At 37.9% G+C, this 62,004-nt stretch overlaps 1 protein-coding gene and 1 pseudogene across 2 annotated transcripts; one reads left to right on the top strand and one right to left on the bottom strand.

Moving 5' to 3' along the window:
• Positions 1-11,612: 11,612 nt before the first annotated feature.
• Positions 11,613-58,261, bottom strand: RAP1B (RAP1B, member of RAS oncogene family). 2 transcript variants are annotated; one of them, XM_019918410.2, is made up of 9 exons: positions 58,106-58,249; positions 51,015-51,183; positions 21,647-21,728; positions 20,506-20,574; positions 19,192-19,248; positions 18,127-18,267; positions 15,967-16,110; positions 15,177-15,293; positions 11,613-12,937 (listed from the first exon to the last, which is right to left on the bottom strand). In XM_019918410.2, the coding sequence occupies exons 3-8, from the start codon at positions 21,701-21,703 to the stop codon at positions 15,207-15,209; spliced, it is 555 nt and encodes a 184-aa protein (XP_019773969.1). In that variant the 5' UTR covers positions 21,704-21,728; positions 51,015-51,183; positions 58,106-58,249; the 3' UTR covers positions 11,613-12,937; positions 15,177-15,206. The 2 variants fall into 2 exon arrangements, with proteins under 2 accessions (XP_019773969.1, XP_019773968.1); XM_019918409.3 differs by lacking the exon at positions 51,015-51,183 and having other exon boundaries at positions 58,106-58,261.
• LOC117314193 (small ribosomal subunit protein uS8-like) lies at positions 25,330-25,714 on the top strand (annotated as a pseudogene).
• Positions 58,262-62,004: the final 3,743 nt, after the last annotated feature.

Below are 62,004 nucleotides of genomic sequence, written 5' to 3' on the forward strand. Positions count from 1 at the left end.
ATCATATTACATTAAAATGTTAATTTGGGGCAATTGATATTTCATATTGTCTTCCCATTCAAGAATATAGTTTGTTCAGATCTTGATTTATGTTCTTTAATGACTTTTTAGTAGCTCTTTCTTGTTTACTTTATTCCTTGAGACATTTATAATTTTTGTCTGTTACAATATTTACCCTCATATCAACTTTTAAGTGCTTATTGTGAATATAGAAAAAAAAAGCTATTGATTTTTGGCATATTTATTTTGTATTCAGCTACCTTCCTAAGTTCCTGAATAATTCTAATTGACTTTTGAGCTTTTCAAGTATTTATTTATAATAACTTCCTTTTCTAGTGTTTATGTTTTATTCTATTGATTTAAGGCATCCATTAGCACTAATTGGGGACACTAATATGCCCTATTTCATAGCATCGTTTTGAAGGCTAAATAAAAACCTGTAAAGTGCTTAGAGCAGTGGGTGGCACATGGTAGGGGTCCAAGAAATAACTAATATTGTTATTACTTCTAAACTATCAGAGTTGATGAGTTCTTGAATCCCAAGTTTCTCATCAGAACATCATGCCAAAGAACAAGAATTCAGCTATCACTTGCTGGTTTTTCTTATTCTTTCATCATTCTGCATTTAAATTGGTTTTGGGGAGCATGGGTAACAGGTTTCTTAAGCTTTTATTTGTGATTCTCTCACCTTGACAGGATGACAGGAAAAGAGAGCAGAGAAATAGTCTATGTTTGGGGATGATTCCATAGATTGTTATTATGTAATAACAGATTAAAAAAAATTATTACATAATTATTATAACAACAATTTCTGGAATCATTATCATTCCACAGGTTACCTTCCTTTGGAAAAGAGATGTTATAGTCAAACTAGGTTTAAGGCTAGATACTGAATATGTTTTGGTTTAACTCATGGGGTGGTTTTGAATTTATTGTGTGCAGGTCAAGGAGACCTGTCACAAAATCTTTTGCTTCCTAGAATTTGTTACCTTTCTTCCTCGAAGTGAGATAAAGCAGTTGAGCCAATTGTGACTAATTCTACTGCTCCTCTCAGTGAGTTTCACAAGCAACTGAGCCAAGAAAAAAGTACTTCCTTATGATGTAATAGCCTTGGGGAGATGAACTCTAGGGTAGCTATAGCTCTCTTCCGGCAGACAGTGGGGCAGGGAGGTGGCACTGTAAATTGTCTTCACTTTTCAGGGCTGACATGGTTTGACATTTTAGTTCTTATTTGGATGACAACCTGAGACCTGTCCTCTTTACCCTCCCTGAACAAGAACCTTGGCAGGGGGCCCAGGGCTAACTCTGTATCTGGATTAGCCACATCCTGCTAAGGAGAGGATGTCCTGCCCATCAGAATATCCTGTACTGGTTCAGAATGGAAGGATGAAGGGAGGGGTGATGGGTGCCTCTTCCTTCTTTAGTGCCATCCTCTATGACAGCACTGGTGGAATGAAATTAATGGCATGGTGGTAGCTAGCTAGTATCATCCCTTTGTTTCTGAACAAGTTAAGAGCTAGCTGTTAGGTGTTTGACATAGTAATTACCAGCTGGTCTAGCTTCTGCAGGAGCCCAAGATGCATTTCAAGAATCATGACTGTCTTTTAGTCTAATAAAATAGACTCTATGTCTCCAGTTAAAATCTTGCACAATCCAAGTCATGCTTTAGTGAAGCCAGAAAACCCAAAGGAATAAATGAACAAAGTGAGAACTTTTTCCAGAATAGTTCTGATAGAGAATGACTGAATCAACTTCTGGGAACTATAAGTTTGTATCTTAAACACATAAACCCCACAGATGGTTACTGTTCCCTTTTACCATTACTTCAAATAGTTACCAGAAATAATGAACAGATAAGGCCTATCTGGAGAAGGTTCAAATTCATTTTTGAGAAACCTCACAGAAACCTAATGCAGGATGTACTAAAAAATATAAAACCCCCAAATCCCACTGGGTTGAAGTAATCCCTTATTTGCTTGAGTGTTCAATGTACTTTATTCCAACCAAATGAATTTTTATCATTTAATTCTTGTGCCCATCCATTGCTCCCATTTCTAAAAACAAAGAAAGAAAGGCAGTAAATGAAACATGCAATTCAGTGCAGAGGTTGAATAAAATCTAAATCATGACACTGGTTTCAGAAGCACTCATTTTCTTCTAATATGAATCATGTATGTCTGACTGAAGGTGAGGGGGTGAGGTGGAGGCAAAACCCTTTTTGTTGTGTCTAGAAATGAAAAGCAGAGAAAATAAAGTTTACTATTTATCACTCCTAAAAGTCAGTCAGTAGAAGGGGGAAGTTTCTGTCATCGCTGAATATTATAAAATGTCGGGTAGACTGGATGTGTGCTAACCCAAGTGGAAGGTAATTCAGTGGGATAATGATTAACAGCATTTCATGGACACTATATTGGTTCTGGAATTGTGGAACTAGCCCAGACTGGACCTCTTATTGATTCATGAAGGTCTCCTCTGACTTTAGGTTTCCCTTAGAAGGATCTCTGCAGAGTAGTTTAATTCTGGCGCTTTCCTAGGCGGGATCTTTCTAGGGAGACCCTTAGGTCTGCTGATTCAATTTGCCATGTTTCGGATTATCCTAGAGTAGACCCATGCTGGTCTTTGTTACTGCAAAATTAGTAAAACGCTGTGTAGTAGGTTGATAATGGCTTCCAAAGATATGTTCCCATCCTAATCCCCAAACCTGTGAATGTTACCTTCATTTGAAAAAAGGGTCTTTTCAGGTGTGATTAAGGATCTTGAGATTATCCTGGATTATCCGGCTGTGCCCTAAATGCCAACATGAATGTCCTTAAAAGACAGATGAGACACAGAGGCGATATGAAGATGGAGGCAGTTTGGAGTGATTGCGGCCTAATGCCCAGGAATGCTGGCAGCAAGGAATGACTTCTCTCTTGGAACCGCTAGAGGGAGCGAGGCCTCACCAACACTTTGATTTTGGACTTTTGGCCTCCAGAACCGTCACAGAAAGTTTGTTGCCTTAAGTCACCAAATTTGTGGTAATTTGTTATAGTAGCCCTAGGAACTAACACATACTGCTTAGCTAGGACACCAATGTCTTTTTAGAAAATAACAGAAACAAGTCGACAACATATGAGAACCCACTTAATAAATAATAATTTACCACCCTAATGCATTTTTGTGGGTAAAACACCAAAGTGCCATTTAAAAGAGGAACAAACATGTTTATATCATTGGAAATGCAGGTGGAGAAATATTTCAATGACATGTATTTGAAAGATGCCTTGGGGACGTGGTACAGCTGAATTTGAAAAGAAGTTTGCCAATACTGGCTCTGAAACAGACTTTATACAGGCATACCTCACTTTATTACAATTAGCAGACTACTGTGTTTTTTACAAACCGAAAGTTTGTGGCAACCCTGCAGCAAGCAAGCCTACTGGCACCATTTTTCCTACAGCACTTGCTCACTTCGTGTCTCGGTGTCACATTTTGGTAGTTCTTGCAATATTTCAAACTTTTTCATTATTATTATATTTGTTATGGCAATCTGTGATCAGTGATCTTTGATGTTACTATTTTAATTGTTTGGGGTGCCACAAATCATGCCCATATAAGGCTTCGAACTTAATAAATGTTGTGTGTCTTCTGACTGTTCCACTGATTGGCCATTCCTGTCTTGCCCTTCCCATTCCCTGAGACATAACAGTAGTGAAATTAGGCCAATTAATAACCCTACAATGGCCTCTAAGTGTTCAACTGAAAGAATGTGTTGCATGTCTCTCACTTTAAAAGCCAGAAATGATTAAGCTTAGCGAGGAAGACATGTCCAAAGCCTCCTGTACCAGATAGGCAAATTGTGAGTGCTAAGGAAATTAAAAGTGCTACTCCAACGAACACACAAATGGTAAGAAAATTAAACAGCCTTATTGCTGATATGGAGAAAGTTGCAATGGTCTGGATACAAGATTAAACCAGCCACAACATGCCCTTGAAACAAAACCTAATCCAGAGCAAAGCTCTAACTCTCTTCAATTCTAAGACGGCTGAGAGAGGTGAAGAAACTGCAGAAGAAAAGTTTGAAGCTGGCAGAGGTTGGTTCTTGAGATTTCAGAAGCCATCTGCATTAACATAAAAGTGCAAGGTGAAGCAAGTGCTAATGGAGAACCTGTGGCAAATTATCTAGAAGATCTAGCTAAGATAATTAATGAAGGTGGCTACACTAAACAATACATTTTCAATGTAGACAAAACAGTCTTCTACTGGAAGATGCCATCTAGGACTTTCATAGCTAGAGAGAAGTCAATGCTTGGCTTCAAAGCTTTAAAAGACAGGCTGACTCTCTCGTTAGGAGCTAATGCAGCTGGTGACTTGAAGTTGAAACCAATGCTTATTTACCATTCTGAAAATTCTAGGGCCCTTAAGAATTATGCTAAATCTACTCTGTGATCTATAAATAGAACAGTAAAGCCTGGATGACAGCACATCTGTTTACAACGCGGTTCACTGAGTATTTTCAGCCCACTGTTGAGACCTACTGCTCAAAAAAAAATGTGTATGTTCCTTTCAAAATAGTACTGCTCATTGACAATGCACCTGGTCACCCAGGAGCTCTGACAGAGAGGTACAAGGTGATTCATGTTGTTTTCATGCCCACTAACACAACATCCATTCTGCAGCCCATGGATTAAGAAGTAATTTTGACTTTCAAGTCTTATTATTTAAGAAATATATTTCATAAGGCTATAGCTGCCATAGTGATTCCTCTGATGGATCTGGGTAATTTGAAAATCTTCTGGAAAGAATTCACCATTCTAGATGCTATTAAGAACATTCCTGGGCTTCCCTGGTGGCACAGTGGTTAAGAATCTGTCTGCCAATGCAGGGGACATGGGTTCGAGCCCTGTCCGGGAAGATCCCACGTGCCGCGAAGCAACTAAGCCCGTGTGCCACAACTACTGAGTCTGCACTCTAGAGCCCGCAAGCCACAACTACTGAAGCCCACGCACCTAGAGCCCGTGCTCTGCAACAAGAGAAGCCACCGCGATGAGAAGCACACGCACGGCAACGAAGAGTAGCCCCCGCTTGCTGCAACCAGAGAAAGCCCACACAGCAACGAAGACCCGATGCAGCCAAAAATAATTAAATAAATATATTTAAAAAAAAAAAGAACATTCCTGATTCGAATGGCTATCATTAAAAAATCTACAAATAATAAATGCTGGCAAGGGTGTGGAGAAAGGGGAATGCTCCTACACTGTTGGTGGGAATGTAAATTGGTGCAGCCACTATGGAAAACAGTATGGAGGTTCCTTAAAAAACTAAAAACAGAGTTGCCATATGATCCAGCAATCCCACTAATGGATATATACCTGGACAAAACTATATCTGGAAAAGACACATGCACCCCTATGTTCACAGCAGCACTATTTACAATAGCCAAGACGTGGAAGCAACCTAAATGTCCACTGACAGATGAATGGATAAAGAAGATGCGGCACATATAATACGATGGAATACTATTCAGCCATAAAAAAGCAATAATGCCATTTGCAGCAACATGGATGGACCCAGAGATTATCATACTAAGTGAAGTCAGAAAAAGACAAATACCATGTATCACTTATATTTGGAATCTAAAATATGACACAAATGAACTTATTTACGAAACAGAAACAGACTCACAGACATAGAAAACAGACTTGTGGTTGCCGGTAGGGGGCAGCGCGGAGCGTTGAATTGGGAGTTTGGGATTAGCAGATGCAAGTTATTATATACAGAATGGATAAACAACAAGGTCCTACTGTATACCAAAGGGAATTATAAACCATAATGGAAAAGCAAAAAGAAAGAACATTTCTGACTCAGGGAAAGAGGTCAAAATATTAACATTAACAGGAATCTGGAAGAAGTTGATTCCAGCTCTCATGGATGACTCTGAGGGGTTCAAGATTTCAGTATAGGAAGTAACTGCAGATGTGGTGGAAACAGCAAAAGAACTAGAACTAGATGTGGAGCCCAAAGATGTGACTGAATTGCTGCAATCTCATGATAAAACTTCAACGGTTGATAATTTGCTTCCTGTGGATCAAGAAAGAGTGGTTTCTTGAGATGGAATCTACTCCTGGTGAAGATGCTGTGAAGACTGTCGAAATGACAACAAAGAATTTTAAATATTACATAAACTTAGCTGATAATACAGCGGCAGGGTTTGAGAAGATTGACTTGAAGTTTCAAAGAAGTTCTACTGTGGGTAAAATGCTATCAAACAGCACTGCATGCCACAGAGAAATCGTTCATGAAGGGAAGAGTTGATCCATGTGGCAAACGTCATGGCTGTCTTATGTTAAGAAATGTCCACAGCCACCCCACCCTTCAGCAGCCATCACCACTGAGGCAAGACCCTCCACCAGCAAAAAGATTACACCTTGCCAAAGGCTCAGATGATGACTAGCATTTTTTTAAGCAATAAAATACTTTTAAATTAAGGCTTGTAGTTTGTTTTAGACATAATGCTACTGCACACTTAATAGACTACAGTATAGTATAACTTTTATATGCATTGGGAAACTAAAAAATTTGTGACTTGCATTATTGCAATATTCACTTTATTGCAGTGGTCTGGAACTAAACCTGCCATATCTCTGAGGTGTGCCTGTAGTTGCTGAACAGACATCCACAGACCTGGTACTAATCCGAGGATGGTACTTCTAAAACTATCCTATCATCTCCTTAGATTAGTAGCTAATTCCCCACCAAGAAGTATATAAAGAGACAGATAGAAATTATGATGCAACGAGAGAATGAACTACTGCTGGCCTTACCAGTGTAAACCAAGTAGAGGGGGACACTGTCTTGCCATTAAGAATGCTGTATTCTCTGGCTATAGAAGGCTATTTGCTGCCTTCTACGCCCTTGTCTTTGTAACAGCAATCCTTTGTACTCCAACCTTTCTCCTCCCCATCCCACTGAGGCCAGGCTTTCTTTCTCTATACTTAATCCTTATGAAAATAATTTCATTCACACTCATGGTTGCCTCCTGTATGTCAATGACTTCAAAGTCTAACTGTTAAAATCCACCTCTCCTCAGAAGATACCCTTTAAAACATTTCACTTAAAATAAACTTCATCATACCAAAAAGTTGTTTCGCTCATGCACTAAAAACCACGATTCCTTGTTGGCTTCTGTATTGTATCATCATTGGTTTCAATCCCTCTGGTTTGGCTCATATAACCCGGTATTTCACTCTTTCCTTCAGCTCCCACATCTAAGCCATTAAACAATTCTCCAGTTATTCCTTTTTAAAACTTTGTGGGCTCTCCTTCTCACCGCAGCTCCAACGCTATCACTTCATGCTTACACACCCAAGCAGCCTCCAAGCTGGCTGGGTTACCTCCAGCTCGACCATTTTACCTCCTGAGCTATCTTTCACACAGCTGTCAGAATCTGCTGATTAGTTATATTACTCCCACTCTATGCTGTAGCCATCTGATCTTGCTCCATTTCCAGTATGGAAAGACACTCATTTTTTTCTGCCAGCCATGTAGTTCTCCATCAGTGGTTGATTTGCTCAGAGAATCTAATTAACACTGACCTGAGTAAAACGCATAGAAATATAAATCAAATAGTCCATACAAGCAAAATACAATTTTTACTCTTAGTCACTTGGATTAGTGTGGATAATGGAGCATGAACTCTCTGTGGTTAGATATGAGGTACTAGATTTTTGCTTATGAGATACTTTCTGACTGGCCTTCCCCACCACTGATACATTAAGCACCTTGCCAGCAGTGACTGGGTTTATTCTCTCATTTACTTTTTCCTACTCCCCTCTCCTCCAAACACAGCACATTTCACGTCTGACAGAAATAGAGTTTCCTGTTCTGAACTTACTGCTCCCAGGGGGCATAAACTACCACACTATAAATAGAAAGTTCAATGGGTAATAATGGTAGATGACAAAAACACTGAAGGCTTTGATCTCTGCCTATTTAAAAAACTGCTGTACCCTTTTGATTTAAGTGAATACTCTATTCACATTAAAACCTTGTATGATCTGCCTTGTTTAGTATTCAGGAAAAAACGTGCATTTTGACCCAAATGTTGAATATGGATAATTATTTAAGTCACTGTATCAGGAAAATCTGGTTAAACTAGGTTTGTAATATAACAAAACAGTAAAAATTCTCTCCACACCCTTTCAAATAAATCAGAATAGAGAAATTAACTGCCTACAAATGATAACATCTTTATACATATTAAAAACGATACCATGCTTTTCTAAAATCATTAAGTTGTCCCAAATAGAAAGTTCTGAGACAGTTTGTTTTACACCAATTGAGTTTTGCTCATTTGTTGACTCCCCCCCTCCCCCCAATAGAATGTAAGCTCCACGTGAGCAGAACATCCCTGCTGTATCCACACTAGCATAGTGAACAGTGCTTGAACCATGGTAAATATGCAATACTCAATGTGTTTGTTGGTTCTTAAGATACAAAAATCAGGTGGATAGCCCTAATTCTGGAAAAAATCTTTTAATTTTTAAGGTCAGTAATCTATAGGCCACACAAAGGGTGTTTTAAGGGAACAAGTTCAAAGTATGTGCAACATATGGATTACTTCTGTAGCATTTAGAAAACCGACCTATTCATCAATAAGTATTTTATTTCTACCTTTCAAAGATAAATTAATGTCAAGCCTACAAACTTAGTTGCTCCATTAATAGGTTTAGAATTTTGACAAGTATCATCAATAGCATAAAAAGGACTCATACATTCTTCTTTCAATGGTCAGTTAAGGGAACAGAAGTTTAGTTCTGTTTTCTATTTCACTTCTCTCATACATTCATAAAATACCAGATGTACTGACGCACTGTAACAAATTATAGAACAGATTAAAAAATTTTTGAGTCTTATAAGTCACAATTTGTTAAGGCTCACTGCTAGTTTGAGAGATAAAGACTGCAAACACTGGGACTTCCCTGGTGGTGGTGCAGTGGATAAGAATCCGCCTGCCAATGCAGGGGACAACGGTTTGATCCCTGGTCCAGGAGGATCCCACATGCTGCAGAGCAACTAAAACTAAGCCCATGCGTCACAACTACTGAGCCTGAGTGCCGCAGCTACTGAAGCCCGCGCGCCTAGAGCCCATGCTCCACAAGAGAAGCCACTGCGATGAGAAGCCCACGCACCACAATGAAGAGTAGCCCCCGCTCACTGCAACTAGAGAAAGCCCATGTGCAGCAACAAAGACCCAATGCAGCCAAAAAATAACATTAAAATTAAAAAAAAAGACTGCAAACACTATGATTATTTCTAAGATAAGGCTGTAGGAATATTAAGTATAAAATACTGTAACTCTACATTTCCATGATTTAAAGAGTGGCAGAATAGATGGGGATTAAATTCAATGAAGACACAGACAGACAAACCAGAAGAAAAAATGTTGCAGTAATGAGTTTTGATTCTAAGCTATCTGCCCCACATCTAGAGACGATTTAAAAAAAAGCAAAGCAAAGTTATTCTCATAAGCAGAGGTTTTAAAACTTCCTACTCATAATATCCACGTGTGGTAAAGATTATATATTTAAGGAAAAGAATTGAATCAACATGCAAGTTAAAACAAGGTTTTTACACTTTTTAGAAAAATTACGTGAAATACCACTGTTTTTCTCCAAAAATTTGCTTTTCTCCAAGTATCCTTGGGGACATAAAAAGGGACTCATTAGTTTTCTGACTTAATTATTTTAATATTTTTGTCCATTTAAGTACCAGAACAGTCAATCTACATATGATTTGCATTCCTAAGCTGCAGTTATTATTTTGTATGGGAGACAATGGTGTTTTTTGCCAAAACCACAGCCCCATTTCTGTTAGCAAAATACAAAATAAAAAGCAACAAAAATATTGACCTGGAGGATGACACTGGCCATGTACTTCACTCTCTTTAACTCCTGTGAAGTAGATGCTACTATCATTCCCATTTTACAGGTAAAGCAACTGAGGAAACTAACCAGGGTCACAAGCTAGGAGGTGGCAGAGCTGGGATTAGAAACCTAGGAAATCTGGTTCTGGAGCCCATCCTTATTCACTATAGTAAACTGTCTTTTTTTTTTTTTTTTTTGTGGTACGCGGGCCTCTCACTGTTGTGGCCTCTCCCATTGTGGAGCACAGGCTCTGGACGCGCAGGCTCAGCGGCTATGGCTCATGGGCCCAGCCGCTCTGCGGCATGTGGGATCTTCCCAGACAGGGGCACAAACCCGTGTCCCCTGAATCGGCAGGCGGACTCTCAACCACTGCGCCACCAGGGAAGCCCTAAACTGTCTGCTTTGTACCCCTAACACTCATCTGTAATTAATGTGTTGTTTCCCACCAGATCAACAGTTCTCAACTGGGGCAATTCTGCCCTTCAACACCCCTCTCCCCTTTCCCTGAATCTAACTTGGAGGACACTTGACAATGTGTGGAGACAATTCTGCTTGTCTCAACTTGGGGGCGGGGGTGGTATTACTGACATCTAGTGGGTAGAGTCCAGAGATGCTGCTAAAAACCCTATAATGTACAGGAAAGCCCCCAACAACTCATCATCTAGCATACAGCATCCACAGTGCTGAGGCTGAGAAACCCCAAAGTAAAGTATCAATCCTAGGGGGCCGGGTCCTAAGTTGATCTTGGATGCTGCTCTATCCTCAGACCCAGAATAAATGGCTGACAAGAAATTACTAAATTTATCTGTTGGATATTTATCTGTTTTTAAGAGCCTAGAACGCAGCCTGGCACATAGCTGGTAGGTAACAAACATTTATGAAAGTAACTGAATTAACGGTGGTGCCCTCAAAGAGGGCCAAATGGATGTAACAACAGGACATAATAAATTGAAGTGATTTTAGTGCTCCATAATTCCACCTCTGGCGGATTTAATTTTCTCCCAGTGACTTTAAATAAAACCAGTTCTGCCAAAACAAGTCTCTTAGTTAAGTGGGGTTTCTCAGAGAACATTTTTTTCTTTAGATAACATGGAACCTTTTAATATATGGAACTCTGTGAGTGAAATATGTAAGGAATAAGACATTTTTCTTTTTTAAAATGAAAGCTTTTAAATGTCCCATTCAAATATCAAGTATTTAGGAGATTAGCAGACATCCCTAAATTAGATGGTATCACTAGTTAATTGCTAATATGCTCAGTGGCTGGAAAATATTTTGATAAAGTTTGAGTTAAGATTCATTTACAGATTTCAAAAAAGAACTGAATTACAGCACATCTAAGACAAACACTCATTATATAAAAAGAAAGTAGTACTTGAGTCCACTTCATTGAAAGATTTTTATGACCACAAGTACAACTGCGCCCTATTTTTTTAAAAATAATCTAAGTGTAACACCTGCCAAAGTATTTTCAATTCTTCCTCCTATACCTCAAAGAGCTACTGAACACTGCCCAGAAAGCATACGTTCATAAGTAATATTGCTTGATTTACAAAATTCTTTCCAAAGGAAAAATTCAAAAGATGGTTATGTGGATATTCAAACAATACTAAGAACAATATCTGACTTCTTTCTCTCATCATTTCTGTAATTAATGAGTCTGCCCAAATGTTAAATTATGAAACCACGCTATGCAAAATGCACCCATTCCATTTAAAAAGAAGTTAAACCCATATTTATTTACTAGCACTGTTAAACATTACACAAAACACATTCAAGTGGCAAGTAATTATAATGCAAGCCCTTGCATGGCAATCCAAATTTATTGAACTACTGATGCTAAGTTATACAAAATTGCACCACTTTAATTAAGGCTTTTAGTTTACATTTGGCCACCTCAAAAGTAGTTGTAACATTAGGTTGGTCAATTTAAATACTGTGGCTCCCTGTTGGATAGACACACAATCTTTACACCCAAACGTTAATGCATACAAAGCAACAAGGCATTGTTAAATAAAACAGCAATAGTTACTGCAACTTAGGCCTTGTGACCAATTACACATGATTAAAATTACTTCCCACATTCACATCCACAGTACTCGTCCACCATTTAACATCTCAACCAAAACGTTACACATGTGAAACAATCACTAACAGGCAAAAATACTAAACCTGTATATTTGGTATTGCAAATACACTTATGCATGAGCAAGCAGGGGATTCACAGTGAGAATCTACAGCTGCAGAAGCCTGAAAATGATTTACAAAAATTGTTAAATCATTAAAAAATTGTTTGAAAATATACACTTCTTGTTGTAGACCCCCACTGTACACACAACTATAAACATTGTTCCCTATGTAAACAAAAAAGGAAACATATAATAAAAGATTTGAAAAGTCTGGACATTTCCTTCCCAACAGATATTAAAGGCAACGTCTTTAATCTAAGACATACTGAAAGGACTATCATATTTTAAAGACAAGATCACTGTCTCCACAGGTTTTTAAAAATTAAAAAAACTATATAGCTGTGTTAATCAAAGCGCTTATTTGTACAATACAATGATAATGACCTTGAATTTCTTAAAAAAAATTACAATAAGCTACAAGTATCAAAGAAGCGAAGTTATCTGGAGTAGTCTATATAGGAGCTCTTTGGACTTTCTTTTATTATGCTAAAATAGTGGTGCTTTTAGGATTTACATTATTGTACTCTCCAATACAAAGTATAGGGCGTGTTAAAGTATACAGTACACCATTTTCATACATGTACAACATTGGTGGATGAAAAATGTCTCTTAGCAGTAATACTGGATTGTAGCCTCTGGTTTTACCAGCTGCATACTCTAGGACTATTATATAAGTAAAAATCTCTCTTGTGATACTGGAAAGTGATTAGAATGTGCAAACTGATGTAGTAGCTTTCATCCGCCTCTTAAAGGGTACCACCACAGAAAGTCCATTTAAGATGTTGGTAGGTTTAACAAAGTTGGAATGCTGGCACTGTTGAATTGGGCAACAGTTCTTCAGACCTGTCAAAATGAGGAAATTAAATTAATTGAAAACATGGGGTGTAAACAGCACACTAAAGATCCAAAGGACATATTAAGACAACAGTGCTAAAGTGTCAGAAATAAATATAATACAGGTTCTTATCCTCGTCATTACATTATGACCAGGTACCACGAATCATGGCAAAGCATAGGTAGACATTTTCATCTTTTTTGGAATGACTTCATCTATTCTGCTGCCTTCTTGAAAGTCAGTCAAATGTAAGTTGAGTGTACCTTAATGCAAATTTCTTTGTATTACCTTCCAAAGATTAAAAGCAAGGAAAAAAAAAAAACCACCACATTAAAATTGTACATTAGGTCACCTTTACTAGAATTAGGATTATAAAACAGACATCAATATTAACAAAATGGCTGATCTATAAGTGTTTACAACCCTAGAATTACATGAGGAATACAGAATGCACATCTAACCAGGCTTTCTAGTATTAGAAAATCAAGACTTTTCTTCCCTACTCTTCCAATAAGAGTGGCTAAAAAGCTGGTGCAGAGAAGTGAACAAGATAGAATTTATTTCACGAAGGCTCTCTACAGTTGACAGCTATATACTTTTTAATTCTACATAAACAGATTCTACCAACTCTAAGATAGATGTCAGAAAAGGCTGTTATTACACTAAAATCATACCAAATTAAACTTAAAAAAATTTGAGTGATGTAAAGAAGGTAAAATCAGAACTCACGGGTCTGTCATTTATTTGTTTAACTTTGGATGATTTTCTGCACACATGCCTGGGCTAAAAAAATGTTTCTTTTTTTTTTTTTAACTGGTTTTCTGGGAATCAGATTTGTTGCAAGCTTCAGAAACGTTGTTAATATAGATGTAGCTGATGAAATAATTTCCACAAATGCTTTGAACTTTAAGCCCTCGTTTGGAGTCTGAATGAGTTTTCTAAGTTTCCTAAATCTTAGCAGGTTGAATGTAGCAAATTGGAAAGGACAGATGGGAGTGTGTGAGCTCAGGCACATGTGTGCTGCTAAGAATGCGCATGTGGTTGGAAATGAGAGGATATAGAACATGAGAGGTTGTATCTCTAAACAGAAAGCCTTAAATGGAGAGTAGGGACAAAAACTCTAGAGAGATACAGAATCAGAGTTCTATGGTAGTATAGGGCCATTTAACACAGGAAGCAGCAGAGCTACAAACATTCAAAGTTCCCAAGGATAAGAGTACAGTAAGATATGGTTTAACAATACCTGGCAAACAGCAGCTAATAGGTAAGGGTTTACCATGTGCCAGACACTGAACTAACTGCTTTACAAGTATTAACTCATTTAATATGACTGTTTTCAAAAACTATGTTACAGTGTTGTATGCTCAGTTTTCCTTTGCTGTCTCATCTCAGGGTTGTATTTGTGGTTCTCTCTTCCTGGGAACTCTTCATCCCCTACACAATTTCTACTTATCCATCAGATTTCGACTTAGATGTATCTCACTCTGACAGACTTTCCCTGAATCCACAGTTCACATCTGACTGGTCTGGTGCCCCAATTAAATGCTCCAATAGCACCCATAATAGTGACTAATTATGGACTTGGGAGACAGATCACAGTTCAAATTCTGAGCGATGTACTCAGATCACTAGATTCAATTCTGACTAGGCTATTCACTAATTGCAGGGCTTGAACAAGTAACAATCTTTCTGTGCCTCAGTTCACTCATCTGTAATATGGGAATTATAATAATTCTGCCTCACAGGATTGTTGTGAGAGTGCAATTAACATATATAGGCAGTACTTAAGACTGCCTGGAGCATAATATATAAGGGGTTTTTTATTATCAGTACCATGCTGGACTTATTCTGCAATAGCATTTATCATATTTTGCAATTGTTTGTCTAATTCTCCAACTAGACCTTAGTTAGCTTAAGGCAACAAAGAAGAAAGCAGAGAAGACTGGTTTTCATCACCACTGTATTGTCAACACAAACCAGTGACCCACTGAGGCATGAGTATATACTGGATAAACTCATCTAGAATTCTCACTTATGTGGAATACCTTACTTCTGATGATGATATATAAATGAAATAATTATTTTAATTACTAGGATATCATATTAACTCGTATCTTAAAAGGGAAGTAACCATTTCTCTTTTAGGAAAAAAAATCCTATATTTACTTTCTTAACCCTTAATAAAGTTGAGGTTAAAAATTAGAGGAAACAAACAAACAAAACAGAGGAAAAGATAAATCAACATACCTGGCTCAGAGCTACAATGCATTTAGTATATTAAAGCAGCTGACATGACGACTTTTTGCGGGCCTTCCCAGGCACTGGAGTTTTTCTGTTAATTTGCCGCACTAGGTCATAAAAGATCTGCAAACACATTAAATTTTTAAAAAAATTTACAGGGAAAAAAAGCCCCCAAAGAACTAAAAGTGAAAGAGTAAAATGAAAAAATTGAACTTTCCATGAACTTTTTCCCAGAAAGCAAATATTCTGTTCAGTTAAGGAATGAGAGTAAAGCCAGGTATTCTTATAATCGCCAAGTTCTTTTGTTTATTTTTTGGGAGGGCTAAAAATCGTTCTCCTTAAAATAAATACGGAGTTGAAGGAGCTGCAGGGATCTTAGTTCAGACAGAACATTTACCACCATCCAAAGAGAACAATTATGTACTCTTCTTCAACTCTATGTATCCTTATTCTACAACATTATTTTAAGTCCCTTCAAGGCAACAACCGTTCATGCCTTTTTGAATTTGTCCTTGCCTTCATATACCTGAAGACTTAATCTGTCTTCCCCACCCCTATTATTTTCTGTCCAGTTTTCCTTCATTTTATGGTAAATTCCACTGTACCAGTATTTAATAAAGAGGCTCAAAGAGCATTATTGCTTATTAACATGCATTTACTTAACACAAGACTTCTGCCTATATGATCAACAAAGCACCCTGAGTACAAATTAACCTGGGGTTGTGTTAATATAGACTCATTATTTTCCATTAATTTGAATGCTAAATTCCAAATCATGAGTTCTATTTCACCATACCTCATTAACATTTATTTTTGATTTTGCAGAGGATTCTAAGAATGCACAGTTGTTCCATTGTCTTGCTAAATTTTGACCTTGTTCCTTTCCTACAACTCTTTCATCTTCCAAGTCACACTTATTACCAACCAGAATCATTGGAACCTAAAAAGGGTAAAAACAAGTAAACAAATATGCAATATAAATTCAAATCAAAATTCAAATTAAAATATTTCTAAGGATTACTTTTTATACTATGCCAGAAAAAATGCTAAGTTAATAACGTGTAATACAATTTACAGTTAAATATGAAAGCCTTGACAATGTTAATTTAAGAAGTTTTCACATGAAATTTTTTTAGAAAACAAGCTATGATCTACTTATAAAAGAGGGTGAAAAACCCTTAAAATTGTAACACAATGGACTTTTATTTTATTTCGGCCATACCGCATAGCACGCGGGATCTTAGTTCCCCAACCAGGGATTGAACCCGTGCTCCCTGCAGTGGAAGCTCAGAGTCTTAACTGATGGACCGCCAGGGAAGTCCCTCACAGTGGACTTTTAACTAATTATAGTAAGCAAAACACAAAACCTTTTTAAAAGGAAGTGCAAAAGGGTATAACATAAAAAGCCAATATATTCCAAAATTTTAAAATGTTTCTCCAAGGGACATAAATCAATTTAAAATTTTCTGGTTTTCTAACATGTATTTATTAAATACTCATTCCCAATTTCATAACACAAAAAGGAGAAATCTGGAAAGCCCCCAAAGCAGAACTTTTAGCTTCTCATACAGTGTATATTAAAAAGCCAAAAAGTAAAATCATCTTAATTTACTAAAAATCTAGACCATATTAATCACGTGTTTGGATACATGTGATGTTTGTAATTTTAGAAGGACACTACAGGGAAAAATACTACTTATGCTGCAAAACTCCTATTAATCATTTAGAGATTGTCTTTCTAAAGAAGTTTTGGAAAAAATCCAAACTAGAAAATCAAGAATTTTGGCTTTTTACACAACTACTGAGCCTGCGTGTCTGGAGCCTGTGCCCCGCAACAAGAGAGGCCGCGACAGTGAAAGGCCCACGCACCGCGATGAAGAGTGGCCCCCGCTCGCCGCAAGCAGAGAAAGCCCTCGCACAGAAACAAAGACCCAACACAGCCAAAAATTTAAAAAAAAAAAAAAAAAAAAAAAATTTTAAGAATTTTGGCTTTTTAAGGAACAGATTTATAGTATTATATTAATAAATACCTGTTTAATGCAACTGACAGAAAACCATAGTAGTTACCAGAGACACTGGTAAACAAACAGCTTTACCGAGGTTGCTGTAAGTATGTCAGGGTCCCCCAAAGTTCTCCTGCTTTAGAAGTCCAGGAAATGGCAGCATTTCCCATAGGTGCCCTCAAGCTCTCGAAATATTTGCTATAATTAAACTATACATAGTACAGTGGTTCTTAAAAGTGAAGTGCCCAGACCAGCAGCATCAACACCATTTGGAAATCTGTTAGAAATACAAATTCTTAAGCCCTATCCCAGACCTACTGAATCAGAAACTCTGAGAGTGGGGCCTGGCAATCTAACCAGCTTTACAGGTGATTCTGATGCAAGATCAATTCGATGCAAGATGAATTTATATATAGTGTGAAGAGGAATTAAAATAATCCATTTGAAGTTTCCTAAAGGGATTAAACTCCATTATGGTGTACTCTGAAGGGGCATGTAAATTTACATTAGAATCGAATATATCTGTTGCCTTTCTTTAAAAATTATTATCATTATGCTCCTTCTGTCATAGTTGCTTGAGATCTGTTCATATGTTGTTTTGATTCATGTTAAAAAGGCTCTTAAATCTGCCAGAAATATGGCCAGAACATCATATGCTCTATTAGTAATATTTGCCACCAACACCTCTCCTTCTTCACCAAATGCATGATTTTAAAACAGGAAGGGTATAAAGTTTATTTTACACAGGGGAGAGGAGGGTATTTCTCACTTTTTACATTATATATAGTGTTAAAGATATGTTTTTCCCCATCAAGGAAAAGCTTTTGAAAAACAAACAAAGCCCCCCAAATACATTAACTTTAAACTGGATTTAAATTCAAACCTTTAAGTTGGATATCACTATAATAAGGGTTTGAAACAAAATATATTTATTTATTACGAAGCCAGCTTACATCATCAGTGTCTTTAACTCGAAGAATCTGTTCTCTCAGATCTTGTAAATCATTAAATGTGGACTGTGCTGTGATGGAATAAACTAATGCAAAGCCTTGTCCGTTTTTCATGTACAAATCCCTCATTGCTGTAAATTGTTCCTACAGTAGAAAGAAAGAATCATTAAAAAAAAATAATGTTAAAAAAATGTTTTGACAGATAATTTGACAATTTTCGAAGTCGATAATTAGAGCTCAAAGAAGAATGCAGTAGTGTTATGTAACATCTCTTAAAATTACAGCCTGTGGCTATTTGAAAAAATCAGTATTTCAAGAAATAAGTGTTTTACTTAAAAATAATACACCAGAGCAGATTTATGTGCAGTAAACATACTCAAGTGGAACAGAAATGTCCTGTGTCCAAATGCTAAAGGCAGCTTTTTAATATATCATAATGTGTAAGGCACCCAAATCAAATCACCACGTTACCCACAGCTAGCTCACAATGCTCTAGGTTCTATGGGGGCCACCAGCACGTTACCTGTATCTTGCCATTTTCCCCCACTTTTCCTCCTTCACTAAACTGTAAGCCTTTGAGTGTAAGAATACAATACACAGCACATATCAGGTACTCAAACATTAGTTGAATGAATACCACATATCCAGAATAAATTTTCCCTTCACCTTCAGATACCAACAAATCTAGTTGGTCTGTAAATATATTGAAGGAGGAAAGATAGCATTCAAAATACTTCATACAGCCACTGAGGAATAAATGTACACTCTAATATTATTTTCCACATTATTTAATAAATGGTAATACAGTTTAACTTGTTTTAAAAGTACTAGCGGGACTATGAAAACTTTCATACAAAATTTCTACTTATTTCTTCAATAAATGACCCACTGCAATGGCAAAGCACACACACAAGAAAAGAATTCAAGAGGATAAGGAAAACAGCTTTAAGATTTAATGCAAGCAGTACTTTTAAATAAGCTTAACTAATGTTTGTCTACAGAATACTAGCATCTAAAGGTCAATACTGCACAAGCTGTGCATATACTTTGGTACTCTGTTTTACATACCGTTCCTGCAGTATCCAAGATTTCAAGCATACACTGTTGTGCATCTACTTCAACTTGCTTGGGGAAAAATTAAAATAGATATTCATTTTTTTAAACGTATACAAGACTACTTTAATATACCCAACAGCTAATATGATATTTAAAACAGAGACACAGATTATAGCAACTTCACAACTAATTTCAAGCAATACTCACTTTAACAAAACAGGAGAAAAAAATAGCTAGAAAACAGGTCTACTGACCCCCAAATTGCATTAGGTGCAAAAACCATGTGTTCTGAATTTAACACAAGGATATCTATTGATACAAGATACACAAGATCCAACCTCAATATGAATCACTCAGCACTTAAATCTGGAGAGGAAACGATTTCAAAATAGCTCAAAAAATTATTTTAAAACCAGTAATAGTTCCAATAATACCAGAAGTAATTGTCCATCTCAATTCTCCCATACTTTAGATATATCTTCATTTCTCTAGATAACCACATCCCCTTCACCATATTGGAACAACAAAATTTCTGGGAGCAAGGAAGCAGAGGAGAGCTATCAAATAAATTATATATCCCTGCTACCCTTTTTACCTAACATTTCCTAGGGAACAAAGTTATATACGTGGAAAGAAGAGTAATATTGCCTCACTGCTGGGGTGCAGAAAGGGGTTTCCAGTTTGTTTTGGTAGACTGTGGACACAGAGGGAGGAACGGAAACACAATGTCTGCACAGCAGCAGGGGCCAGGCTGGCCACTATATCCAGGTGGGGGGATAACTCTCTCCCTGCTAAATAAAAAATCTCTGCGCATTTATAGTTTTATTGTCACATGTTGTACAAGTGAACATATGGACAGAAATAAACCTTTCTACTATTATGAGCAGTGGAACTTTCTCAAGGAGTTGTAAGTAGGAAGGTTAGGGAGACTTTTGTACTTATATCTTTATATTAAAAAGAAGGGAGCCTGAGAGTATTCAGTCTTTGGGGGGCAGAAAGGGGAGAGAAACATGGAGCTACCACTTGAAATGCATGGCCCAGCTCTAAGGTTAGTGTGTCAAATTACAATTTTGTGGTCAGTATAAACTTAAAATTCTTTGAGAGAGAGAGATAAGACAGAGAACAAGAGTGACTGTTTGAGATTCTCAAGCTGGTAAACACACAATGCCAGGAAATAATCAGGTGTGATCTTTCCCCACTAATTTTATAAATTATCTCTGCTTCTTCGTCCTACTTTGTAAACAACATTTAATAATTATTAAGCTAAAACAAGAATTTATATTTATAGTAAAGTCAAAAGCAAAAGGCCTTCTAAAGTTAACATACCTTTCTATAAGAATCTTCTATCGTAGGATCATATTTTTCAACAAAAATTCCTTGAACAAATTGTACAGTCTGAAAAAAATTAACATACCATTATACTCCCCCCAAAAGAACATATTCAATTCTGCACATTTTAAAGTATTGACTTCATATAGCTAGTTATACCATTGATTAAAAAAACATAACCGCAACTATATTTGAATATACGCATGTGGTGGGAAAATTACTTTAGAAAGCTTTTTTAAAAAAAGTTAATAACCACCAAGCTCCTTATTGGTTAAGTCTAAATTTAGAGATCATATATTGAAAAATCATTAAATGGCTCCTGTTTCAGTCCTAAGGGCTTAAATTTGAATTTTAGTTAGAAAGTGGCTAATTATCTTGTGTACACACATATGTGCACACTCACAACACCTCCCCATTACTTTGGATATATTTACAAATGAAAAAGCAGTTCATGCTCCATTGTACACACTTCTCAGTTTGATCCAAGCATGTCAAATTCTGTGCTAGGTGTTTAAGTGGCAAAGTAAGATGGTCAATCTATCTTACTGTGGGGCTTTGCTAAACTCTGAACTGTGCATCAAGTTATTTCCCCTAAGTTTCTCTCCTTCCCCACCCACCACTGTCAAGTTGTGTCTTCTTTCTTGCTTTACTATTTCTTGATACAGAAAACATGGTGGGACAGTCAAAGGTAATCTTTGAAAAAGTTTTTTATATAAGGTGTATTTAATTTTTATAACAAAATTTGTATTGTAAGCCAACTCACAATGAGATGGACCAAAATTTATTCCTGTCTGGCTCTGAAATGCAGACACCCATTTATATGCGCTGAAAGTCAGTCAGTTAAAGAACGGACTCACTTTGGCATAATACTTCTTTGTGTTAAATCTCTTTATGTGTTCTTTCCCTTCCGTGCTTAGTCCAAACTGTATTCTAGTCTGGAACCCATGTTTCAGAGAGAATATGATCTACCCAGATACAACTAAAAGTTGACTAAATTACAAGAAAAATATTATATTACTTCTAAAATCATTACGAGATTTCACCTTAACAAATAAAGACAAATAAGCAAAACCTAAAACTCAACAGAAAAAGAACACGTCTTGGAGTAAATAGCTTGGGTACAGTGAGAATATCTTACCAGAGCAGATTTTCCAACTCCTCCAGAGCCAAGAACGACTAGCTTATACTCACGCATGGTGCAAATTTGTAAAATCTAGTACCTTATTAAAGAAAAAAAAAACAAAAAGAATTCTTAAGTACTATCTTTGTATTCATGTCCTTCTTATATAAACAAGACATTCAAGCATTTATTTAAAATGACTACTATACCATATTAATATGGAGCATTTCATAAACAGACTTACTAAAGGATGCTGCTGGTGGTGCCCTTTACAAAACATCAGAGGAGGAAAGAAACTGCAGAATTATAGACGTGACTTTTAGCCCTATCCTAAATTCAATTACAATAAAATATTTACTCCATCAAGAAAAAAAGGGAGGAAGGCTGAAAAACAACATTAAGGGGCATTCTGTTAGCTATAAGATGGCAATAATAGACATGTTATCCCCCTTTACTGAACCATCTGCAACCCTGAATCACAAGTAGTTGAGTGCCTACTAAGTACAAGGATATACCCAATGAACAACAAAAAAATGCCTGACCTCAACTGAGCTAACATTCTGGTAAAGATGAACACGATAGGGGAGGGGTCTGCAGACAAATCCAACTGACTACCTGTTTTTGTACATAAAGTTTTACTGAAATACAGCCACACCCATTCATTTGTGTATTGTCAATGGCTGCTATCTTGTAATGGCAGAGCTAAGTCATTATAACAGAGGCTGTCTGGTTCACAAAGCCTAAAATATTTACTATGTGGCATTTATAGAAAAAACTTGCTGGTCTGAGATACATAAACGGTTAAGTGAGTTAGCAGAGAAAGCAGACCAAATATATATTCCTGAAGTGGGTGTGGGGTGTGGGGTTGGGGGACAGATGGGGTGGCACAAGGAAACTGAAATGGTCAGGAATCAGAAGATCTCAAGAACACGAAAGCCCAGACTGAAAAAGTCTACTGAGTGTTCAGTATGCTGAAATGGTGGAAATCAAAACAAAATAAAACTGAAAAGAAACAATCCATACCAAGGCTCATCATTAGAAAATTTCAGTACACTAAGGAGAAAGAAAGAGAGATCCCGAAAGTTTCAGGGTGGGGAACAACATGAGAACACAAAGCTCCCACATTCCTAGAGAAAAATAATTGGCCAGTGGCCATGGTACAAAAGTAGCCACCAGAATAGGTTTTAAACCTTCTTAATCAAGAAATGACAGTTCTTTAGTCATAGTAACACAATACCAGGACTGGTTTAAACACATTTAACCAACCAAAAACCATTTGCTTCAGTGAATATGCTTCTGCAAACCAGCCTATTATTGATAGCCCCTTATTTCTGAAAGTCAGTCAGTTAAGAATAGACTCACTTTGGCATAATATTTCTTTGTGTTAAATCTCTTTATACGTTCTTTCCTTCCAGTCCACACTCTTAGAAGATAGCATTTGTTTTACCTATCTCTATATGCCATCTCTTTATTTCTTCTCAGGACGCCATGTCTAATTCCAAGGACTTCTTTTCAAAAATTTCTCCTTCACTCCCACCTTTAAATACATGGATTATTTCCTGTGTTTTCTCCATTCCTTAATGGGGGGGTGGGGGGGTCAGGGAAGCAAATATAAAAACCACCAAAGAAGTCGGCTGCTGACTTTCTCACTTACTAGTTCCTACATTTCTAAACTTACTGAACTCATTATTTCCATAGACTTTTTTCCAGTTCCGGAACACTGTCTCCATAACTTTTGTGAACTGCATGGTTCTTACCAGATATGATTTTAGGAAAAAGGATATGAAATAAAAGTTGAATCACCTTTCAGCTTTAAGAATATTCCACATGGTAGTCTGCATTTAATTTGGGACAAATAAATCTTTCTTTGTAAACATATAACTCCAGTCAGGTTTATTTCTTTTAATGTAAAAAATCATTTAAAAATAGGATTACTGGGCTTCCCTGGTGGCGCAGTGGTTGAGAGTCCGCCTGCTGATGCAGGGGACACGGGCTCGTGCCCAGGTCCGGGAAGATCCCACATGCCGTGGAGCGGCTGGGCCTGTGAGCCACAACTACTGAGCCTGCGCATCCAGAGCCTGTGCTCCACGACGGGAGAGGCCACAACAGTGAGAGGCCCGCGTACTGCAAAAAACCCCACAAAAAACAAAAAAAACCCTAAGTTTCAAATTGATTAAAGAGCCCAATGTCAAAAAAAAAAAAAAAATTATAGGGCTTCTCTGATGGCGCAGTGGTTGAGAGTCCGCCTGCCAATGCAGGGGACACGGGTTCGTGCCCTGGTCCGGGAAGATCCCACATGCCGTGCAGCGGCTGGGCCCGTGAGCCATGGCTGCTGAGCCTGCGCATCCAGAGCCTGTGCTCCACGACGAGAGAGGCCACAACAGTGAGAGGCCCGCGTACCGCAAAGAAAAAAAAAAGGATTACTTAGGTGATAATTCTATTCAGTTCCATGCACACATTAGCCAACCCCATGGACCTACATTAATATTTGAGAAATATTTAAAAATAAACTTAGGATTTTCATGAAAGATGCCTTCAAATAAATTTTTGTTTCTGAACCCATCTAGAGGGAATATGGTAACTTTGGGGACAAGAATTTCCTAAACATCCCAAAGAGCAAACCAACTAACTGTAACACAAATAAAATTAGACTCATCTCCCTGCATCTTTTATCCTTTAGGTAGCTGGGCTGTGTCACTTTTTGATGCCTTCTTTGTCATTGTTTATCATTAACTTAAAAAGAAAAAAAGACTCACTTCAGTGAACACGCAGCAAAATGCCAACCAATCAGCAATTGCCTCACCTGAGTAACACTGCTTTTTACTTGTTGACATTAACTCACTCCTGCCTTTGAAAGTCTGTGAATCTTTGGACTCTGAAATTCCCTAAAAACCCTATAAGACTAGCAATCTGCTCTGCTCAGGGGAGGCAGTATCAGACCAGGATAGCTTTTCCTTAAGTAATCAATAATTTCAGCTTTGTGTTTTCTGTTTATATATTGAATGGTGTCTCTCGTTCTTTGGGACAGTCAACCTAAGACCCTCATTTGGCATCACTCCAAATGATGCCCTTAGACAAACAAGTGTACTGAATGGGCTGCCTGTGTCCAACTTGTTTGTTCTTTGATTTTCCTATCAGATGAGTCAATCTCAACAATGACGGGTGCTCCAATCAGTGCTTGAGCTCACATTGCTAACTTTGTTACCCTAGGATTTGTACCAAGTAGGTTTTTGTATAAGGCAATTAGGCCTTTTGGCTTTGGCTTGGAGTGTCCTATTTGATAAATATTTTTGCCATTAGTTTATAATTCTTCAGCTACTTGCTTTGCTTTTGTTCATCTACTTGCTCAAAATTTTGTCTCACATGTTTTGTTTTGTCCTGTACTGTCTTGTTTCCATTCCGTGTGGAATGGATGGACACAGGCCTGAGAGCCTCCAATGCAATTCAAACTGGCCCCAAGCACTAAAGGTTAAAGATGAGTAACATCAGTGACCAATTCAGGCAAAGTTGAGTGATGGGCCAAACATCACCTCGGGTCACTTAAACTTTCATGACAGCATTACAAGGTCAATAACCATGGGGTTTATTATGTGGCACCTTCCTAACTTCTGCTTGATCAGGGAACCTGAGAATCTGTTTGTAAGGACACATTTGTTAAAAAAAATTTTAAACTCTTTCTGCCATCTTTCTGTGCTGATATAATGGTGCACACGAAAGTCCTAGCTGATGCTCTCAAGAGCATCAATAATGCTGAAAGGAGAGGCAAGTGCCAGGTTCTTATTAGGCCATGCTCCCAAGTCATCATCCAGTTTCTGTGATAATGAAGCATGGTTACATTAGCAAATTTGAAATCAATGATCACAGGGCTGGGAAAACTGTTGTGAACCTCACAGGCAGGTCAAACAAGTGTGAAGTGATCAGTCCCTAGATTTGATGTGCAACTCAAAGATCTAGAAAAATGGCAGAAAAACCTGCTCCTGTCCTATCAGTTTGGTTTCACTGAGCTGACAACTTCAGATGGCATCACGGACCATGAAGAAGCAAGATAAAAACACAGGAGAGAAAATCCTGGGATTCTTTTTCTAGGGATGTAATACAAACATGCAAATAAAATGCCTCAATGGGGACTTCCCTGGTGGTCCAGTGGTTAAGAATCTGCCTTCCAATGCAGGGGATGCGGGTTCGATCCCTGGTTGGGGTACTAAGATCCCACATGCCCTGGGGAAGCTAAGCCCACATGCTCTGGAGCCCACCCTCTGGAGCCCATGCGCCACAACTAGAGAGAAGCCTGCGCACGGCAACAAAGATCCCATGTGCCTCAACTAAGACCTGACACCCAAAAAAAAAAAAAAAAAAAAAAAGCCCCAATGGAAAAAAAATTTAAAGCACTCTTAAGTCATTTTTATCTAGGAATAATTTACATCCAGTAAAACAAGCAGATCTTAAGCATACAATTAAATGAGTTTGGGCATATGCCAATACCCCCACAACCACAGACACAGCCCTCATTCAGATTTAAAACACTTCCAGGGACTTCCCTGGTGGTCCAGCAGTTAAGAATCTGCCTTCCAATGCAGCGGATGCGGGTTCCATCCCTGGTCGAGGAACTAAGATCCCACATGCCATGTGGCAGCTGAGCCTGCGCACCGCAACTACTGAGACTGCACGCCACAACTAGAGAGAAGCCTGCACGCCGTAACGAAAGATCCCGTGTGCCGCAACTAAGACCCGACACAGCAAAATAAATATTTGAAAATTTATATTAAAAAAAGATTTAAAACACTTCCATTACCCAGACAGTTCCCAATGTGCCTCTTCCCACTTAATTACCCCAACACCGTTTTCTTGACTCTAGTGATCTCTTTCTTATTTGCCAAGGCCATACCTCTTCTAGGAAAAACTTCTGTGTCTTTGATAAACTTCCAATATAATCTCAACTCTTGCACTTACACTGGTAAATTACAAAAATGGTGACTTTGACAACTGCAACATAACAACAGGACTTATGGCCAACTTTTTTTTTTTTTTTGCGGTACACGGGCCTCTCACTGTTGCGGCCTCTCCCGTTGCGGAGCACAGGCTCCAGACGCACAGGCCCAGCGGCCACGGCTCACAGGCCCAGCCGCTCCGCAGCATGTGGGATCCTCCCAGACCGGGGCACGAACCGCGTCCCCTGCATCAGCAGGCGGACTCACAACCACTGCGCCACCAGGGAAGCCCACGGCCAACTTTTAAAATGTCAAAATTAATACTTTAAGAGGAATTATAAATATAGAAAAATTATGAGACAAAAATAACATTCAATAATCTTCTCTAATTGGTATTCTGAAGCCTCAAAATAAAATGACTAAGATTGTCTCTCTTTACTCCCCTGCTCAAACCTTTGGAAACCTACCCTCCCTGAATCATTGTCTCTTTATACTATCCACAATACCCTTCTATTCCATCTGCTCCTTACCCATACCTCTGAAATGAACTACCTTTCTTGGGGGTTTCTCAGCAAAGGAAAAATTATACTAAACAACCGCCTCTTTAAATTGCTGAAGTGGAAGTCAGAGCTATAGAAACTGAATTTAAAGACTGGTCTAGAATTTAGTTGGGAGTTATGCTTAAAGATTTTTCTAAATCTCAGGTAGACTGACAGAAATTTGTTGCAGGATCCCAACTTACTTACTAATTACTCAATTTCATCATAGAGGAAAAAGGTTAAAAGCAGCATGATAGTCAGGACCAGATTCAAACAGCCCAGCCTGTTAAAAAAAAAAAAATTGGCCTTGAGAGAACAAGAACCTATTTAGGAAATACACTATTTCAGGGCTAGATTGGTCAACATTTAGTATTGTAGACAAAATGAACACTACATGATAGGAAACAAAATAAAAATTGACTCCAGGAAATTTTAAAGGGAGACATGTCCCTTCTTTCTGTAAATGGGCTCAGACCTGAATAGGAAACTGAAAATGGAAAATCAGAAAATCTACAATAGTTGAGCATTTTCAGAGATCCTCACAAAGTAAACAAGCTAAAAAGAAAAATTAAACCAAAAGGTCTTTGTTTTCTAAGAAATGGGGGCCTATGGGTGAGGAAACTTGTACATACTGACTAAAAAAAGTAAACATTTATGTGAACTGCATTTCTTAATGCGATGCCTGGGGTCCTACTTCCCAGTTGCTTCATTTACCCATAAATGAGTATTACTTGTTGCTAGAATGAGTCAGGTTCATCCATATTATTGCTTCTATCAGTAATTTGTGTTCCTTCTATCTTTTATTGATAAAAAGCAGATCCACTGTATGGATATAGATAACATTTTCTTTATCCATTCACCCGCTCATGGACATTTGGTTTGTTTCCAGCTTGTGGATATTATAAATAATGCTTATCAATTTGTTTTAATTTTAGTAACTCAACCAAGAATTTTTACTGCAGATCTCTAAGATCACAGGAAATTGAGAACATTTCAAATTTTGAAGTAGGAAATATGAAAGTCATCAATAGACTTTCAAATTTAAAAACATAGTGACAAAACACATCTAACTTACCAATAAGCAGCTTTCTAACAAGGAACACTGGTAAGTAACAACCACAAATGAACAGTCATTCTCTTTCATTAATTTTTTTGGCCAGTATTTCCTAATATGGACAAACGACCAAAATATTTTTATTTAAATCCTAATAAATACCAATGCTACGGATATTATTTTCCTTAAAAAAAAAAAAAGTCTAGCAGTATGAAAGCCAAGATTTGAGCTAATACCTGTTTTTCAAATCTGTGCCTTCTACTACACCAGCTTTGAAAAACTGTTCACATATTCTAAGCCTGGGATAAAACGTGGATTTCATTATGAATGCCAACTCTGATTGACTGGCAATGACCATTACTTCTGTTTTAAAAATTTCATGCACAATTTTAAGATGGGTGGAGTTATAACAGAATTTCAAAGGGATTTGTGATAACTGCTGTTTGAGACATTGAGAACAACTGTTCTCTTTCACTGAACTCCAAAAGAGGGACAATTTTGACAGCACAGCATAGTGGTTCACAGCACCTAAGTTTTAAATCCTCGTTCTGTATAACCTTGGCAAGTCATGAAACCTTTCAGAGCTTCCCTTTCCTTACAGGGAAAATGGAGACAGTAATGCCTACATGGTAAGGTTGTGAGATGGATACACAAGAGCATAAACTCCACAAAAACAACAATTTTTGTCTGTTTTATAATATCCCCGAACCTCAAACAGTGACTGACATATAGTATGTGCTCAACTAATTAAAGAATGAAATGTAGTGATTTCCCTCAAGAGTACTTACACATAGTAATAATCAATAAAAGATAGCTTTAAAAATAATTATAACAGCAATGGTCTGGGCTACTGCTCAATACAGTGTAGGAGAACTGATGTTCCCTCAGTTGAGAATCACTGCTCTACCCTTTTACCTACTAGCTTAATAAAACATTAAGAATGCAGGAGGAGGGCTGCTATCCAGCTTCTGTCTAATTTAGAAAGTTTCTTCTAGTTAGGCAAAAAGGTACAATGCATAGCCAGAACTATTTTATACAATGCATAGCCTAAAACTATTTTCCAATCATATGTGGGTTTCTATCCTTAATTTAGTCCTCCTGTCACTACAACCAGTTTGGAACATGTTAAAATCAACTGAACTATATTATAATTCTTTAGCTATACTTACTATTTAAGCATCATCTAAGAGGCATTTTTATTTATTTATTTTAAACATCTTTATTGGAGTATAATTACTTTACAATGGTGTGTTAGTTTCTGCTTTACAACAAAGTGAATCAGTTATACATATACATATGTTCCCATATCTCTTCCCTCTTGGGTCTCCCTCCCTCCCACCCTCCCTATCCCACCCCTCTAGGTGGTCACAAAGCACCGAGCTGATCTCCCTGTGCTATGTGGCTGCTTCCCACTAGCTATCTGTTTTACATTTGGTAGTTTATATAAGTCCATGCCACTCTCTCACTTTGTCACAGCTTACCCTCCCCCCTCCCCATATCCTCAAGTCCATTCTCTAGTAGGTCTGTGTCTTTATTGCCATCTTACCCCTAGGTTCTTCATGACCTTTGTTTTTTCTTCTCCTTAGATTCCTTTTATATGTGTTAGCATATGGTATTTGTTTTTCTCTTTCTGACTTACTTGACTCTGTATGACAGACTCTAGGTCCATCCACCTCACTACAAATAACTCAAATTCGTTTCTTTTTATGGCTGAGTAATATTTCACTGTATATATGTGCCACATCTTCTTTATCCATTCATCCGATGATGGACACTTAGGTTGTTTCCATCTCCTGGCTATTGTAAACAGAGCTGCAATGAACATTTTGGTACATGACTCTTTTTGAATTATGGTTTTCTAAGAGGCACTTTTAGAATACATTTTAACATCTCTGAAACTGGAATGTACCTTATAGCAAACTCCCTTGTCAATACAAAAAGCTAATTATATGTCAGTATTTTTAATCATTTAAAAATGTAGTTTAGGGAGAAAGACTGGGAAATAACTCTCCTGTAAGTCTTTAAAAAACATTACAATGGGGCTTCCCTGGTGGCACAGTGGTTGAGAGTCCGCCTGCCGATGCAGGGGACATGGGTTCATGATCCGGTCCGGGCAGATCCCACATGCCGCAGAGCGGCTGGGCCCGTGAGCCATGGCCGCTGAGCCTGCGCGTCTGGAGCCTGTGCTCCGCAACAGGAGGCCACAGCAGTGAGAGGCCCGTGTACCGCAAGAAAAAAAAATATATATATATATTGGTAACTACTGGCAGTTAAAAAAAGGGGGGGGGGATTGGATGAAGGCAGTCAAAAGGTATAAACTTCCAGTTATAAGTGCATAAAAGGGATGTAATGTATAACATGATAAATTAACACTGCTTATATTACACAAAAGTTCCTAATAGAGTAATAAATCTTAGGAGTTCTCATTACAAGGAAAATATTATTTTCTATTTCTTTAATTTTGTATCTATACGAGATGATGGATGTTCATTAACTTATTGTGGTAATCATTTCATGATGTATCTAAGTCAGTTCATTATGCTGCGCACCTTAAGCTTATACAGCGCTTGTACGTCAACTTTATCTCAATAAAACCAGGAAAAAAAAGTGGCCATTAGAAAATCAAAAATGCCAAGTTTAGCCTGTCACTCAACTCACAATGAATTATAAAATATTCATGTTGGCAAAAAAGGGAATTTTTCAGATAAATAACATGCTGATTGTGATGTATGTTTAAAGAAAAGACAAGCTTAAAAGAACCAATTAAAATTCTTTCAATTCTATTTTTAAACCTTAATAACTAGTATGCCTCTTCTCAAAAAGGGCTAAGAGTTAACTATTAAACATTACAAAATTAAACTTATTATTTTAAGTGCTTTATAGAAAAATACTCTATACAATGTAAATATTGACATTTTAAACATTTTCCTCTCTTATATAAGCTGTATTTGTCTTTTTTATTAATTATCATGCTAAAAAATCTGGAAAGAAAAGATAAATAGGGTAGCAAAGTATTTAAGTTCTAAGTACTTGGATTGTATTCTGAGAAGCCTGTTGATCTGTTGTGCCTTCTTGTACATAAGTAGGAAATAAGGATTAAGACACACACAAAGATACAAAGTATCTTAGAAATTATTAGAAGTATATTAGAAATTACTGACAGATGGTAACTAGACATCATGGTGATCATAACTTTCATAATGCATATAAACGTTGAATCACTTGAAACTAATATAACATTGTTATACTTCAGTTAAAAAAAAATTTACAGAGTTCTGACTATTATGTATTATTGCAGTGGACTGCCATTTAAAGAGATGGGAAGAACAATTAAAACTATTTTATAATCAACAGAAAAACTGACACTGAAAGAGACTTTAACAACCTTCAAGTTAACGGCAACACCATCAAAAAGTGTTAGATGAAGATGTCAGCAATGGCGGATATCTCGGCTAAACATTTTGCCAAGAATTATGGTGCTATTGGTCAACTGTAAAACATTCTAGTTTGATTTCCATTGTAGGTGATGGGATTTGATTTTGTTGGTTTATATATGCTCTCTTTTATGGCATTTCTTGTACGTAATGGCATTTATCCAAAAAATCTGAATGCAGTTTGGAAGTTATCTGTAATGAATTATAAATTAACAATAACCTGTTTATATATTAATCTGAAATTCCAGAATTATTTGAATCAAGCTTTAATCTATGAATTCACCAATTATATTAACTCATTAGTTAATGAGGGAAACTCAAATGCCCCTTTTTTGGGGGGTGGCTAAACAGGCAAGAACATAGAATACGTGCAAAATGAATTTATCAGTAGTGCCATTTCTCATTTATACTTCTTCATCAGCGAGAAAGTGCATATACACAAGTAGACATTTATCCAGTTATAAATATGAAGCATGATTCACACAGCTTCTCCAACAATCTAACATTCCAGATGAAGAAAATCAATTACATTTGTAAAGAACTATCAAAACACGGAAAATTCCACTATGGTTACAACTGGAACTATTTTCTACACTAATTTTTCAAATGTATAAATATTTCTGCTACTTATCTATGAATAAAAAATTTAGGGGGTAATTTTCGGTATTATATGTCGTTTGCATTTAAAGATTCCTAATTTTAGTTACTTACATAGATCCCCTAAAATTTGTAGGACTACAACCAACTCCTGGATCAATCGAAATAAGTGATACATTAGAGACTTATCTTTGCTTTCATTGGTTCTTTTTATCAGTTTAAGCAAGTGTTTAATTCTAGTCTCAGAGAAAAATCATAGCAAAGATATGTAATGACAAGAAAATAAAACCCCTATGGTTCCTTCTCAAGTCAAGTTTCAGTGTCGGCTTTGTAATTGCTTGAAATGAAAGTTGAGGAAAGAAGACACAATCATATTCTACATAAAGTTCAGTAAATTTATTTAAGATAATATTTCATCAATCAGAAATGATTGGCATTTTTACAAAAATACAAAACAATAATGGATGCTATAACGATTCTGAGCAGAAAATTCTGAAGACATTTATGAGTCAAAGAAAATAAAAATCAGTAAAGTTTTAGTCTAAATGTATTCACTATATAAAAGTACATATCAAAAAGCAAACAACTGATTCAATTATCTACCATTCTGTATTGCATATTTTTCCTTAACAAGACCTAGGGCACACCCAAGTTCAGATATTACTGTCCCCAATTAAGAACTATAAGAGTAAATCTAAATATCATCGGGGGAATTTTAAAAAGCATTACAAAATGATAAACAGATGTACTAAAAAAAACCTCTTGGCTATTTACTTCATGTTGACATTTACTGAAGACCTACAGTGAACCAAGAATTGTGCTAGAACCTGATGATTAAAAAAGAAAACCTAAGACATGACACCTTCTAATCAAGATTACTGTATTATAGCATTCAATATTCAACATTCATATGTGAGTCCCTTCTGTATGTTAGGCTCTGTTCCAGGCAAAGGGAATAAAGCAGTGAATAAAAGACACTGCCCCAATAATTTACTGCCCCGGGGTGGGGTGGGGGAACAAATAAAATCAATATAAAATATGTCAATCTGACAAGCATTATGGAGAAAAGCATATAAAACAAGTTAAGGGAGATAGTGTGGGAATGGAGAGATTATAGCTCAGTACCCAGTCATTTCAACAAATTGATATTAAATCCTATTTTTAACAAAACACTCTACCATTAGGCTTTGTTCTGTTCAGTAACTTTAATATTTTTGGTGGGATAATGTTCCAACTAATTTGTGGCTGAAGTTAAATGTGGATTGGGGAGAGTCACAGAGATTTGTCTAGGATCCACGAGAGAGCTCATGGCTTCTATGCCCCTTCTTCCTTTGCTAATAGGGGTATAAATGGGATTTCTGGAGGAATCTAAACATTAGCTGGTCTTAGGAGGTACCGTTATTCAACATGTACAAAATGCCCCTCGGTGATTTCCTTTGCCAGCTCTGGACAGGAGGATATTCATGATTCCCCCCATTGTGTAGAAAGAATAACACATAGATCAGGATAGAAGAGAATGCTCCTGACTCATGAATACTCAGGATGCAGTCCTTAGGAGGGTAGTGTCCAGGAAACATCTTTGAAGTATTCCTCGCACTATCTCAGCCCACATTGATCGTTCCTCTTTCTGACAGGCTGCACCAAATACTTTAGGATTTAATCATACACTATCTTGTCTTCTAAGAGGAGGAAAAAAGTTGTAGAAAGCAACATTATCTTGTGATTTAAGAGGCTTGGCTCTATTTTAGAAGTTAAATAATTTGAGATAAATAAATTTATTCTCAATTTCCAGGTTCCTTTGTCTGTAAAATGAGGAAATAAGGGAAAGTGAAGTATTGAGCAGAGATGCCTTACTCAGCCCGGTAGGCATGCAAATGCCTCAAGCAGCAAGGTGTTAATATTAGGGAATGGTGTGGATTGCAGCCAAATAGAGCGAATGCTTATACAGCTAAAATCTTTCAAATTCTAAAAACTGTGAATACTGTGAAAACCAACAAATCTATTTGAGTTACGGAGATTTGGACACCAGTTTTTTACTTCTGGACTGGATGAACTCTAAGGTCCCTTTCAATTCCAAAATGTACTGTTACATCAAGTTTTGAAGAATTATAATTCAGATATAATTTTTAAAGTATCCTAACGTTATATTCCCTCTTCTTAATTAATATAAAAAACGATACACAGTTGACCCTCGAACAACATGGGTTTGAACCATGTGGGATCCACTTATACATGAATTTTTAAAAATAAATACGTACTACACAATTGGAGGTTGGTTGACTCCTTGGATGCTCAGGGCTGACTGTAAAGTTATACTTGAATTTTCGACTGCACGTGTATTGGTCCACCTAACCCTCGTGTTGTTCAAGGGTCAATTGTAAAATTCTATGTTTGTAATAAAATTTAATGATAATGTAAATATTCTTTTCCTAACTTCATAATGGAGGGTTAATATTATATAGACATTTTAGAATTATCATCTTTCAAATATAATATAGATAAAACTAAATAAAAGACTGGAAACAATAAGGACAATCTCCCTATTCATAGGCTGTCCTATGGGAAAATCTGTCAACAACTACTGGGCATTCAACCAAGGCAAGATGCAAACGCCTTCTACATTTTCTTCTTCCTTCTGGCATGCTAGTCCAAGATGCTTTGTGCAGTTAAGGCTTCTTTCAAAGTAATTTAAGATTAGGGCATGGGCATGAGATTCTCCCTCAGGAAATATACTTCTCTTCAACTATCACCCCAAAAGAAGAGATTGGTTGTAGAGGGGATTATACATATTGATTATGGGGATTAAGATTGGGAAGTAAAATATAAAAAGAAGTAAAAAGTGGTTGTAAAGGAGAAGTCTATATATAAAATATGCAAAAAATGTGGAGTGGGGACCAAATGTCACCAGGCTGACCCATAAAACATTGAATAATAGATTCTAATTAAAGACTGCTTTAATCCTATCCAGGATAAAATATAATACACCATCAAACCAAAGGAATTAAGGAAACTTTGGTTATATTAATCCAGTAACAAAATTTGTATCCACAAGGTTACCTTGAAAATGCTTGAAATCAAGATTATCTTGAAAAGCAAATACACTGATTCTTTGTTTTTAAATGATGGACCTATGTTTCAATAACACAAAGCAATCCTATATTTTAAGCAAAACAAATAATCAACTGATATTTTTAGAGACATTCCTTAACCAAGTGTGGCTAATTCATTATCAATAAATAAAGAAGCCATTTGGCTAAGTTTGAGGACCAAACTTAGTTTTTCCTTATACCATAAAAGTAAAACTTAAAAGTAAAACTTATACTACCTTTGCAGCCCAGGGTGGTAAAACATGGATTCTAGAAATAAGAAAACCTAGAACTGGCCACCTATGCAATTTACAAGTGACCTGTCACTTATTTCTAGGCTTGTGTTTTTATGTGTAAAATGTGGACAATGATAATACCAATTTCACAGAGTTGATGGGCAGATTAAATAAGAATATATATTATCTATAAAAGCCTTAAGTGTTAGTCATTAACATTATCAATTAGATGCAGAGTAGCCATTATTTATTTATTTTGGTGTTCCCTATTTGGTCTAGAAATGTTTGTTGAATAAAAGAATGACTATCTAAAGACTAATAATTCATTTCCAGCAAAGGAAAGAAATACTTAGATTTTTAAAAGACCACTAACAAGTTACTTTTTTAGGTAAATTGCCATGTAAGTTCATCAGTTATTGACAGATGTCATGAATTCCAATGGAATTCTTGACATTAAAAAAAAATGAGGGGGACTTCCCTGGTGGCAAAGTGGTTAAGAATCCGCTTGCTAATGCAGGGGACACGGGTTCAAGTCCTAGTCCAGGAAGATTCTCACATGCCGCGGAGCAACTAAGCCCGTGCGCCACCACTGCTGAGCCTGCACTCCAGAGCCCGCGAGACACAACTACTGAGCCAGTACCAAAGCCTGTGCGCCTAAAGCCGGTGCTCCACAACAAGTGAAGCCACCGCAATGAGAAGCCCCGCGCTCTGCAGCAAAGAGTAGCCCCCGCTAGCCACAACTAGAGGAAGACTGAGTGCAGCAACGAAGACCCAATGCAGCCAAAAATAATAAAATAAATAAATAAATAAAAATAATAAAAAAGAGAAGACTTAAAAAAAAAAAAATGAGGGGACTTCCCTGGAGTTCCGGTGGTTAAGACTCCGCACTTCTACTGCAGGGGGCATGGGTGTGATCCCTGGTTGGGGAACAAAGATCCAGCATGCCACGCAGCGTGGCCAAAAAAATAAAGAAAGAAAAAAAAGAAAAGGAAAAGGGGGGGAGGGGAGGAGAAGAAAGAACGTTTGAGATGCTTTGGGCATATATCTTTAAAAAAATTTTTTTTTAATATTAGTTTCTTATATTTGCCCTGTAGGAATTGAAATTTCAGTAGAAAAGAAAATGCTCTGGGCTTCCCTGGTGGTGCAGTGGTTGGGAGTCTGCCTGCCAGTGCGGGGGGGGACACGGGTTTGAGCCCTGGTCCGGGAGGATTCCACATGCGGCGGAGCAGCTGATCCTGTGCGCCACAACTACTGAGCCTGCGCTCTGGAGCTTGTGTGCCGCAGCTGCTGAAGCCTGGTGCCTAGAGCCCGTGCTCCACAACAGGAGAGGCCACGGCGATGAGAGGCCTGTGCACCGCAGTGAAAGAGTGGCCCCCACTCACTGAAGCTAGGGAGAGCCTGCACACAGCAACGAAGACCCAAAGCAGCCAGGAATTTAAAAAAAAAAAAAAAAAAAAGCTCTACAGCACAAATAGTATTAAAACCAACAACTTTTGGGTTCCAGAGACACCTACTCTCAACCCCATAATCTGACTTATTTATTATTATTTTTAATCTGACTTATTCTTTAAATCAGTCTCATTAATAAATGTAAAAAATAGGTTATAATAAGAAACAATACTTAAAAAGTGATCAGCGACATTTCATAGTTCCTTTCCATTAAAATTCTCCAAATAGCTACAGTCAAATTAAAATTCTTCCAAAACATTGGTAACTAGCAATTTTCCTATCCTCAAGTTGTTCAGCTACGACCTCCCCCCTTTCATCCCCCCCAGTTTGAAATTCTGTGATCTTAAATTATAAATAAAGGGCTAAGTAAAAACACTTAACTACTGGTTCCTGAAGTCAAGTGACACTACTCCCACTAAGCACTTTCTGGGGAGATGATACTTGATTTCTCCTTTCCGCCTCCAACTCCCGAAGTAGTATTTTAGCAGCTAAAGAGGATTACTGTGCTCTCTTCTCACTCCTAAATAAAATTAACTAATTCAAACATTAAAAGAAACTGGACTAATCTTTTGGACACAATGACAGTGTTCAAAACTTCTGAGCAGATTAAAAAATTATTTTTTGGAGGAAAAATTAAGAGGTCCAAACATTACCTCACACCCTCTTTTAAAAATGTTTCCAATCTTACTAACTTAAATTCTGCCAAGAAAGGTCTTCTCTGTGAACTAGATTTCTAAATCTAGTCGAGCATAGAATTTGTAGACTGTCAAACTGTTTTACAGCATTTTCTCTATTCTGACCATATTTATAACACCTCACAGAGGAATAAAATTCTTCCTTTACCCTTTTCATGGACTAATGTTGCCAGTAAATGAAGCTTATTCTAACATATACTATGACATGCAATTTAAAGTCATGTTTCCAGTTTTATTATTGGACTTTTCACTGTAGTTACCTTTCGAAGTTCAGTACTTGATCACATCTCTGAGAGAATATATTAACTACAGCATAAAAATTTATCACTAATCTAACAACTGCAGAAAAACCATATAAAGAAATCTTAATAGATTTCTCAGTCAACAATACATGAGCAACGTAGTTAAGTGACAAAAAAAACAGAGATCCCAAAAATGTTTCAAAATCAGGCAAGAAGAAATAATGGGGGCTCAAGATCACCATATTAGTTTCTATCAGATCCCTCCAAACAGGCTGGATTTGGAGGGATCTGACAGATTCCTCTCCCCTGCTCCCCAGGTCCTTGGACATGTCCTAAAAATTAACCTGTCAGTTTTTTTCCTCTGTCAGATCTAGCTGTAAATTCTATAGGCATACATAACTCAAAATCTGCTGTGTCTTCTGAACTGAATTTAGGTAACCCAAGTATGGACATTAACTGTATTATTTGCTATATATCTTAGAATCTGATACACACACACACATACTCACTCACACGGAGGCCTTAGTTAACTGTATTTTAAATTGAAAAAACAAACAAACAAATGGTAAAATAGGAAAATATAACAACAGTTAAGAGCACAGGGCTTCCCTGGTGGCGCAGTGGTTAAGAGTCCGCCTGCCAACGCAGGGGACACGGGTTCGAGCCCTGGTCTGGGAAGATCCCACATGCTGCGGAGCAACTAAGCCCGTGTGCCACAACTACTGAGCCCTCATGCCACAACTACTGAAGCCCGTACGTCTAGAGCCCATGCTCCGCAACGAGAAGCCACCACAATGAGAAGCCTGCGCAGTGCAACGAAGAGTAGCCCCCGCTCGCTGCAACTAGAGAAAGCCAGCACGCAGCAACAAAGATCCAACACAGCCAAAAATAAATAAATTAATTAAAAAAAAAAAAGCATAGACTTTAGATCTGATTTCCTGGATTAGAATGCTAGTTCTAACACATATTAGCTAAGTGACCTTGGTCATGATATTTTAACCTCTCTGTGCCTCATTTCCTCATCTGAAAATGGGAAAAAACAGTACTTCTTAAAATTAAAAAAAATTTCAAATAAAATAAATTATTCCATGCAAAATGCTTAACACAAAATAAGCAGTCAGTAAATGGTACTTGAAAATTTTTTTATCCTATCTAGCTGTCTACAGTGCTTAAAACTTGAAGCACCTATAAGACTTCAAAAGCATACTATAGTATACTACAGAAAATTGTATACCCTAAGGAGTTGTCATTTGTCTCTCTTCTCCACCCCATTACCAAGTCTGATCCATTCTACCCTGATGTTTCTGAAATCAATTCCATTCTCTCCACTCCATTACCTCATAAGAACTCTCATTTCTCATGTGGAAAAAGGGGGGATACAGGATGCAAATATGAAGGGAAAACGTTAATTTACTATACACTTGAATGTCCATGAACAGATTAGAGATGTTAGTTTTAACTGTGAAGACAAAGAGGTAGGGCATTCCAGAAATCTGAGAAAAAACAAATATGACAGCTATATTTCGGTGGCTTTTACATCCCAGAAGATGCTTTGTAAGTATGGAACTTTAAAATGTTTATAGTGTTTGTACTGTGTTAGCTCGCAATCAAGTCAATTTTACAGAACAAAATGCTATGGGTGCAGAGAAGAGAACTGTCTGACTGTAAGGATATATCAGGCAAGGTTTCACTAAGTGGATATTTAAGCCAGACCAGTGGATATTTTAAGGGAATAGGGAGGTTCACTGAGAGATAAGGGCATTCCAGGAAAAAGGACTAGCATGAGAGAATTCATTACATCATGAGTGCATGGGGAAGGGGGTTAGGTACAAGAGGAAGGGGAGCCTTGACCTGCATTCTATAAGAAACAGAAACAAAGTTTGCAAGTTGGGAAATGATATGAACATATCTGTGTTTTAGAAAGAATACAGAAGCAGAGTATTAGTTTCCTGAACTCTGGGAATTCAGTAGGAGTTTAATGCAGGTAAGAGATGGTGACCTAAGTCAGTGTAGTGGCAGAAGGAATAAAGAGAAAGGATATTTGAGAAATTTCTAAGTCAGACTCAAGAGAACATGAGGACAGACAACACTGGGTGAGGAAAGGAAGATGAGATGCAGCATGATCAAAAAGATGGATAGTGACACCATTAAAACAGATAGGGAGCCTAAGAGGAACACACTTGGTTTAGTAGGTATCTTTTATCTTTTGGAATAGGTCTCAAAGACAATGGAGGAAAAACTGACAACAGTATGGACATGGCAGTAGCATCTTTTATTCTCAAAGCGATTAGAAAGAAGATGCTCAATGCCTGTGTTCAAAAGGCTTCAGGTACAGAACGGACACTGATTTGTTTAGGAAGATTATAAATGTACCATGTGTAATTTGTTTCACTCAATATTTCTGGTGTATTAATTTGAAATATACAATTTATTTAGATGATTACAAATCTCAATTTAAGGTTTTATAATTTTAGTTGTAAGCCTTTATCTTTGATGGAGTCTTTTGCCAGTTTATGAGAAAAAGGAATATGAACAGAAAAAATTAGCACTGTACAAAACCAAAAATCTTTCTAGGCTTAATGAGCTTCTCAGTGTAAAATACTCAGTGACTAGCTTGTATTGTATGTACAATAAACCATAACATATAAAAATCACTTGCCTAGACTGTGTCTTTGGACTTGGTCCTTCGTCCTTTTCCTCTTTATCTTAAGCCTTCTGTAAACAGGGCAGAAGTAAGCACCTTACATCCTATTTCTGATTTCTCTAGGAATAAATAGATACTACGGCTATGGTGACACCATTGCTAGTGTTTACTCAACATTCTTTTAAGGTCTAGTCTAAAAATAAAATGTATCTATTAAAAATCAACAAAAACTACTACAAGCAAAGAAATGCAGATTTCCTCCTTCTCTTGTGAAAAGGACACCATTCTTTTTTGACTTTAATCTAAATGTTCCCATTTTCTTGTCTTCTCAAGTCTTTTCATCACCCAAATCTGACCTTTACATTTCTATACAGGAATATAATGTTGGATACACTTGCTTTAAAGGCTCAACAATGTCCATGATATAAGCTGGCAAGTCTCACAAGGTGGCAAAAAGAACCATAAAAAGCTAAAATAACAAAAGGACTCTATTCACATTCTTAAAACAAGAAAAATAATGAAAGGATAACAACCAAGCACACCATCCCAGAAGAGCCTATTTTAGCCAATAGATTAATCAAATTAAGGACATCTTTTTGGTATAAGTAACAATATTTTTAATGGCTCCTTTCCATCAATACTACCAGGCACAGTGCATGTCTCAGAATAGTTTATGTCCCACAATGGCTCAACTGCTGACCAAATTTGTAAGGATTTTTAGTAGCCACTTTAAGTTATATACCTGCTATTAGAGAGATCTCAGCCATGGTGTTCTCTGATTTACATAACATGAACACATACAAAAGCTAACTGCAGCACAGGAATGACTAGGCACACACTACCCTAGATGTTTCCTTACAAACACTGTCTCTGTTAATCTGTGATCAAAGCTTAAACCGCTTTAAGAGGAAAATTTCAAGCTGCCTAGGACTTTGCTATATCTAATAAAGTACATTTAAATAAAGCATTAATCATCCGACAGATGATACAATTTTAAGAAATTTAGTAGCACCACCTTCTGATAAGGACACCATGATGTCATACACAAATATATTCCTAAATAATTAATCAAATGCACTTCTGTATTTTCATTTGAATATTAAAGAACATCTATCCAAAATAAATAATATTCAGAAACTTAAGAAATAAAAGCCCAAGTGTCCCAACACCCCTCTCCCACTAAGCCAACTGTCTAGTTACCAGGCATTTATTAAACTGTGCTAACACAGTGATAAGCAAAAAAGATAGCCACATCAAAGTGAAATCAGGGTGACCAATAGTCCTGATTTTAGCACTCAGTCTTATGTCCCAAGAAATCCTCAGTCCTGAGAAAAACAAGGTGGCTGGTCGTCTTTTGTGGAATACATATTGATAGGAATTTGCTTCCTCTCATGTTTCATAATTTTAAAGATGTGGAACTGTGAAGGCTTAGAAAACATCTTGCAGGGACTTCCCTGGTGGCGCAGGAGTTAAGACTCCACGCTCCCAGTGCGAGGGGACCCAGGGTTCGATCCCTGGCCACGGAACTAGATCCCACATGCATGCCGCAACTAAGAGCTCGCATGCCACACCTAAGGAACCCGCCTGCCACAACTAAGGAGCCTGCCTGCCACAACTAAGACCCAGCACAACCAAATAAATAAATAAAAACATCTTCCCGGCAATCAATAAAAAAAAAAAATCTTGCAAATGTACAACAAGCTTATTTTTTTTTCACAATGTGATCATACTCTTCTCTGAAATAAAACATGGACACTAAAAACCAAACTGTGTACATCACTTAGTATAAGAGCAAAGTTTGAGTGTGTATGGTAACAAACAATATTTGTATGGCCTTTACAATTTACAATGTATTTTGACACGACTTTTCTCATTTGGATAAAAATTCAAGGAATCTGTCATGAAGGAACACTGTCCCTTAATTAGAAAAGTATAGCTTTCATAGAATTAGTATCTGAATATGCATTAAGTGCAAGTGATCACAAGGGTTACAAAGATGAACGAAACATACTTGCTCTCAAGAAGCTTACAATTTTGTAAGAAAGGTGAGACAAAAATCATGGAAAATATCATGAGAAAAACAAAAATACTATGGAAATTCAGAAAAAGGTCGGCAGCAAAATGTAGGAATATGATTAGACTACAGTAGAAAGCACGGTCTGAGTGGACCTCAAGGTACAAAGGGACAGGAAAAAAAAATAGCAAGAGAGTCTACAGTTAAGATAATGAAGATCTCTGAGTATTAGTCAAGAGATTTGACTCATTTTGTAATCAACAGTACTGGATATTTTGAAGAAAAACATACCAATATTGAGAAAAACTAAAGCTACTTTTTTTAAAAAAATTAATTTTATTTATTTATTTTTGCTGTGTTGGGTCTTCGTTTCTGTGCGAGGGCTTTCTCCAGTTGTGGCAAGTGGGGGCCACTCTTCATTGCGGTGCGCGGGCCTCTCACTATCGTGGCCTCTCTTGTTGCGGAGCACAGGCTCCAGACGCGCAGGCTCAGTAGTTGTGGCTCACGGGCCTAGTTGCTCCGCGGCATGTGGGATCCTCCCAGACCAGGGCTCAAACCCATGTCCCCTGCATTAGCAGGCAGATTCTCAACCACTGCGCCACCAGGGAAGCCCTAAAGCTACTTTTTAAATAAAAGGAGTTCTAACAGAAATCTGGACAATACATCTAGAAAAGTTAAGCATTTTATTAAATATGATTAATATGTGGCCTACTTTTAAAATGCATGGATTGATTTGCAAGAAAAACCTGTAACAAAATGAAAACCAAAATTAAGAGGTCAGAAACAATATGCTGCATAGAGGAAAGAAGTTGCAAGGGACTGGCAGAAGATAGTTAAGACAACTGGTAATTTCAGTTTTATCCCACAACGCCGTACGAACACTAAGTACCTACTATGTTCAGGCAGTACAGATACTAGATCCACACATCTTAAGCCTCCCCCTTTTAATAACAGGATGTTCACTTTGATACCACAGCATCTGATATTTAAAGCATACTGAGATGAGATTACTTTTAGTTAACACCACGACCACAGAACATGGTACTTAGGGTATTTGCCTAAGATCTCACTTGTACTGACAAATGAGGCAGATGTATGGGCCAGGCCATATTTTTCCTCAAAAAGCCCCTTTGGATATGCCTAAAGCATAAAAAATACTCAGTTAAGGCTTAAATAGTTCATGGCCAGAGATCTATGTATAATGTTAATTGTTGCATAACCAACACTTAACACAGTGCCTGGAATACACAAGGCAATTATTTGTTGAATGAATCAAAACCAGTTTCTTGCCCTAGAGCAGGGGTTGGCTAATTCCAGCCCACAGGCTAAACTTCACCATGTCTGTTTTTCGTAAATAATGTTTTGTTGCAACACAGCCATACAACTGCGTACTGTCTATGGTTACTCCTACTAACACAGCAGAGTTGAGTGGTTGTGACAGAGAATACGTGGTCCACAAAGCCTAAGATATTTATTAACCGGCCCTTTACAGAAAGTTTGCTGATATGCCCTGGAAGAGATAAGGATAGATCTTGTCCATTAATTCACTGGTGGCAAATGGGTTTTAGCTCAAACAGCAACTCAAAATATTAATGGCTACCTGGAGTGCAGTGTTAATAATGATTCTGGACTCAAAGGGAAAGAGTTCTCAATTATCAATGTCTACTATGGTTTAGGGAAAGGAGAAACAGGACTGTAACTAAAAAACATTTGAAAATTTCTGCTGTAGAATATTTCACATAGCTAACATGTTGTCTGATAGTTTTACAAAGATGAATTAGTTAGCTGCAAAATAATACGCAAAAACCTCTACAACAACAACAAAAACCTTGAAAGGAATCACTGAGGATGGTCCACCTGAATGCTTAAGACTGTCTATCAAAAACAATTTTGGTTCTGGCATAGTTGATGTTGCTCTATTTTATAACATTCAACAGGCACCTTATACACTTAGTCAACAGATTCAGCTGTCAAGGCCATTTGTGAGGATGATAAAAAACAGTGTTATTAGGGGAACCTAATGTAGGACCCCAACATATCCCAAAACTCCATCAAGCTTTACAGATAAAACTGAAAAGGGCATCTTGGGTAAAGCACTAAATTTTTACATTTGGAGCTAAATCTGATCTATTAAATCTGCTCACTTTGATTTTGGAAGTAGTTAACATAATAAACAGCTTAAGATTAAAGCATTCATGCCACTAGGGCTCTGCAAAGTTTCCTTTCAGATTTGTTTCAGAAAAATCCTTTGTGTCTTGGTCCTATGTTAAGTACTTGCACCCTAGCTACCAAGAGAGGCTGAAAAACCTACCATTTTCATTTTCTATAAAGCAAGGTTATACATCAAGACTCATTTAGGTCTGTATCTATTCAGACACTGATGAGTCTCTCTAAAGATAAATGTAAACACACACATCTGTATGTCCATATAATAAGACATTTTTCATCAGATATTATGTTTCTATTAGATGTAGCCTGGCCCATATGGGCCACACCCTGGCATGATAGGAAGTTAAGGAGCCAGGCATAGGGTATTTGAGGAGGTGGCAAAACAAAATCACTGATGGGAATGGTGGGAGGCGATGTCTCAAGGTCAGATCAAATTTAAATCTGAAGACCCAGAAGCCTGGGAGAAATTAAAGTGACATTAGAGCAGTGGTTTCTGTGATTATTGTAGGGAGTGGGAGTGTGTATGTGTGTGTGTAAGTTTTAAAAAGCACCTCTGGAAGATTCTTAACACCTCCCTTCCTCCTTAAGACCCTAAGACCTATATCCTAGCAAAGAAAGATCAGGGTCTATCAGAGCTCATATTATTAGTCTTCTTTGATTCCAAGTAAGTGTCCCCTAATTTAGCACAGAAAAGGAAGGTCTCTGTGTTCCTCAGGTCTCCAGAAATCAGTATTTTAAATAATCCTCAGTCATTTAAATAATCCACTCTTAACATCTTAGCTTCCACATGTCACAGAAAAAAAGGACACCACCACTGCAAAGGGTTAAGAAGGTTAACCAGATGTTTTACTCTGTTCCTAGTGAAGCCACATTTTCTCCAAGTCTCCTGAATTTGTGATTCCAGAATGTAACACTTACACCGAAGGTGTTCAATAATGTTTGCTGAATAGGTTGCAGAATGAGATGATTACATCAACCACAGAGATATCCCCAGTAGTTAGGGAAAATATGTGCTTTCATGCATTTTAAGAAATCAAAGTGAGGCTCTTTACTACCAGCAGACAGACCAGAATTCAAGTTAAGGGTAAGGACTCCAGAACAAACCACACCCACTTTTATGACTGGAAGAATGCCACAAATATTTCTTTTAACATAGATACTCAGATTTTATAATACACCACCCTCCACAAGGATGGGGGAACATTTTTTAAACAATTTTACAGTCTATTTCAACACAAGGTTGAATTCAGAAATAAACAGAATTAGTCTTTCATGAGAGAAGGAACAAATGACTACAATTTTTTTATTTCATTTTACTGTTACCTTCCTAAGATTAAGACAAAGCTTAATATGACTGCCCCCAAATGCATTTGAAGCCATAATAAGAATGCCATAATTTCAGATTGTGGGTTTATAATCTGCATTACATTCTAAATGAAATTTCAAGACCAGGACATTCCTAATGGAAAATCCCCTAGTAAATGTGCCACAAGTTCAGAGGAGAAAAATTAACCAACTAACAAAAAACAGTGGAAGCACAGGTACTTCTCATAGTTTTCTCTAATAATTTTAACATCTTAATCTAATCAGCAGTTTATGCTAGTTAATGCCCACACTGGCTTGTGCAGCTAGCTGTCTTATAAAGTTGTTTTAGACTAATGTAACAGTTCTTCCTTTTATACTCTAGCCTCTTCAGTTTATTCAAAGAGGCATTTAGTACCCAGTATAATAAAGACCACTTAGAAAAATAAAAGGCACGCCACACTTTGTAAGCCATAAATAATGCTTACATTTGGCTTTTCCATACATTATTCCACTTACTTGCATAATTATTAGGTCAGTAAGCACTTTTATTTTTTATAAAGTAGTTTTGAAACATGCCTATCTTGGCAATTCTATAAGATACAAGTCAATATACAAAAATAGCACACACATGTCTTCATTCTTGGACATTAATATACACCAAATGAATGGATAACGACAATGAGGACTGAATCTGGGTGTTAATTAGGTTGCAAGAATAAGGAGAGCAGTGGGGAAAACACAGAAAGCTAGCAGGCACTTCTTATAATCAATCCTGAGTTTCAAAGTAGCATCTTCAGATATTTACTTCTTTCCTTGTCAATACCAAGTGATTCCATCAAGGATGTTAAAACAGATTACATTAGTCCTACAGTATTCCTATTCTAACCTTCTCTTGTGCTCTTACCTCACAATTATATGCATTATGTAATTCTTACAAATCTATCAATTGGGACACAAACTGCAGTGTTTAAGACTTTAAAAACTGATAAAGAAGAAATCGCATCTAAAATATGAGCTCTCAAGCATTACACTTTTTTTTAACATTTACTATTTTCCAGGCACCTATATACACTGATGAATCTCCACTACTTCCAAACATTTAACCGGACTCTAAGGAATTAGGTGGTTCTCCCATACCTGTAAAGACTCATCACCCTCAGTAGTGCCTTCCACCCTGAGTCTGTGTCAAAAATTCCTTGGCAGAAACTGTTTCTAAGCTAATTGCCTCAAACTAACATTTTCAGACCTTGATGTCCTCCCCAAAGACACAAAGTAATAAAGAGTAAAGCCTTTCCAACTATTTCAGACCCACTTCTCACAGAAATTCTGAAATCAGAAAATCTCTGAAATCTGCAAGTTTAATTTAGCGGCAAAACCTGACCCAACATAAATTTTTTTCACAGCAAAACTTCACCCAAGCACTGATGTGCGGCTATTTAGTTTTTATTTATCCCATTAAGTGTAACTATTCATATTTCACTTTAGAAATATTAAGTGCTTGATTACTCTTACTAATATGCAAAATAAATCTTTCCAAAAAGTTCTGAATTCCAAAATACCTGGCACCAAGGGTTATACAGGTAAGGTATTACAGACCTATAATCCATTTCACAAACATGTACTAGAGCAAAATACTCTCTTAAACATTCTCTGCACTTTTCAATTTCTAAATTGTTGTCTACCCTGATTCACTGTTAGTCTAAAACTTACGTACCCTTTTAATATCATGTACAGATCCCACCTCATTTTTTTAATTAATTAATTAATTTATTTATTTTGGGCTGTGTTGGGTCTTCGTTTCTGTGCGAGGGCTTTCTCTAGTTGTGGCAAGCGGGGGCCACTCTTCATCACGGTGCGCGGGCCTCTCACTATTGGGGCCTCTCTTGCTGTGGAGCACAGGTTCCAGACGCGCAGGCTCAGTAGTTGTGGCTCACAGGCCCAGTTGCTCCGCGGCATATGGGATCCTCCCAGACCAGGGCTCGAACCCGTGTCCCCTGCATTAGCAGGCACACTCTCAACCACTGCGCCACCAGGGAAGCCCCCACCTCATTTTTAATGTCTTCTTGGACTACGAAAGCCTAAAGGTTTTCACTTCTTCCTCTGATTCTATAAGCACTCATCTATATCACTCATTTGGGTATTATTATTATTTTGAACTATTTACATTTCATGATGATTAAACTTTCATGTCTTTGCTAAGAACCTTTTGTGCATAACTACTCAATTTAATCATAACATACAGCAACTGAGATCAACCAGCTCCAATTATAGGCAGTCAGATGAACGACTCCTCAAAAGACAGATGCCCTAAGTAATGAGGGATTATAGTTGGAAATAAATGTAACACTTAAAAAAATTAGTGTAAGAAGTAGCCTATGATGGGAATTAATAAGGACAAACCACTGAACTCTTCATGTATTCTTTCAATTAAAATAAAACAAATTTGAGCACTTACTATGTGTGCCAATTACCATTTGAGACTGTGTTGGAAAAGTGACATGGTGTTTCTTCTCTCTTGAAACATTTTCGAGGGGAAGAGAGGATAGATGAATAAATAAATATAATTATTTGGTAAGAACTGTGAAGGTAATAAAGAGGGGATAGTCCTTTATATAAGGTGATCAGGAAAAACTTCTCTGCAGATGAGACATCTGAACTGAGATGTAAGGTTCAGACTAAGGCAGAACTGCGGACAGCTGAAGAAAGAGCATGACAGACAGAAAGCAGTTGTAAGCACCAAAAACTCAAAAGGTGGTAAAGGGCTGGTGGGGTCGAGATCAGAAAGAAGTCCAGTATGGCTGGAGCTTAGTGAGCAATGGAAAGAAGATAAAGTTGTGAAGTAAGCAAGAACTGGACCTGGTTTTTATTTTAAGCCACTGGGGTAGGAAATTGGGACTGGAGGGTATTACATGATCTGGTTTACATTTTTAAAGGATGACTTTGTCTTCTGGGTGAAGACTGAGGAATGACAACAAGTTAGAAAGTTCCTGCAGGAGTCCAGGCAAAGATGACTGCGGCTTTAACAAGGGTGATATCACAGCAACACAGGATTTTAGAGCTCAAAAATACCTTAACTGTTAATCAAACTTTGTCTACATAAAGATAAGTTCTAAGAGAGGAGTTAACTTGTTCTAGGCTTCATGGCCTGTGCCAGAGGGAACTGAAGCCTAGATCACACAGCTCAAAGTTACCACTACTAAACCATGCTACTTAAACAGGGTAGAATCAAACTAGTCAAAACTAGCACATCAGGACTTCCCTAGCGGTCCAGTGGTTAAGAATTTGCCTCTAATGCAGGGGGTGCAGATTCGATCCCTGGTGGGGGAGCTAAGATCCCACATGCCTCGGGGCCAAAAAACCAAAACATAAAACAGAAGCAATATTGTAACAAATTCAATAAAGACTTTAAAAGTGGTCCACATCAAAAAATAAATACAGCATATTCTAAAACAAACAAACAAAAAAGCAAAACTAGCACATCATTTCTCAGTTTAGCCCTCATGCTCAATGGAATCAGTTAAAACTTATGAGAAAAAGTGAAATAAGTAAGTGTCCAATCCGAGCACCTGAAGGTTCAGAGAAAAGTGCATAAGGGCCTGTTGGGAGTAAAAAGAGCAAAAGTACTCTCAACTCACACTGCATAATTATGAAACTTCTACTCTAATACCATAATCTCTAACTGACAGAAAATATCAATTTATCCTCTACATAGGACCCACTGGTGGACAAGACGTATCAATCACTAAAGCACCGTAAGTGCTTTTCAAAGTGGAGTTTATCATTTTTGCTCAACCAGAACTCTAAAGTGAATAGCAGTAACAGCAGCCCTGCTCATTAGAAAGAGAACCTCTTAATCACCGTCTTCACTCTTTTCTGTTCTACTTCCTGCCCTTCTACCTCTTCACTATTATCACCATCATCACTTTCATGGAAACAATAGAAAACTTTTATAAATGCTCTTCCGTCCTTAAAAGCTTGCAAATCCTGTATTCTCTTTGTTCAACGAAGATCAAGTAAGGTGACAAGGCTCTTGGAGGAAAAAAAAACTTAAGTATAAAAAACCTAAAATACAGGGAATTTCAAACATTTTTCAGCTAGCAACTTAAACTATATAAGCAATAGTGAGTGGCAACTTTGTGACTAATTTGGATGTCCAGGACATAAAATATGATCTCAGTATGTTCCCTAATTCAGAACAGCTGACCAGTTAATTATTTAATATAGGGAGAACTAAAGCTTCCTATTAAATGAACGCCCCCTACTGTGGGATTAGCTCATGGGGGCAGGAATTCTATAGGGCTTATTCCCTGAAGCTATCCTGAAGCTAGTTTTTTACACTTATTTCTTCCCTAAACCACTCCGAATCTTTCTCTTTCTCTGATGCCAACCCTGTTCTTACAAACAGTGGTGTTCAGACTCAATACTCTCTTTATTCACACCCATTTTATTATTCCTAGGGAAATAACTGGCACTAAATTTCCAAGAAACTGGGTGCAAACTACAAACTACAAACTACAACTTATGTATCTTACTTCTTTCATAACCTGAAACTTGTTACTTGAACCAAATGCAGGTTGTCCTAAAAATCCTTTAAAATTTGGAATGGTCCTAAGACATGACTTTTATGAAAAGAGTTGTTTAACAAGGATTGCTACAATTATTCTTAAATAAACATGAAAAAGAAAAAACTTTCTCCCAGAAGGTAAAAACATTCTTATTTGTTTTGGAAAAGTATCTAGACAACATCAAATTCTCAGGTCAAGGACATCAAATTCTCAGGTCAAGGACACATGATTAAACTAGAAGTGGGAAAAAGTACATAGCTTTACTACATGAAAGCTACTACATATCCTAAAATTGTGAAAGTCAACTAATAAAAATCTGTTCAGGGTTATGTCAAAACTTGAACATATAAGCAACCTATCTACGGTTGAGTAATCAGACGTACAAAACAAGTATTAAAACCAAAAATTGACTTAAAAAATAACAATTACCTAATCTCCTACTGCAATCCAAAGTTGAATGGGGGGAATTCCCTGGCGGTCCAGTAGTTAGAACTTGGTGCTTTCACTGCCAGGGCCTGGGTTCAATCCCTGGTTGGGGAACTAAGATCCCACAAGCAGCGCAGCGCAGCAAGTTGAATGGACTGCTCAATGGAAAAAACTGCAAAGAAATTAAACTTAAAATGATTATATATTAATGAGATTCTAAGATAAAGCACATGAAAACACTGCCTCACATTTATCTATGGTTCCTATTCTTCTCTACTCCTCCAACAAAAATATGTTCAATATACTGCAAAGCATGGAAAAATGAGTAATACACACAAAAAAGTAAATAATAACCAGACATTTGGGAATATTTTAATGGCCTTTCAGATAAATGTGGATATTCTCCTTTGATACTATACCAAAACTCAATTGGCTGAAATATATTGGAATGGGTAACCTTATCAATAAACTCTACATTCACATTAAGACCCACTGGTCTTGGGGGCTTCCCTGGTGGTGAAGTGGTTAAGAATCCACCTGCCAGTGCAGGGGGCACAAGTTCGAGTCCTGGTCCGGGAAGATCCCACATGCCGCGGAGCCACTAAGCCCATGTGCCACAGCTACTGAAGCCCACGTGCCTACTAGAGCCTCTGCTCTGCAACAAGAGAGAAGCCACCACAATGGGAAGCTCATGCACCGCAATGAAGAGGAGCCCCCACTCGCCGCAACTAAAGAAAGCCCGTGCGCAGCAACGGAGACCCAACGCAGCCAAAAATAAATAAATTAAAAAAAAAATGATCCATTGGTCTAGCTAGAACTTTGTTTCTTATCCTTGCGTGATCTTATAATATCATGCACTGGTGACTTGGAAAATATTGGCTTACAGAGTCATGTGGATCTTCAAATATTGACATATTTCATTATACATTATTTTAAAAATCATGTCCATTAACATCACCAATATCATCGGAAAAATCTTCCAAAATTCTAATTTTCCCTTGAAAACTAGAACTTTATCATTGCCCATAAATACTGTCAATCTTTTCCTTTTAAAGATCCAGGTTCGCTTCTTGAGAAAATGTCAGTCTAATACCCAAGTCTGAAAAACTTCTTCAGTTTGTCAAGCATTCTTTTAAGTAAAAATGGTGTTCATGAAATAAGTGGCTAATTCAGCTTGCAACTCAAAAATCACACAAATGCTTTCCCTAGAGGCAACCATATTTCAGTATGACAGCAGAAAAAGCGTTTTAAGCATACTTCCTATTTTGTCACAGTACATTAAAATGATATGTACAAAGTTGAGATCTGATAATTTTTTTTTTACTTCTTCATCAAGTGCATTTAGACTTTTTTTTAAACTGTGAGTGCATGGCACTGAAGGATATGTACCATGACTGCTAATACAGGGAGGTACTCTCACCTGATTTGTTCTTAGATGTCAAAAGTTTTACCCACCTTTGCTTTTGTACATTGGTATAGATGTCAACACAGAGAAAAGGCAAAGGACATCTCAGTATTATTGTAAACAGTTCTGTACTTGTAGACTCCCTCAAAATGTCTAGGCAATCCCCAGGATTCCTTGAACCATACTTTAAAAACCACTGAGCTACACAATTTATTTGGTCACAATCACAATTATTCTTCCTTACTTCTCATTCATACCTTAATAGGAATCTTAAAAATTAAGCAATCTAATCAACTTCAATTGGCACTAGCGATGCTACAGGTGAACAGAAGCTTTATACGTCATCTTTCCCACTGAGGAAGCAAAGAGGTTCGGAAAGCTTACAAACTTTGCCTAAAATCTCACTGCACTGGTATGATTACAAGCAATACTTATTTTCTTCATTATACTTTTCTGTATTCAAAACACTTTAGTGCAAAATCTCAAGTTCAACAATTTCAAGAGCAGAATAACAGATGCACATGTTTATATACCTCATTACTATCCCTTGTTATTATCTGTACAGTACAGAATTCAAAGTTCCTGAGGAATTCCCAAGTTTTGCTATAGTTACTGAGGAGCTTAATGATAACTTATAAATCTTAGAAGCAGCAGCTATAACTATGTTAGCATAATGTAGTCTCACTGCAATCTAACAACACGTAGGTAACAGCTGGATGCGATATGCACACCACTTTGACACCTACAAACTATCAATTAAACAAAAAGAGCTTATATTTATAGTCTTCATTCCCAGTAACTAAGAACTTTTAGAAACTCCCCCCCCTTTTTATAGAATACAGTGACTTGAAAAATATATTCTAATAAGAAGGATAAATTATAGAAAACTCAGATAATTAGAATTTTGCATAACATTTTCCATTTCCTTTCTAGAAGCTTTTGCCAAAAACTGTTATTAAATGGACAAACAGATTTTCTTTCATCTTTGTGCCCTTCCCACAAGGCAAAGAGGAGGAAAGCAACAGGTAAAGGTGATCCACCAATGGGGCAATTAGTTCACTGTATATTTTCAAAATAAAGTTACTTAACAAAATGCTAAGTTTTAAATAGAGGAGAGAAAACTATTTAATTAAAAGTACATATTTACTGAAATAAATATTCAAGGCAACTACTGAAAAACTCAGCAAGACGCTCCATGATGTAGCAAAAGTGATGATTCCAAGAAGTCAATAACTGAAAATGTTCAAAATTACGTATAACTACTTTTAATGGATGCTCTCTTCCTTTAACATCTTTAGTCTGCCTGTACAACAGTTAAAAACATTCTATCCCCACCACTGGAAAAGATTACCTAGCAAGTTATCTCATGGGATCAGAATCCAGCTTAAATTTAAAATGTCTCACTGAAATAAATAAATACATACATACATACGCACACACATACAACTACAAAATTACAAAACAGCATAACTACAAGAGTTAAGCGTTAGGAACCAGCCCAATATAAAATTCAAAATCAGAACGTTAGATAATTATTCTGTATAGTTAGACTAAGATTAATTTGAAAGTGAACACATTTCTAGTACCTGAGCACCTCATATATAATTTTAAGTGTGGTAATACTCCAGAATATTGTTCTGTATAGTAAAAACCAAATGGAAATTCTGCAATCTATGTTGTAATTTTTTATTTTTTATTTTTTGGCCGCCGCGCGGCTTGTGGGATCTTAGTTCTCTGACCAGGGATTGAACCCTCGGCCCTCTGCGGTGAACGTGGGGAGTCCTAACCACTGGACCACCAGGGAATTCCCCAAATATTCATTTCTTTCTTTTATAAGTTTTAAGGTTCCTTGGAAACTGTTTACAAATTTTGATCCACTATTGATGCAAAGAAAAATTCTTCATAAATCGCTACTGAAATAATAATCAGTTGCTGTTGTAGCCTTAATTTGACTAACATTGGGAATAAACACACCAGTGTTAGGAAGTATGGAGAAGTGGTATTTCTTTTTGTTAGTGGTGTATTTTAAGAAGTGATTTTAATTTTTTGAAGGCAGCACAAAAGTTCCTGATAGTCTTTCTTCTCTAAAATACAAATTCTATGACTAAAGGGATTGGTCTTAGAATCCAGTGATCAACTAGGTTCAAACAAAGTACAAGACATTATACAGCAAGCCAGTCTTTACTGCAAATAGATAAATTCATCCTATTCCTTGCACCTAATGCTTCCATTGTGTTCATAACATTTCCAAAGGACTAATAAATGAAAAGACTTAAGTTCTCAAATGGTAATTAGTACCTTTAAGTACTATTGCAAAATATCTTAACACTGAAAAACATCAGGCTTTCAGCACAAGGGTAAGCCACAGTACAGACCTCCTGCTTGCTGAAAAATCTATCCAGTGTTAACAATGAATCATTGCATCAGCCAAAATATCTGTTTCTTAACTTTTTCTAAAAGAAATCCAATTTGAAAAGGGTAACTGTAAAAACTTCAGCCTAATCTCTGACTCTAAGGGTCTCAAAAATTATAGGAGGGGGAAGAAAAATCAAGGCATAAATTTAGTCACAACCCTATATGGTCTTACAGAGTTTAAGATCAATCTTCATCAAGATTTTCTATAGACTGAACATGTGACACTACTGCCATAATACAAAAGACAGCTTTTGAATATTCAGTTCATAAATACTAAACTATTCCTGGTGCCAGTCAAATCTAAACACTACAGATCAATACCCACCCCTTCTTTACCAATACATAACACAGAAACACATTATTTTGAGCCTTTGGGAAAATGACGACAAATGCATACCAGTAAGACCTTGATATTCAATAATAAAACTCCCTACTTACACTTTTGGAAGAAAAATAAACGACACCTTTGCAAAATCAGTCAAATCCTATTTGTATGAGATCCAGTTTCCCTATTTAATTTCACTGCCTTAATAAATATTGATCAAATACCTACAACAGAAGTCAAAGAAAACTGAACATGGACAGTTTCTCATTCAAATCTTAGACTTTATATTTAAAACAACATGTATAATTAGTTACTATGTTATCAATCTCTGCATAGGTCTTCTACCAATCTTGAATTATATTGGAAGATACACCTGTAAGATCCTACTGTACATGGATCAAAGTTTTTTATGATGAATTCCCTATCACACCTCGCTAGACCCTCCTTACATGGTGGCTCCTTACCATGGGGGCTCACTTTCCCTTTACACAGCTAAGAGAAAATACTGAAATTCCACAGTAAAGGACTGTTTTGAGAATAAAATCGAAATCAATTTGTAAACTTAAAATGGTTCCAAAACCAATGTGGAAACGTTTCTTTTTGAAGGAAGACAAAGTTCTCTTCAAATATCATCTCTTTAAATGTTTATTACAGTTAATCCCTAAATCTAAGTGCTGAACACTTACTATGTGCACAGGCAAGGTTCTAGTAACTAAGATACAGTAGAAAATAAAATGGACCAAGTCCCTACCCTCATGGTGTTTACATTTAACAAACTGGTATTGTCTCTGTGCAAAGAACACATCCTGTCCATGGACTCTATAATTTAGTGGGATAAGAAAAAACACATATAATGATAACAGGAGGTAGGAAGTGACGCTTGTCATAGAAAGGAAGAGAGATGACTTTCATAGGGTGGGGGAGGGTGGGAAGGGGCAGAAAGAGCAATCATTTTCATGAACCCACACCAAAGTTTAAAATTAAGCCAGTTTATTATTGGGTTCTTCAGTTGTATTCCCATACTTGGCACATTAAAACCAAACTGGATACACGTGTTTCAAAGACTTACTTTCCGGCTTCTTCAGATAAGGGAGCTTCACAATTTATTATGAATGACAAAAAGAAAATGCAAGTGAAACTACTTTCCCGTAGTGCAGAGATCAAAAGCACGGATGGGCTCAAATAAGACTATCATTCAGGGCTCTGTGTCCTTAAAGTTAATTCACCATTCTGATATCAACTTCCTCTCTTAAAACCTGGTAATGAAACTACCCAAATGATTCTACACTGTTTGACTAACGTACTCACCTTTTTTGGGGTATGATGGGACGACCATTCTCTGTAAAATGTAATTCACTATAAAAATGTCATATATTTCCCTCCAGGTTCTCTATTATGGTACGTTACTGTCCTACAAGTCAGCAGGACCACTGACTAGTTATCTTATCTTTTCCAGGCCTCAGTTTCCTCCTCCGTAAAATCAGAGGGTGGGACTGGATGATCTAAATAGCCCTTTCCGGCCCTTAAAAAGTCCCATGACTCCATATGACTCAAACACAATTCAAGGGTCAGCTTTTAGGAGTAATACCAGCCTTAAGTTAAATGAACGTCTACCCTTTTTATGTTACTTTTTGCTAAGCTAAGGTTTTGTTGAACAAGTCCAAATAGCATTCTAATTACAAAAAAGAGGGTTAAAAAATGAATTTACGAGTTGGAACCTTTAAGTTTTATAAGCATGATAAATTATATTTTAGATATTTATATATTAGATGCTGTGCTACTAGCAAAACAAAAATCCAATCAGGTTGAATTAATTTTAAAATATTAAAATCACAATCTTCATTTAGGGTCAACTTTCTACCCCGTTAAAAATGTGATTTCCCGTTACTGTAACACAGAACTGCTTATGTTCACACAAGAGCTGCAGGGCAAAAATGGTTCTGAACTAATAAAAGGGGGTGGGGGATCAGGAGAAGGGGAAGAAAATCGTCTGCTTAAACTCAGCAAGGATGATCTTTTCTCCAAAAGCCATCAGGTTTTTTTCTTTTTTCCACAAGAAATATTCGGATGGCCCGATTCATTGGGGGTAGTTTTAAATAAGATTCACGGCGCTGACAGTCAACGTTAGGATTACACACATCGAGATGGCGAAAAAGAGAAGACAAACTTCCTGGATTTTCTCTCCCTCTGTAAGAGAAAGAGATTTCCTCTTGCTGACGAAGGGAAAGGCCCCTTTAACAGTTTTTCTCTACGCGGTGGCCGCTGCCAGACTAGGTGGGGCTCCCTCCGCTGCCTTCCTCCTGCCACTTCCCGCAACAAATGGAGCAAACCAGCCCCGTTTCAGGCAAACTTTTTCCCTGTCAGGCTCGAGCCCGCAGGACGCCGGGGAGTGGTTTCCCCCGAACGCTCCTCGCCCCAGCTCGGGACTGGGGGAAGCTGGGTCTCCTCAAAGGATAACTTTCTGGTTTCCGTTCTAACTTCCACTCACACCCAGGAGGAAAAGAGGCGGCCGGCGAGGGGGCTCCGGGGCAGGGGGGACGAGTCTTACGGGGAGCCGGCGGGGGACCGCGGGCAGCGGGAGAGGCTGCGGCGGCCGCGGGCAGGAGGGAGCAGGCGGGTGGGGGTGGGGGGGGTCCTCGGGCTCTCACTTCCTCCGCCATATTTCAGACATTTGACCCCTTCCGCAAAGCGCGCTGTTCCCCCGCGGCGGCGGCGGCTCATGCCCGCCGGCCTGGGAGGCAGCGCACTCGCCGGCCGGGCCCGAGCCCTCGCACCACCTGCCGCGCTCTCAGGCCGCCGTCGCCGCCGCCCCGGCCCCCTGACCGCCGCGCGCGCGCCCCGCCCGGCCCGCGCCGCACCCCACCCGCTCCCCTCTGCCGGCGCCCGGCCCCCGCCCCGCGCGGCCACCGCCGCCGCTCCCCTCAGCGGCCACGCACGCACTCTGCGAACCTCTCACGCTGTCACCGGGTCCCCGCAGCCAGCGTCGCTTCGCGCTCCCTCCGGGTCGCTGCTACCGGCGCCACGGCGGTCCTGCCGCTACCGCCGCCGCCGCCGCTCCGGCTGGCTTACACGCCTGACTCTGGGCGAGGTTTGGCGGTGTCGCCTTGACGTCAAGCGTTCAGCCTCGCTCTCGCTTCCGCCCGCGGGCGGGGCGCGCGGGTGCGCGGCCGGGAAGGGGCGGGGCCTAGGGGAGGGGCGAGGGGAGCCGAGGGGCGGGGCCTTCCGCGTCCCCGCAGCGCAAACCGGGAGCGCGCGGCGCTCTTCGTGGCGTTTCACCCGCGGTGTTTTTCTCTCCCTCTTACTGCCTCTTCGGCCTTCCCTCGGCTTCCCAAATCCTAGCGGGTTACAACGGTGCGAAGAGCTTAAAAACCGTACGAATTCAAAAGGTGCCTTTCATGCAAACTGTAATTCAGTCACCAACGCCACCAAACATTTGGTGCTCCCGTACTCCTTTGTGCTGGGGAAAGTGGCTGGAGAAGTAACAGCGCTCAATTTCCACACCTAGAGCTCCCGTGAGGGTGCCTTGAATAGGGCACAGTCTTTTTCATTCTTGAAGTGGTTTCTCGTGAATTGTCAAGCGTCTTCACCCAGGACAACTCTTTGCAAATTATCCTGTCAAACTCAGTTAACTAATCCAAGATTCCAAACAACTTTGTACCTAAATCAACTATTTATATGAGTAAAATAAATCGCACATTTAAATGCGTGACTAGAGTACTTTAAAGGGTTACCCATAGGTGGTCTATGATGTAACTACTGGGCAACAGAAAGGACTTTCTGTTCCAAATGCCTTGTTTCAAAATGGGTGGGAACTTAACAGTGGAATTTACCATTATTAGAGAAAAGACTAAAATACGACTACCCTTTATACAAGATATTAGCTTTTTTATGAAAACTGGGTTTTGATGGGCAAAAATATTCAAAGAGAGAGCAAAAATATTCAAAGATGGGCAAATATGCAGGGAAAAGTAGGGGTTGGGGGGTCATTAAAGGCTAATTTTTGCTTAGTTCAGAGTTTAACTGGGCCCTGTGTTATAAGGCATTCTTTTTTTTTTTTTTTTTTTTTTGCGGTACGCGGGCCTCTCACTGTTATGGCCTCTCCCGTTGAGGAGCACAGGCTCCGGACGCGCAGGCTCAGCGGCCATGGCTCACGGGCCCAGCCGCTCCGCGGCATGTGGGATCTTCCCGGACCGGGGTACGAACCCATGTCCCCTGCATCGGCAGGTGGACTCTCAACCACTGTGCCACCAGGGAAGCCGTATCAGGCATTCTTGAAATAAATTTTTATGAACTTTTATGAATTTGGAAGATGAGCAAAAAATATGATTAATTTCACTCCTTTTAAGAATACTAGTAATTGAAAACTAAAGGAACAGATAAGAATGAACTATAATTATCCTAAGTTTTCTGTATAAGTGCTTTCTAGGTGTTTCACGATTTAGGTTAACTGAATATGTTGAATATTTTGGTAATTTCTGTTTCCTTAGAAAAACCGTTTTTTGATGGGAATTTCAAAGGCACGTGTCAGAGCAGTCTGTAGGAAATATTGTAAATTCTGAATGAATGAATTTCAAATAAATTGACTTTACTAACTTTTCAATTATTGCATGAAACTTTGAGAAGTCTGAAAGCCTGAAACTGAGTTCATGGGAGAAAATGTTACCTGGGTATACTGTTTTTTCTTGTCTCTCTCTCTTTTTTTTTTTTTGCGGTACGCGGGCCTCTCACTGCTGTGGCTTCTCCCGTTGTGGAGCTCCGGACGCGCAGGCCCAGCAGCCATGGCTCACGGGCCCAGCCGCTCCGTGGCACGTGGGATCCTTCCGGACCGGGGCACGAACCCGTGTCCCCTGCATCGGCAGGCGGACTCCCAACCACTGCGCCACCAGGGAAGCCCTCTCTCTCTCTTTTTAACTCTTTGACCTTTGTGCAATTGATTTTCTTTTTTCCCCAGAAAGAGTCAGTTTCAGAAGATTGGAGCTAGGATTATTTAGAATTTGAGAGAATATGTAAAATAGTTAGATTAAAAATACATTTGTTTTCTTCTGTTACACTGGAAATCGTTTCACTCGTATTAAGCTATTATCTCTATGCAGAGAATGCCAGACTGTACATCTCTTAAGCACCGAACTCACTTATGGGTTTGAGCTCCTCGTTCCTATCCCCTTGAAAACTTCACCAGGATATTCCACTGGCAACTTGAACAGGTCATGTGTGCAAACTGAACTCATCACCTTTGTCACCAAACCAGTTTCTTCTCCTTTTGTTAACTGTATCGCCATCTTTTAAATGACCCAGTCTTCAATCCTGATACTCCTTTTTCTGCCTTTCCTGAAACCATCAGTCAATTGGCACATCTATTAGATAGCAATTCATTTCTACTGAGACCACACTTGTTTGGGTTGGCATTACTTCTCAACTCCTGGACTTCAGGTGAACCTTCCTACCTTGCCTGTGGCCTCCTGTCTGTTTCTGCTGTGATCCATTCTACACATTGTTGCCAGATGAATTATCTTAAAGCATACTGACCAAGTCACTCTCTTTGCCAAAGAGCATTCATTTACTCCCCTGCCCTACTGAAGTTAAAAATCCTTGTATCTTATTTTTCCCTTTCACTTAAAAAATGCCTTACGGTCAGGTAGACTTCTCATCTTGCCCAGACATAGTGCTTTCCCACTTCTCTGGTGTGCAGAGGTGATTTCCTCTGTCTGGAATGCCCCTTCCCACCTCTGCCCATTATTCAAGGTCCATTTACTTTCTCCAAGAAAGAGCACCTTTTCTGATATTTCCAATTTAATGTGGGCTCTCCTCTATTGAATCCCCATAACACTATTGCTCTCTTTTTTTGTCACTTGTTTTCTACCCTCCTACTAGAACAAGGGCTTGCAAACTTTTTCTGTAAAGCCAGATAGTAAATATTTAAGGCTTTGTGGGCCAGATGGTCTTTGGTACAACTACTCAATCCTTTGTTGTGCAAAAACAACCATAGGATACATAAAGAATGAGTGTGGCTGTATTCTAATAAAACTTTATTTATGGACACTAATTTGAATTTCATGTAATTTTCATGTTTCACAAATCTTCTTTTAAAAAAAAAATCATTAAACATGTGAAAACTATCCTAGCTCATGTCTGTAACAAAAACAGGCTGTCATTGTTTGCCCTTTTGTACTCAGGGCCAGCTTCGGGGGCATGTGACAGGGCCCTGTGCTTAGAAAGTCCCCATGATCCTTTTCATGCTCTGATGGCACCATCTTGAAATTTTTAATGATTTTTCAACAAGAGGTCTGCATTTTCATTTTGCCCTAGGTCCCTCAAATTATGTAGCAGGTCCTACTGGTACTAGGAGATAAAGTCCATAAGATAAGGATAAATATTTCTCATGTTTGGTATGGTGGTTTTCATATAACAGGCATTGTTGAATTTTCTGTTCCTAAGGTACTGTGGAATAGTGGACAACACGAGAGTCAGAGTTCAGCTCCACTGCTTATTAGCTGCATAGTCTTGCACAAATTCCTTAATCGTGTCGAGGCATAGTTTTCTCATCTGCAACGTGGGGATATATAACCTCTGCCTTACAGAACTGTTGTAAGAGAAAGTAGAGAAAATAGCCATGTCTTAGCCCCTGAGACTAGAAGAAGCTCAAAATTAGTTTTTCCCTCTTTAGGGGAAGTGAATTAATAGTGTGCTCACCCATAACTCTTGCTGTATTTAACCTGATATGGTATTTCTGATTTTCCATGTATTTGCCTCTTTAGAAGTTTTACTTCAAATACCATTTATATCTCATTAGTTTCATTTAAAAAGTCCACATAAGTAAAGGTCTGCAAAATTAGATTTAAAAAAACCTT

Source organism: Tursiops truncatus, chromosome 11 (genome assembly GCF_011762595.2).
Source record: "Tursiops truncatus isolate mTurTru1 chromosome 11, mTurTru1.mat.Y, whole genome shotgun sequence".
NCBI lineage: Eukaryota > Metazoa > Chordata > Mammalia > Artiodactyla > Delphinidae > Tursiops > Tursiops truncatus.

Coding starts and splice junctions, on each gene's coding strand:
- RAP1B (XM_019918409.3), bottom strand. CDS start 21,703: ATGCGTGAGTATAAGCTAGTCGTTCTTGGCTCTGGAGGAGTTGGAAAA. Junction 20,575..21,646: donor GAGTTGGAAAATCTGCTCTG/GTAAGATATTCT, acceptor AATTTTTTTCAG/ACTGTACAATTTGTTCAAGG. Junction 19,249..20,505: donor TAGAAGATTCTTATAGAAAG/GTATGTTAACTT, acceptor TTTTTCCCCAAG/CAAGTTGAAGTAGATGCACA.